Below are 72089 nucleotides of genomic sequence, written 5' to 3'. Positions count from 1 at the left end.
AAAAAGTGGTTTGACCAAGCATTTAAAAGAAAAGGAAAAATCAACCAATAGGATTTAAGAATAGAGGATGTCATTTTAAGGATGACCAATTGACCATAGTAGAAACATCCTAAATTATTGGGTATTTGAGGAGGGGAAAAACCACAATTTTTCGTGAAATATTGTTACTATTTTGTTTCGAAAAAAATTGTGTAGATCGGACTCGCCTACACAAATACACACCTCTTCCGCTACCTTCTTCCACCACCCACTTCCGCTTTCTCAGCCCGTGCCGCCGCCTTGCACGGCCTCCTCCTTCCTCACTCTCCTCCGTCAGAATGAGCTCCTCCGCCGTTGACGGTGGCAAAATCGGCAGTTTCGGCGATGTTGCTGCTACTAAACTAGACTCCATTTTCAAGCAGAAACGCCTCATTCGATCCAAAGTCCGTAAATCCCTTAAGGAGATGGACCCTTCTTAGCGCATTATTGAAAGTATAATTTTAAAAAAAATTCTAATCTTTCTTCAATTCTTGTTGATTTGATTGTATTTGTGAATTGGGGTTTTAGTAGAATTGCTTAATTTATTGGTGGGTTTTTTTTTTTTTAATAGTTAATTAAATAACTATTTAAGAATTTATTTAATTTAAATGACAACCAATCGTAGGTTTCCACGTGGCATAATTAGCCTTAATGACTAACGGAGTTAACTGCCGTTAATCATCATTAAGGGCACGCATTTTGTGATAATTTTTTGAGTGTTTTTGGTGAATTTGAAAAAAAAGTTGGATATTTGGTGAATAAAAAAATAACTCAGGAGTATATGATGAAAAAGTCGATAAATCTATAGATTGAAAAGGACTAAAAAGTTAACTCTTATACATGGAGAATGAACTAATTAAGAATCTTTTGGAAAAAAAAAAAAACTAATTAAGATATCTTCTACTCTCATCCCGTGCAACACACGATATTACTTGTTTAAATTCTGTGCAACGCACGATATTACTAAACTTTTTAAAAGAATTATAAAGATCTTACAATTTAACTGGTCTTTATATATATATATATATATATATATATATATATATATATATATATATGTAAATAAAGATGTTATTGTTAAAATTGTTAAAAAAAAGATTAAGTAAAAATAATTAAATCTTAATATATAATATATTGAAAAGTGTTCCAAACAAACCAAAGAAGAATATCGTCAATGTTTTTGTTGTAGTTTTTTTTTTTTTATTTTTTTATTTAAAGGATATATTATTTACAATTATTCTAAAGAACTACAAATAAGATTAATTAAAATAATTTCAATTGCACTTAAAGTTATTTAGGAAAGAGACTGGAAAAAGATACCAATATTATGTTGACCAATTTAAAAAAAAATATTGAAAATTGAATTTTTTTTTTTTATAAATTTAAATCTTGAAATACAGGAAACAATATTATAGTTGAAACAATTACAAAAGGAACAATAGGAAATAATTATATTCTAGCTATTAAAAATAAAACTTTCCTAAAAAATGGCTAACATGAAGAAAAAAAGAAAACATAAAAGAAAAATCAGTTTTGGAAGGAAAATTTTGCACCAGGAATTGACACGTGTCATTCTTGATATCTGTTTTAGTGTTATTTTATAGATTTGAATTCAAACCTTTAGGATTTGAGGTAAGAAATTTACGTGAACCAACACTACTCTTTTTTGGAAATAATGGAGGATTTAATTGACATAAGAACTTACAATCGGCAAAAAAGGCATACCATATTATTTTTTGGACACTTAGGGATTTATCACATACTTATATATATTGCAAACTTTGGTTAACATTACAATGTGTATCTTAGGTTAGATAAGGAAAGACATTGTCATATGAAATATTCTAACGATATAGATGAACTATATTGCTAATTACATAGTGTTCAAAAAAGGCAGCTTGATACATATATCTAATATTATATCTTGGATTTACTACATGAGAAATGTGGTAATTAAGATAACAGGTGAGAGAAATAACAACATAGACGAGGGATGTTGAAGGAGATTCAAGATATTCTCGAATGATTGTTAAGCTTCCTCCTTTGATCAAAGCCAACTCCGATGTGGAACTAAATTCCAAGATTTGAGGGGAGCACGCGCGCGCGCACATACTCCTTCCCCCCCCCCCCCCCCCCCCCCCCTCTCTCGCGCTTCTAAGTCTGTAATCATTGACTCTATTACCGTAACTTCTCTCTTTTGTTTACTATATCTAATTCTATAATCATTGACACTATTACCGTTATTTTTTCTTTTGATTCCAGTTTACCTTGAAATCTTATCCGATTCTATGATAATTATATATTAAGATATTATTCGTTCTTACTTAATATTATTAATAACTAACATTTATGAGATATCCAATCACGTGGGTGTTAGAGTTCATTTGGACACTAAGGTATGCATCACATATTTGTCTTAAACAAACTTTGGTTAATACTATATGAAGGCCAGGTAATGAAAAACATAGTCATGTAAAATATTGTTTAAGTTGTCTCATTATATTTTACTAGTATAAATTATAAATAATACTTTTTTTTTTTTTATATTTTTAACTTGTAAATGGTATGTTAGAAATATTATTGGTCAAAATTATACATTTTCAAATGTCTTGTATCAAGTAAATATTAATCATTGCCTAAAAAAAAAAAAAAAAATCAATTTTCTTTTGTACAAAGTTATATTTACTTTTATTGTATTCCATTTATGTCATACTTTTTATCCCCGTATTAACATTTCTAACTCCATTTTGTGGGACCCAATTGTATTAAGTAACTCTCTTACTATCTATCTCATCTTTCTTCCCCCAAAAACAAAGTATTCAAATGAGTGGTTCCTCTCTTGAGTCTTCCTTAATTTATGCTAGAATAATAAATGACTAAACCTTGGAAATTAAGTTAGTATATAAATTTTTGTATAGGGAAAATAAGTCATGCTAATTGTAAATAAGTTTTGCTATAAAAATTTACAGCAGATAAAATAAGTTGAACAAAACAAATCCTAATTACACGTTAGTAGAGATTAAAATTAATACCTATAGACCTACAGTCCTACACTGCTTCGAGTTGTTTACATTTGCCTCTTTATGTACAATGTTCAATACGTATATATTTGGTTATTTGGATCGTCAATATTTTAGAATACAAACTATACTTCATTATAAAAAGCTGATATCTATAAACAAAAAGTTAAGACAATTCAAATAAGCTCCATATATATATATATATATATATATAATTTCATTTACTTCGAAATCTCTAAAGATTCTAAAATAAATAAGTAAAGCTTAGTTTAAGAAACGAAAATAATATTTTAAACGAAATACAAAATACAAAGTACTTCCTTCATTCTCCAAAAAGGCAGGTGTACGTTAATTTATTGTAGGACGGATTAAAGTAATCTTACAAGTATTTAAAGTTAGCATTTATACTACAAAAGTTATTATTTTTCTAATAATAAATTTTATCTTACAAAAAACTTATAATGTATTAGATTAATCATATTGGCCTTTATAGTATGTAATCATGAATCTATAAGATATTACATATTAAAATAAAAGTCAAACCAACGACAAATTAAAAGTTACCCTTTAAGTGGTTAAAGTTACCATAAAAATAGTTAAAGTTGCTCTTAAATTGACTGTCTTACATTAAAATTAACGTGCACCCACCTTATACAAGAATTAGGCCATGTTCTTTTGAGTTGTTCTGCTCTGCTTAAAATAATAATTAATGATAATAATAATAATTAATATTTAATAATTAATAATAATAACTAATGCTTAAAGAATATTATAATTAATATTTAATAATAATAATAAGTAATATTTAATAATAATTATAATAATAATATTTAATTTTAATAATAATAACAATAATTAATATTTAATAATAATAATAAATAAATAAATAATTAATATTTAATAATAATAATAATAATAAATAAATAAATAATATTTAATAATAATAAAAAAAATTAATATTTAATAATAATAATAACAATTATAATTATAATAAGAAGTAATATTTATTAATAATAATTAATTATAATAATTAATATTTAACAACAACAACAACAACAACAATAATAATAATAATCTGCTCTGCTCTTCCCAGAAGCTCAAAAGAATAGGGCCTTATTGTTTTTAGTTGGATCACTTTTCTAAAAAGGAAGTTTTAAATTAGTTGCATCACTTTCCTTTTTAGCTAATAAATTTTCTCTTTATTTCCTATCTCATGGCCTCATTTATTTTCTCTTTTCTCTATTCTAAAAATTACCTAAGAATCCATAAAAACAAAAATGATGCAAGTTAAAAAAAAACGGAGTAAGTAATATATTAGTCCAAGATCTCCACGTAGATAAGTGTATTCAACCATGTCTCCATTTTGCTACACGCGTGGACAACTCTCAATTCCATCCTACACATCCTAACACTTCAAAATCAAATTAAACACTTTTCAAACTTATGAAAAAATACATAAAACCAACTAACCAATTTCAAATTGCAACCGTTTAATCTTATAAAATTACAAAAACAAGTAGTTTGTTACGAAGTTGGATGGAAAAGAGGATTTTAAGGCGAGAGTAAGGATGAGGTCATACAATGACAACAGCCAGTTGGCCCTTAATACTTGTATATCCACACTCTATGAGTCTAGCTAAAACCATAACATGCGCATGCTTCTTCAGAAATTATTATTGCCTTTTTATTTCCTTCACCTAAAATTAAAAATTAAAAATGTTCACTAATTTTCTCTTTTTTTGCCAACTCAAATCGTCCGTTAGTTGTACGTACTTATTATGACATCAAAACAAATCATGGTTTTCACTACCACATTTAGATCATGGCTACCTGGCTCGCATGCAATGCGTGACCACTATATCTATACATAAATCATATCCCCTTTACCTACTATCTCATCAAACTAATAAAAAGTTTTATAGATGTAATGAGTTTAATGTATGTTTACAGAATATAGAGAATGCAAGTGAGGTTTGTTTCCCCGTAGTAAAATAAATACTCCGTAAAATTTATTAAAAGATAACAATAAGGTAAGAGTGGAGACTAGGAACTATAAGAAGAAAGATATACTCCGTTTCCTCTGTTTTTTTAAATGTCCTATTTTGGCCGACTTATTTTCATTAAATCTTCAATTAGCAATAAGTATAAATAATAAAATAAAATAAAATTGATATTCGGAAACTATACATGAAACGATTCTTACAAGTAGCATGCAGCATGACTCTTTTTGTTGATTATAATTTTTATCCATTACAAAATTGCATTTTATAATTAATAGTTACATAGATTTTGAAATTTGAATACGCGAAATTCTCAAAAACTTAAAAAAAAAAAAAAGTTGAAAATTCTCTTAATCAACACTTTCTCCATTCTTTTTTACTTGATTTGTTTCATTTACTCCCTGTGTGTTTAAATAAATGAAACGTTTTGATTTTCACTGAGTTTTAGGAAGGTTAGTTGAATTTATTAAAGGACTTTTTGTCAAAAACTACCTAATAAAACAAGATTTAGTGAACAACTACCTAATAAAAAAAAATGTTGTAATAAAATACCTAATAAAGGTAAAATGTTGTAAAACACTACCTAACAAAAGGTGAAATGTTGTAAAATACTACTTGTACCGGATTTTCACCGTTGATGACCAACCTCAAAACACCCTCGAAACCACCGCTTTCATTCCCAAAACTAACACAACTTGCTTGAAATCGCCTCCACTGCACCTAAAACACCTTTCAACCCCAAAACCACCACCTCTAACCCCAAAAATCACCATCCTGAAGCACTAATCTACCCTCACCAACTCAGAATATCCTCCAACCACCCGGAAAATAACCTTACCACCTTGAAAACCAACCCTCACGGTGGTTTCGGGGGTGTTTTAAGGTGGATCAACGTCGTAAAATTAAGCCAACGGTGAAAAGTCAGTCAAAGGTAGTATCTTACAACATTTTACCTTTTATTAGGTAGTTTCTTACAACATTTTTTTTATTAGGTAGTTTTTCACAAAATTTTGGTTTTATTAGGTAGTTTCTCACAAAAAGTCTTTTATTAAAATAATAGGTAATAGGGAATAAGTTTGAGGAAAGAGAAGAAAGAAAGGGGTTTTGTGGGGGCCATAAGTTAGTAGAATATTATTAAAAAAAAAATTGAGCAAAGTTACTAAAAAAGAAAACGTTTCATTTATTTAAACAGGACTGGAAAATAAAAATGTTTCATTTATTTAAACACGGGGGGAGTATCACGTTTGCCAATGCAGAATTTTAGCCACCAATAACTATAATTTTCCATAAGTAAAAATTATAAAAGTTATATATTACGTTCCTTAAAAAAAAAGTTATACATTATGGAGTATGATTGTATTTATTGAGATGATTTTAGCAAGATTCCACATAAATATATTTTTCCTTACATATAATTCACAAAAGACGATTAAAAGAGGAGATGTAAATAGTGTCAAAGTCAAAACTGATCAAGTAAAAAAAAAAAAAAAAAAAAAAAAAAGCAAAATTTCATTTTAACAAGCAATGATTTAGCTTCAATCACTATAACTCATTGTGTTTATCCAACAAAGAAGTAAACTCTTACGTAAATCGGGTGAAATGAACGATGATGGAGTAATGTGATAGATTGATAGTTAAACTTGAATAAAGATAGTAAAACATAACTTTGTGCTAAAAAGGATATTATCATTTTGTCCCAACTTTCTCTAACTTTAGAATTATGGTATATATCTTTAGAGTACTTCAATTCTTATAGTAGTATTCAAATTATGGCTTTCTTCTTTCTAACCTCTTTAATCATGCTACTCTTTAAATCATCTCTATCTCAAGTCATACGGTTTCACATTACCTTAGCACAAACTATTCTTTCACGTTTAAGTACCCTCCATTATTATGACCCAAAAAATGTTCCCCACTCATATAAACTCGCAAGCTTTGGCTTCGATATCATTTGAGTATGTCACGCCTACATTACACTAAGTTTAAACAAGATTTCATACATCATAAAATAAATAGTCATAGACTTTAATAATAGATGTATAGTCATATACTCTAATAGTTAAATGAGTTATTATTTCCTTCCAAAGATTAAACTTGTAAAACCTAATTAAACGATTTTTATGCTTTAAATCAAGCGTTCTAATAATATAGACTAATTAATTATGTTGCTAAATACTTAGTGTTATTAAAAAAAAATGTCGATTAGATTTTTACAATGTAATATCTCGGACTTTACTGCATAAATGGGTAATAAGGTAGTTAAGATAACAGTCAGAGAATTAACGACATAGATGAGAGACGCAGACAGGTTGTCTTCGATTGATTATTAATAAGCTTAAATGCCTTGTTTCAAATCCACCTCCGACGTGGCATCAAATCTCGATATTTGAGGCCAGAATATCTCTCTCTCTCTCTCTCGTTTAAGTCTAACTCAAAAAAGGTATAAATCAATTAATTATATTGCTAATTACACTGTTCAAAAAAGGTTGATACAAATATATAATATCATATCTAAAAAATTATTTATAATAAGGAAATATTGTAGTTAGGATACTAGGCGAAAGAAATAATAACGACGTAAACGAGGCACACTAAAGGAGATTCGGGACATATATCGATCTTCAATTCAAAGGCACCAAATCCCAAGATTTGAGGGTCTCTCTCTCTCTCTCGCGCTCGTATATAAGTCTAATTTAAAAAGGCATAAACCAATCAATTAATTATGTTGCTAGATACATATAGAATGTCATATCTCGGAATTTGCTATATGGATGGGAAACATGGTAGTTAGGATTATGGACGAGAAATAACTACATAGACGAGGGATGCAGAAGGAGATTGGGGAAATCTTCGAATGATTTTCAGTCTAATTTAAAATGCGTCTACTATGAAATATCCCAAAAAAAATACGATTCATCAATTGAGAAATGGAATAAGAACATAATTGGGAAATAGGGTAGTCAGTTAGTATAACAGGCAAGAGAAATCAACACTAAAGGAGATTCGGGACATCTTTGAATAATTGTTAAACTTAAATGCCTCTTTTAAAAGCCAAGTCTGATGTAATTGAGGGGTATACTCTCTCTCTCTAATTCAGATTAAGGTACAAACCAATTATATAGATTACTAGCTAACTACATATCACGACATCTCTATTTCACTATATAAACGAGAATTATAGTAGTTAGGATAACGGCCGAGAGAAAAATTGACATAATGAGGCATTCTAAAGGAGATTCAGGATATCTTTGAATGATTGTGAAGCTTATATGTCTCCTTTGAAATCCACCTTCGATGTGGCAACTAATTTAATTGGGAGATTTGAGGGGAACTCTTTACCTTTTTTCGTGTCTAAGTCTGTAACCATTGGTACTATTGCCGTTATTTTGTTTTTTTTTCGACTATAGTTTACCAAGGAATCTTATCAATAGTTATGAGAACTCAATTGCTGTATTACGTGATTAATAACTGACATTTATAAGATACCCAAACGTTGAATCACGTGAATGTCTATTTTTTTTACGACAAATCATTATTAATAAGTGTGCGTATGATATACTACACCATTTTTCTGGTTAAATTCGTTCATAATATTATTAAAACCTTTTCTCTTTAGATTATTCAGAATCTTATTACTTATTTTTGTCAACATTATGTCAAATAAGGCGAAAAAAAGTGATCTAACTTGATACTTCGTAAAATTCTTTCTTTTTTAATAATGTAAAATTACAAACAAAGTTTAATTACATCAACATAGATAAGACCAAGTACACACAATGACCAGAAAGATTAAGACTAAATCATACTTTCTCCATTCTTAATTAATTGTAACAATCAGAGTTTTACGTATCTCGACGCACTAAGTTATTAACTTGTATTATCTTTGTTAATATGTAGCTAAAAATTATAAAAAATGATATTATGAATATGTTCATTAAGACGAATTTTACAAGATGCCAATTGATTTTCATTATATAAAATGATAAAAATCACAACAGATTGTCATATGATAGTACGAGGATTAAAAGTTCAATTATTATTGCAGTTGATAAAAAAAAAATAAGTATTATCAGACCTTATTAAAATCAGACTAAAATAGTGCGATTCATGTGAAGAAAACACCACCTCAACGCATAAAATGAAAAACAAATATTAGAGGACTAAACACATGAGTTTTGAGGCATTTTGAATGTGATCCATCACGTTTCTTTTTCTTCTATATCCTGGAAAAAGGGTACGGTGAAAGTTAAACAGTTTGGTAATGAGTGACATCATATTTCTATCCAATGGAATCCTTAAGAACCATTAATCTTCTAATCCATCTGAATTATAATTATTTTCTCCAGTTTTTAAAAACGGAATTTTCACCATATACCACTGAGTTAAAGCTTAATTCATCATATACCACAAAAAACTTTCTAATACACCAAATACCACTCAGTTACTCTACATTAACAAAAAATTCCTTTTTTGGTAACTGTCGCTAGTCTGCCGTTTGGGGTAATTTACTATTATGCCCTTATACATCCAACTGGCGCCATTGATAGGGTTGACTCCCCCAAACATCACATTTCCACTTCGAAAAAATTGACCCCCCATTTCCTTTTTCCATTGAAACTACTCTCTGTTTTTCTCCATTACGCTTCACCCCTAAAAATCAATCAAAAAGCTTTAAACTTTCAAAGGTGTAAGGTAGATTGCAACTAGGAAAGCAAATTGGGGCTTACGATTGAACAAAGAAGCAGCTTGACGAGGTTTGAGAGAGAGAAAGGTGTTCGTGACTGAATTTCACACCAAGTTCGCACCTTGGCTGGATTAAGCATACGCAAGGTATTACTATCCTTATCGATTTGCATTTTGAGCTCTGATTTTGTTGTTTTTTTTTCCGAAATTGAGTTAGGGTTAGGGTTTATTCGACAATGATCATATATGTCAGTTTGGTTGGTATGCTATAAAATTCGAATTTGAATTATTTAGGTTAAGTTTGATGTGTTGTATGCGAATTGTTGTTTGGATTGTGATGCAATATGTTGTTGTTAAATGTGTTGTTTATCATTCATTCTTAGGATGAGTGCACTGTGGCTGTTAGTTCGTTCTACAAGTGGTTCTTTTGATGTTAGGGTGGATGACACTGATAAGACCAATTTGATGATTGGAGTCTGTTTGAGGATTCAGCCAAGCAGAATGTTTTCCTCCCTAAATACTTCACCTTGTTTGTGAGTAAACCTAGAACTAATCGTAAGTCAAAGTTAGTTGATGATGGGGCAATGTTGAAAATGTGGGAGTGGAATGAAGGGAAGGATGAAATAGAAGTGTTCATAGAAAAGACAGAAACACCATCTCTTGTGCTTCAGTCTACAAAAGCTAGTTGGGCAAAAACTTTGAAGAACATGGCTGAAAAAATTAGGCTAAGGGAGGAAGAGAGTAGGAGAAATGCAGAAGCACCAGAAGCTGGAGGAGCTTAAGGCCCAACAACCATTTACTGTGGCTATAGAGGTCCCTGTTGTGAATGCAGATGATGATGGGGTTGACTATGTTAGGTATTTAACACAGCTGATGAGTATTTCCAGGAATCTCAACCTCAACCCTCACAAAAAGAAACATCTCAACCCACTGAACATTCCACAAATGAAAAAAGTAAAACACCATCACCACCAAAGAAAACTCCAAGAAGAAAAAAACTAACTCCAAAGAAGAAAAAAACCCAACCTACACAGTCCACTCAACCAAGACAGCCCACACCTCCACCACCAAATGTTTCCCAAGAGCATCCTTCTCCACCACCAACACCAACACACCATGCTTCCCCAAACAACCCACATATGCAGAGAGCACCAACCCAAGCCAGGCAGCCTACACCACCTCCACCACCACCACCACAACAACATCAATTGCACCAACGCAACCAACCCAAACTAAAGAACAAACTAGAATTAAACCCAAAGAGTTGAGGGTTCCTAGAAGCACGACAAATAAGTATGGTGTTGTGGTTGGGAAAAAAAAAGGAGCATGGAGGCAAGTGAATACTAGGAGCAAAAAAACCTATGCCTGTTGAGGAAAGTGATGGTGAGTCTGATGCATGGCCTTCTGATGATAGTGAAGATGATGATTATGAAGTTACTAATGTTGAGGATGATTTGGATATGGACTTGAACATTGAGGATGACTACATTGTGGAAGAAGAAGATCTAGCTGATAATATCCCTGAGAAGACCTTTGAAGATTACTTAGATGGGTCCCATGTTTTAAACAAGCTGTACAGAAATGGCAAAGTATGGTCTCACTTACCATTTGGGTCCATTGAACTTGAACCATGGTTAATTTTTGAAACCAAAACACAGTTTCTTGAGGTATTAAGAGATTACTGCATACAAGAAGGGTTCTCTGTTTCAGTTGACTATGCTGACAATCAAAGATACACAGTAAGGTGTTTGATCAGTGATTGCAATTGGAGGATTCATGCAGCAGTCCTTATTAATAAAGTCAGCTGGGCTATAAAGAAGCTAGAAGGAGAACATACAACTTGTGGGAGGCTGGTAGAGAATCCTATGGTCTCTTCAGCATGGCTTTGCAGACATTTGATACAAGACTTGGAGGCAAACCCAGAGATTCCAGTTGAATCATTGCAAAGAGTGTGCATGAAAAGGTACGGGATCCATGTCAAGCTGAGATTGTTTTATATTACAAAGTGAAGAGTTTAGTCAAGGAGCAAATACATGGTGGTTTTGCTCAGTCTTATGCACTCCTACCAAATTATGCAAAGATGATTAAGGCCACAAATCCTGGGTCATATGCTCTTATTACATGGACTGACAGTGGGGATCAGAGTTTCAAATTCAAGGCTTGTTTCATATTTTTTACAGCTCAGGTCAAAGGATTCTTGGGTGGTTGCAAACCTATCATAGGAATAGATGGTGCACATCTAAGTGGCTATTACAAAGGGATTATGCTCACTGCGGTTTCAATTGATGGGAATAATGAAATTTTTGTAATAGCCTATAGTCTTGTTGACACAGAGAGAATAAATACATGGACTTATTTCTTTAGAAACCTAAGGTGCTTATTTGCCCAGTATGGATCTCAAAAGGATGACTGGACTTTTATAAGTGACTGGATGAGGGTAAGTTTCTCCTTTTTTTTAAATTTGTGTTGGTAATCTTGAGCTCCACTATCTAACTTTGCCATGTTTTTTGAAGGGTGTTGAATCAGCTCTGTTTGAGGTGTTCCCAAGAGCAACTAGGAGAGTATGCTGCTAGCATTTGTACTCAAACTGCAAGACTGCAGGATGGAGTGGGACAGAGTTTCATAAGCTCTTTTGGATTGCAGCAAATGCTTACAATGAATATGTGTATGAAAAAGCAATGTCTAAGATTAAGGAGTATGATGCAGCAGTATTTCCGTATCTTACAGATGTGGAATAGCAATGGAGTGTGCACAAGTTTGACAGAACAGTTTGTTGTGATCATAACACAACAAACTTTGTTGAGTCATTCAATGCATGCACAAAGCCCATCAGAGATATGCATGTGTTAACATTACTGGAAGGTAAAAATATTGTGCCTAATTTTTTGAATTTTATGCATGCAAATGGTAGTTTTATAGCACAATGTTCTGATATTAATTGTGATATGTTTGTCTACTTGCTGTAACTTTTTTTTTTTTTTTTTTTTTTTTTTTGGGACTAAATCAGCTTAAGGAATTGGTGCATGAAAAGGACAGGTTCTAGGTTTGATAAAACAATTGTTATGGAACCTAATGAGCTGACAGAGTATGCTAAAGGGGTTTTGGAGACAAGGAGTGATGAGTCTTGGTTCTGTCATGTGACAACAGCTGGTGGTGGAGAATTTGAAGTTAGGGATGGCCATGTCAAGTTCCCTGTCACACTTGGGAATATAGCCTGTGGGTGTGGGAAATGGCAAGGATCATACCATGCAAGCATGGTCTCAGGGTCATTTACAGCCAAAGACTTGAACCCAGGAATTTTGTGTCACCATACTTCAAGGGGGCTGCATATAAGCTAACTTATGCAGACCACATCCACCCCGTGGCTGATCCAACTCACAGGCCATCACTTGATGTGCCTGAAATTACACACCACCAACTGTCAAAAGAAGTGTAGACAGACCAACTAAGCAGAGAAGAAGAGCCCCTCATGAAGCAAAGAGAGGAAAGAGGCACAAGAACAACAAATGCAGTCTTTGCAAAGAACTGGGACACAATGCCTTAACCTGTAAGGCAAGAAAGGCAGCAGCAAAAATGGCAGAAAATGCAGCAACCACTTCACAGCAAGGCAAAGGAAGAGGGAAGAAGAGAAAGGCTGACAATCAGCATCCTTGAAGCTGCCAGGCATGATGTGTAATTTTTTGGTGAAAACTTTTAAAACTTAAGTGTTAAGCATCGGGGTTTTTTTTTGAAGAAAATGTTAAGTACTTGGTTGTTTTGGCATAAACATGTTTTTGACATTTCCAAGAAATGTAATACAACTATTGCACAATTATGTAGCCATAATTTTTTGACAAACCAAGCTAACAATTCAATGCAATTTTATTTAAGCAATGATATTTTGTTTACATTAATCATTTCAAGGCTACAAATACAATATCCATAAACATAATTACTCCTATTTATATTGCTGCATTTACTATCTTTTACTGCTTTGCTACTCTTCTCTTGAGCTCCTTCAACTCTTGCTTCAACAAGCTCTCACCTCCATGGAATTGCGTGTCTATCCCTCCCCTGCTTTGATTTTCATAACCCGACAGGACATTTTGCTCCACATTACCCTTGCACCATTTGAATGTCTCACATACATCACACTTATAGTACAACCTTTGTGGATTTTTTGCCGAATCATAGCTCCTTATTGCAAACTTCCTACCACAACAACAAGCTTTGTTTGGCACTCTTACGTAGGAAGAATCGAAAGATGACGATGATGATCTCGAGTGTGTGGACATCTTTGCAAATGCTTTTAGAAGTGTGACTTGGTACGTGAATCCCTCAAGTACTACATTTATATATACAAACTAGTCGTTATAACTATTCAACGGCTAGTTTTTTTTTTTTTTTAAAAAAAAAAAACCGTTGTAAATTATGGGTATACTATGAAATAACCTTAAACTAAATGGTATATGGTGAAATAACTTACAAAATAATGGTATATGGTGAATTAGTAAATTACCCCAAACGGCAGACTAACGACAGTTACCAAAAAAGGCATTTTGTGTTAATGTAGAGTAACTGAGTGGTATTTGGTGTATTAGAAAGTTTTTGGTGGTATATGATGAATTAAGCTTTAACTCAGTGGTATATGGTGAAAATTCCGTTTTTAAAAAAATTATTGGTTGCTTTTTTTCATCTATAAATACCCCCTTTGTGTCTTCTCATTTTCACACAATTCAACTTAAAACAACTAAAACTATCCATTTCTTTCTCTCTCTAAAGTGTTTAACTTTCTCTCTCCTAGCTACTTAAGAAAATGGGCACTGAGGCTATTTCGATCATCAATTCAAGTGCTCTAACAGCCGTTTTTGATAAACCTAACAATTGTCTCAATCAAGAAAAAAATGAGTTTTGGTATGAGGAAGAAATTGATGATGACCTTAAATGGTCCTTTGCTTTGAAGAGGTTTGTTCTAATCTCTTCTTCTTAATTAATTACGGTAATCTAACTACAATTTTACCGTCGTTTAATATGTGTAAATTTTTTTAATGACGAAAATGTTTATCAATTAATGACGGTAAATATCAAAAGAGCATCAGACTTAGATCATCAGTGGTGCACGACACCATGCCACCTAGTCATGTACACTTGTGAACGAATCCTCTCATTCAAAAGTGATGCATAGGTAGCATATAGCAATGTAGCATGCATGGTGCTAAGAAGCCATGAAATAGTTAGTAGAGATTAAAAATACTCCATAGATAAATTTTCATGCTTAAGAGTTCTCATCAAATCTAATCTTTTGCTATCATGCATGTTTAAAAGTTAGTTGCATGTCAATTCGTAAAATGTTGAGAGAATGGTATGGAGTACTACGTAAAATGTTTGCATTGGGATATAAATTAAAATAAAAAACTTTTAATTTTTAATTTTTTTAATTAAATTCACATTCCATACTTTATAGTTTATACCGTTATAATAGTAATATTTTATTTGGAAAATGATCATCATTTACTTAGAAATTTAGAGGAAGAATAATTTAATTTAATGTGTATGTTGTAAAACATAACTGTCGCATGAAATTTTCATTGATAAAAATTAATGATTTTGATTTTTGTAAGTGATTTTCTATGACTGATTTGTTATTCTTGCCTCTCAGCGTGCTGCAAGAAGCGACTAGCGAATTCCAGGACATTGTGCTACTCGACACTAAGAAATTTGGGAAGGTTTGTACATCTCTAATCAAATTAAAAACGTCGTCGAATTATAATTTAATAATTTATGTTTTGTCATGATATAATGTGACCTAATATGATTAGGTAGTTTTAACGATTTCAAAATGATAAATTATCTTGGCGTGATATGATGGTTACGGACCATGCATATAATTTTTTTTTTTCTCTTACATATATTTTAATTTATTAACATGTTTATTTTCTTATTTAATATAATGCCACTAGTATGTAATTTTGATTTTTTTGGTATGTGAATATATGTATAGGTGTTGGTGCTTGATGGAAAGATGCAAAGCGCTGAGGCTGATGAATTTATTTACCATGAATGCTTAATTCACCCTGCCCTCCTTTGTCATGCAAAGTGAGTTCAACTCCTAATACTCAATTAAATTGTATTTACTTTAAGTAGTTACACATGAAATTTTCAATTTGTATATATAGAACAATAATAATTTAAAATATAATTTTTGTGACTTATATGGTAAAATTTACTTTAATTCATTTAATAATATAATCTCTTTGAAATTAAGAATCACCATAGCATCAATAATTCAATAGCATAGTCAATGTTACACATCTTATGACAATTCTGAGTCATCAAATACCCAATATCAAGAAACGTGAGAACTTTTTTATAAATACGGAAAAATCTTATCTGTGACAACTACTTTCAATTTGGACAAATGTAGAGTAAATAATTTGTACAACTCAGGACGATGGTGGAAAAATAAAGGATTATATGCTTAATTAATTCAGGTTATTAACAATTATATATATTTCATTAATCACCTAAAACTAACCCATAAAAATAAAATCAAAGAACTCAATAGTTGGTCATAGTTGTGGTTGGTAGAAATCAACTATACTTGATGATAACATAAAACTTTAGACACAGTAATAATAATGTGGCATTTTGTTGCCTGTCTCATTCGCATATATGAATAAGCTCATAAGCTATAACTTGCATGCGCGCAATTATTTACATGAATAATGTATTTGAGTAATATACTGATTATGTGGGCGTTCAATTTAAATACAATATAGCGAAAATACGTGTCATGATATCATTGGTTTCGATTTATTAGTGAGTATGATTATGCATGTTTAATCAATCAATGACAAAGTTTTGTGGATTAATGATGATAACAGCCCCAAAACCATGTTCATAATGGGTGGTGGTGAAGGTTCTGCTGCTAGAGAAGCCTTTAAGCACAAGTCCATCGAGAAAGTGGTCATGTGTGACATTGATAAGGTAAGATATAACGTCTTGATCAATGACGGATAGATCTGACTCAATAACATTTTTATTAAGAAAGTTATTACGAAGTAGAGAAAAATTAACCTTGTGATCTTTATTTAAGGAAGCGTGCATTAACTACATTTGGATAATTAACCTGTAGTATAACGTGCTAAATTTCTTAACTCATGCAGGAAGTGGTGGATTTCTGCCGTAAACACTTAACTATCAACCTAGAAGCCTTCAACAATAGCAAGCTTGAGCTTAGGATCAATGATGCTAAGTAAGTTTTGACACTATTGATAAGAAAAGGGGGAAAAAAAAAAAGACTACTTATTTTATTTGACCGTATAGGTGTAACTTCCTATATCCAACCAAATAGGCGTATTTAACTCTACTTGAAACTGAATTTACATTGTTATTATTTGTAGGGCTGAATTGGAGGGAAGGAAGGAGAAATTTGATATAATTGTAGGAGATTTGGCTGATCCAGTTGAGGGAGGACCTTGTTATCAACTCTACACCAAATCTTTCTATGAGAATATTCTCAAACCTAGGCTTACTGAAAATGGCATCTTTATCACTCAGGTTTCATTAATTTTTTTTTTTTTTTTTTTTTTTTTTGGCTCAATTTCATTACAAGTAAATTAATACTATCATAGAATCTATTGTTACATGAAAATTAAATGCTTGATTAATAATTTCATTTTCAAACTTTCACAGTAATTAATCCATCTAAAATTTTTGGTATAGGCTGGGCCTGCTGGTATTTACACCCACAAGGAGGTCTTCTCTTCCATTTATAACACCATCAAACAAGTCTTCAAATGTAAGTTGATCTATATATATAAAGCCGACTAGGGCTAAGTATATCAAACTTACATACTTCCTCCGTGTTTTATTTTGACTAAATTTTAACCTCTATTTGTTTGTGTTACGTAGATTTTGTACCTTTCACTGCTCATGTGCCATCGTATGCTGATACCTGGGGATGGGTTATGGTATGGACTACATAACTATTACTTCATATAATTTTTTTGTGAATGTTTTTTCTTTTTATGAATGCATATATCAACTAATTATTATTTCTAATTAGGCCTCGGATCATCCAATTCTTCTCGATGCTAAGGATCTTGATGAGAAGATCCAAGACCAAATTGATGGAGAGTTGCTCTACCTAAATGGGGCTGCCATGCTTTCCTCAACCTCCCTTAACAAAACCTTATCTCAATCGTAAGCAAATCCTTCTATATTTTCCCATGGCTTTGATATCACGTAGTACGAAGTACAAGCTATTTCAATTTCATAAAAGGTTTTTTTTTTAAATTAAATAGGCGACATTTGAGTTTTACAATCAAGTTTATGTATCATGATAACCTTTACATATAAACATAATGTAGCAATAAATAAACAAATTAAAAACGTGTGCTTTGCATTAAATGGATTCTTGTAAATAACTGGGCTGCATTTTCACCTCCCGAATTCTAGAGGCCCAATTAATTCCCTATTTCTAATTTTTTTTGGGAGACCATTCTAAACATTGATTGCAAGAAAATCACAAGAGAGGAGGGTGGCTAGTCTAAAATATGTAGAGATGTTAAGTCGGGTGAGTAGGCCAGGTTCAGATCATGTAAAGTTAGGTCGTGTCATTTCAAATTGAAGTTTGTGCTCATGCTCATAAAAATTTGGTTCGATCACTAGAAATTCTGATATCGAGTCAGTTTTGACCATCTAAAGATATGATCATAATTCATAAATAAATATATTATGGTTGAATCTACCGTTCCTACTATTATAATAATATGGTCATGGTCTCGAGAGTCAACGATAATTATTGTATAATAATTTTATTTGTGTTTTCATTTTTCTTTAAATTTGGCAGGTTGAAGCAAGAAACTCATATCTATACTGAAGAGAGTGCAAGGTTTCTGCATGGTCATGGACTGATAATTAATCGTTTATAAGGACAATTGGAGCAGCAAATCCAGCATCAACTGAATGAAGGGCATGTTGTTGAATATAAATTAATAGTAGGAAGGAGGATGTTTTTAATCTGTTGCTGTTGTAGAGACCTAAATAAAATTAATATATAACTAGGGTTTCTTATAGGAAGGAGGATGTTTTTAATCTGTTGCTGTTGTAGAAACTATATTAGTAGCTCAAATGAAAACCAAAAAAAAAAAAAAAAAAAAAAAAAAAAAAAAAAAAAAAAAACTAAACTTGTCTTCAACTTTATTTTATGAAATGAAAAAAGAGGTATTTCTCCCAAAATTCTATCTCAATAGTTAATCATAATTAATCTTAGTTAATCTTGAAATGCCTTTATTTTTTTAGCACTTTGATAAGAAGTCCTGATTAAGTGAAGGAAATTACACAAATTGAAAATATTCACAAACCGAAATTAACTAATGATTCTCTTAATTTTCACTCATTTTTATTCTCTTCGAGGCTTTAGTAATATTATAATGTGTAATCTGTAAGGCTTGAGCTTTTAGAAATATGGGTCTTGAACCCTTATTTAGGGCCCTTGACCTAGCTCATTCATTACTTTCTCTGTTTCTCAAAGCTCATTCTAATTTTGGCAGCATCCTGATTTCACACTCTAAAGAAGGCCACTTTAAGTGTACCTGCAAGTCTACATTATTTTATTAAACAAAATGTTTTAGGCATCATCCATTATGGATCGTATTTGACTAGCTCTCCGACTTCTAGATGTGAAGCCAGAATTGAATCTTACCAAAGCTCACCGAAGGAGGGATTTTCCTAAAATCACCTCCTTCTCTCCAAGCTTGGAATCGAACTATCAATTACTTTGTGTAAGGGTTTATAGTTGTATTATATAGTCATATTGGCTCTCTTAGTTAAGTAACGATGACCTACAGCAAAGAATAATAAATATTCAAGCCAATAAAGAAATTGTCATTTGTGAACCATAACCATAAACTTTACAATTCACGATTTATTTCAAATATTAGACACCTGCAATAATGCTATAAGCCTATCAAGCTATGAACAATGTGCTCATAAGGCAACCAGCTTTCTCAAACGGACTACGGAGCTTCTCCGGCAAAAATCATCATTCATCAGCTTATAATCCTGGCTTAAAGCCAGTAATATTACAACTATATATATACATATAAATTGCTAGTAGCCTGTTTGGCAGACAATAATATACGGTTGTAAACTTGTAATGATAATGAAGTTGTACAGGTTTTTGCAAGAAAAGGCTCATGGTAATATGGCTATAGCCCAAGTACTACATTGTAAATAAATTTCCATTACCACTTATCATAATCTTCTATAGGCGGTAATAAGTGGTAATGCAAATTTATGAAGCATAATATCATGAGACTTCCTCACAAAATTACATATAAACTCTAATATTACAACCTACCAAACGAGTCGTAACAAACATGTGTATTTGTAGTATCACAAGCCCAAAAATAAGAAGATATGTAAATTTTATTTTGATGCCCTATAGTAGCAAACAAAATGAATTTTATGCCTAAAAAATTCGGAGTATCCTGGACAAAGAGGTGACTTACTTGCAGCTGCAGATACAAATGAACTCTTCAGCAATCAACCAAGATAATTTTGAGCCATTTTGGTAAGATGAATCTCCTGAGGAAGTAGGTGGTAAGAAATTTCGAGGTCATCAAATATGCTCTTCATTTGCAAGACAAATTCTGATCTCCGCCTGTTCCTCTCAACAATGTCTTGATAGTTCATAGTATGATTGAAAACGAGAACCATTTTTATCTTATTTACGTTCTCGATCTCTTTAACAACCAAAATGTGCTCTGGGTGCCACAAGTGGGAAGCTTGATCCACATACCTGCAAGAAAAGTTTTAGGGAATTTATCAACAGTGTCAAACTTCCACTGTCAGGCATGTCAGGAAATAATAATCATGTATGCGGAGTACTAATATTGAATTTTCATGACAACCCCATCTGAAATAAGTAGCGGGAGAGGGGGTGAGATGCGCACTACTATAACAAAGGGTTTTATTGAAATCATGCATTCATGATGAACTATTAATTATAAATATTTGTTGCAAAGAAATTTCAATAGGAAAGGACAATATATTTAGTAGATGTTTAGTAAACTGTAAAAGACTAGGCCAAAAAAGTCTCATGTATAATCTCAATATCCAAAATAATAAGCATACAAAACTATATTTAGTAGATGTAAAGTAAACTGTAAAAGACTTGGCCAAAAATGTCTCCTGTATAATCTCAACATCAACCAAAATAATAAGCATACAAAACTTCTAGCTATTAGCCTTTTACCTATGGTTCTTAAAATGGTCTTACTTGTTCCAGTTTCACCAGTTATCAATAACGGTCAAAATATTCAGCTATCTCATATGGCTGAACATCTAATGCAAAAGTCGAGGGGAAAGGTTAGCCCTCGACCATCATAGATAGAGCATAGAACTGTTTATGAAGTTCACTCTTTGCCATTTCAGAATACAATGAAGTAATAAGTCCTGCTGCTGTGATAGAGCAGTGAGAGCCTAGCAGAAAAACAGTAATATATAGCCTCTCTACACCAGACGTAAGAGCAAAGAAAGATGACAGAACAAGTTATAACACCAAATCTTCCCAATTCTTCCCCGTATTAAGAAAGATTTCTAACTCAAATGATAAACATAATCTCATCTAACACCAACACATGTATTAGCATACCCTTTATTGCAAAGCAGCATGCTTCAATCAGCTGACCAACAATCTATTATTACCTTTCCTCTCTAACTTTTTTGAATATACTTGTTCCTTTCCAACACTAACGAAATTCACTCAATCAGATTCTAGTTATTATACTCCCCACCCCCAAAAGAATCTAAAAGAGAAGTGTAACGCAACCCCAGAGCTAAAGAGTGTAGTAAACCAAATCTTCCCACATTACTTTCTTTTTCTACTTGCTAGTCTTGTGTATCCATTACCATACTTCAAGATCAACATCCGTTGTTGGCTTTGCAATATACGCAGTATAGAGCAGACCTATCTTTGGGTTTTCTTAGTACATTTAACGTACTAATAATATGAATCTATTGATAGAATATTCATTCGCTCTCACAAAGTTCCATCTCTAGCTTTTGATTACTCAATTCTCATAACTTAACTTTCTACCATCTATTGATCTTTTGAAAACAGTTAGAAGATACTTCGTATATAAAAAAAAGTAGATTAGCACGGAGTAGGTAACAAGAGATATCTAGAGATCCTATGACAACAGTCACAACACCAACTCCACCCCCACAACCGACACTTTGGCTAAATAAACTAAGACAAATCTAACACCTGAACCGTCAAAATAAATGATAATGCTGAGGTAGTTGACATATGCTAACTTACTTCTTTATTCGATCTTTTAGCTCCGCAATCTTTGGCAGCGGTGTTTTATAATCTATTCCAAACTCCATAGTATCTGCCTGATCTGGACTCCTGTAATAGTTTCCAATGGGTTTAGTAGCTAACACCGCATTTGGATAGTATACCTTTTCCTTGTCCAATTTCAAGAATACTGTTGTTAAGATATTCATCTCTTCCACAATCATCTGTTACAACATCAAAGAAAATTTGAGTTGGAAAGCCCAAAAAAAAAACACTAACAAACAATTTTACAGGAAGCATCACAGCAGGATATATTACCAGTTTTCCATCAACAACACAGCGATCACCAACATCAAATGGATGCATAACAAAAACAAATATAATTGCTTCAAAAACAGTCTTACAACTGTTTCCAAAAACAAAAACTGCCACCAGAAGTTGAGAAGATAAGAAGAGAAGCATTTTTGACGTAAGAACTTCTGTCATAAGAAGCCAAAGTACTAGAATTATGATAATCAGGATTCCACTCAGTAACTTATTGAGGTCATCCACAGCAGTTTTATTGTCATTAAGAGCATGTTTGAGCGCCTGCCGATCTTTGAAGACTTGTACCTGCAAATGGAGAAAGAAAAAGGAAAGGAAATATAACGAGCTTCCCGGATAATCTTCAGTCACAACTTCAGCAAGCATTTAATTCATGAAATCTAATAGATCAAAAAAATAAAATGTAAAACCAGGGATTTTCAGTTTTGTGTCCTAAGAGGCTTGTGACTAACTATCCTGTATCTCTGTCCAGTAAGCAGACAAAAGCTTTTTTCAATTAGATTTGGTGCAGTAAAATATCTAAGAAAGTCCATGAATGCTAGAGAAGCAAAGTTGTGGATTTATAATCTTTTACATACAAGTAGCATAGATATAATGCTCAGTTAACATACTCCGACATGGCTGTGGACACTTGACACTTTATTTTGGACCAAAAACATGGAATGTTTCATAAAATAGCCGGGTCTAACAATTGGACACATGCTCGTGCACAAGAAAATAGAATTTGGAACCAAAATTGTTCACAAAAATTGACATAAACTACATTTTCAAGCCTTTAAAGTAACAAATAGAATCATCTCAAGCAAGACAATTAATAAGAATATGAAATACATCAGTGGTATGCTATGTGCATATGCAGTAATAGCCATTTTGAATAAACCAAAAGAGGATAAGCACTTCAATTAGGCCATATGATGTATGTTGATAAATGAGTTATCATCCTTACCACCCACTTAGAAAAAGATTTCCAATCAATCTGTTTGTTTTCGTTGACTTCGAATAATGGAAAAATAAGTTCCACCTCTTCCCAAATCATGAACCTGTGGAGGTCAGCTCCATCAATGTAGCTGAGAAGACAGATGTAAACATGTTGATCAGAGAAAATCACAAGAAAATTGTGTTTATTAAATTGATTCACAAGAATAGACACATTCAAAACCACAATTGAGATTAACACAAAACATCTTACAGTTGATTGATATCCTGCATATCACTAAGTAAATGGAGTCCATTCTTTTCATTACCAATCACGTTGTAGAATATCCTAACAGCAGTTGTTATAGCCTCCTCCTCACAAGTAATTTCATCATCATCCAACCTAACCCCTCCTTCAACTACGTTTTGGTTGAGAATACCAGACATAGTCGATAAACCTGAATTGGATACCACATCAACCAACAACTGCATAGTCCAAGAAGGCACTTTCTCCTTCTTCATTTGGTGAAGCTTCTCCCAATCAACCACTTTATTCTCTGTGTGACTCCCTATGTGCTCCATAAAACTTACTCGAGATTCTTGACTGTCCTCCCTACTAAGTTTACGGGCCAACTCAACCACGGGTTTCCCCGAGAGAGTTTGGAGCACATAATGATGAAACACAGCTTCCTGAATCCTATTAAAAAACCTATTCAAATGAAAAGAAGATGCTAGTATCTTTATCAATGTAGTCTTAACCAACCACAAAAATGACCCAATTAGACACGAAGCTATAGTCCAAGTAATGAAATCGAGTTTTCTCTTTGTTTTTGCTGTCATTTTCGGGGCGGAGTTGGAATCATGCTTAAACAACACAACCCAAGTGATAAGAACCAAACCAATCCAAATAAACACCACAACATTAGTTTGCAACCCATGAGTAAAGTACACCACATTCTTCTTCAATAAAAACTTCCATTCAATCAAAAACACAATGCAATGCACAACCCATCTGGTTATCAACACTCCAGAAAATATAGCCATTAATAGTGTAAACCATTTCCAAACCTCTAACCCCCAAAAAAATTTACCCTTAAAACGCTCAACTTTTAAGCTACAAATCAAACAAGCCAAAATCAACAAGAAAACAATCAACTCAAGTAACAATTTTATCGTCATTCGCCAACTATTTCTAACACTTAGCTGAGCAGTTACCCTCTCATATATTTCTCTTTCATCTGGCCCTTCCTTCTCCTTCTCCTTTCCCTTTGACCTTCCAGAAGCTTCTGCCACCCTAGGTGTGCTCACCCGAGGTGTGCTCCCTGAAAAGGGAGACTGGTTCGAAAATCGAGGCGTTGCAGCTAAATTTTGCAAGGTCTGTGTGTCAAGAGGAACTGAGGGCCCCCCAAATCTTGATTCTTTCTTGAAAGTATTTCTTCTTCTAATGAGGGGTTTATTTGGGCTTGAGCAAAATATGGAATTTTCTGTAGATTGAGAGGAATAATTTGTGGGTTTTTCTTCAAATTCATTGTTTTGCAAACCCTTTTTGGGAGATTTCTCAAGTTTTAGAGGTGGGATAGGAATTGAAATTTCTTCCGGGTTTGCCGCCATTGATGAAGCCTTTCAAAACCTTAGTTTTTTTAGCATGTTTTTCAACTCAGAATCTAAGGATTTGTTTGGGAGGGAGATGAGTTTGCATTATTTGAAAGGAAGATTGATTGAAGGTGACTTTGGTGGAAGAAAAACAGAGGAAGTAATCAGAAAACAGAGCAAGTATTGTAGTATAATGATATTTTCTATTTTTATTTGATTTGATGTATTTAGAAATGTTTGTTGTTTTGTTTTCGTGCATCGTAACAACAACAGTTACAAAAAAAATAGTCTGTATCATTGAAATATGTATGTTTACATTATTGAGAATTATTTAAAAGGCTCAATGGCAGGAGTTTGACTTAAGGGGATTGCTAGCCTGCTATGTTAAATAAACGTTAATACTCATTCGTTTCATTTTGTTAAGTATATCTGTATACATCCAATTTTCGTTTAATAATTAATCAACCCTAATGTCCTTAAACTGATAAATACTCTAGAATAGTCCCTAATAGCTAAATGAAGTATAATAACAATATACACTAGACTGGTCATTGATAACTGATGTTAACTTGCAAAATAACTTAGAGTCGTGTCTTTAAACCAAAGTATGATTTCATTTCGAATAATAGCAAGAATATATTCTAAAATAAGGAAACATTCTTAATCTCTTAGACATAAAATCCAACTCATACAAAGTATGATTTCATTCCTATTTCAGTAACTACTATAATAATGCCAAATCTTAATCTCAAATTGTCTTAAGCCTACTTCATTGTCATACAAATCTATTCAAGATATCAAATTTTATTCTGAGAACGGTATGTAGCTCCAAAGCATAAACTAACAGCTTAACATAAAGCCTAAATTAAAGAATTGTAAAAATAAGGAAGTAGTTATCCCTCAAGGTTTAGCTTATCATTGATTCATTGATCATATGTAGATTTTTTAGCCAAGCTAGATCAAAGATTCATTTTACATGCCAGCTCCCTCCCTAATTATTATCACAAAATTAGATCATTAGACATGAGTCACATGACAATTAGTTATTTGGATTGATTTTGGTTTATATCATATTCGGGTGATGAGTTATTCATTTTGGGCTATTCAGGTAACTGAAAACAATCAAGTCGTATTCGAGTCTATTGTCAATTAACTTAAATCACCGTGACATTAATTGATATTATTCTTAAGCATGAGAAATAAGATTATTCATGTTTCGAAGTCAATATAGGATCCATATATCTCTACTTAAATCACCACAACACCACATTTTATACTTTCTCGGCAATTTACTTGTCCCATTTAGACCAAAAGCTCTCACAAAAATTCAACAAATGTGATAGGTAAAATAAAATTCAGGGAATAATATCTTCTTTATTTAAACTACTAGTACTAGTCAACGGGAAAGGACCCATCAATTATTTAATCATGATTTCATTTTCATATGATTGCTACTTCACATTTTTTTAATTTCTTCGTGCTTAGTAACAGGCTTACAGCCAAACAACTCAACAAACAAGTACAAAAAATAATTACTTAAATAAAGTACAATTAGAGGTTTCAGATTCATTAATTAAGTACAATTAAATATTAATGACAACAAATCAACAATAAATATTATAATTATTCAAGAAGCAATTTTGAAGGGCAATAACATAAAAGAGTGAAAATTTAAGAATATCATACCTTAATCAAGCCTTAAATTATTTGCATCCATGATAACCTTGGAAAATTTTGAGTTTAAAATCTTGTGAAAAAGTTAAAATTCAACTCTCTAACAAGAAATAAAACAAAAAATTCAAGATAAACCATAAATAATCGTAATGAGTGTTGATTTGTATTGCATTTAAGGGAACTTTCACGGACATTGTTGGTAGAAATTTAGGCGAAAGTAAAAAATTGAAGGAGAGAGAAAGAGTAGTGAGAGCAAATTGGGAGTAATTTGAGCATCTGATATCATTTCATGTCCAGTTGTTGAAGGCTGGTCTCGAGACAGGTACATAATCAGGGTCCCTCGTTCAGAAATGAACATTTAATGTAACAAAAATGAACATTTTTCAACTGAACATATTTTACAATAATCTTATATTTTCTTAATAATTAAATGTTCATTTTTATGTAATATGATATTCATTCTTATAAAATAAATATTCATTTTTATGCTGTATAATGTTTATTCGTATAAAATAAACATTGACTTTGTTAGGAGAATGAATTGGCCAAGAAAGTTTCGATGACACCAAACAAAAATAGGGTCTTTAGGTGCCGGATCCACACGACCCCACCACGTCGACAACGATGACCACCGAGCTCCGCCCATCAATAGCGAAGTTTAGGAGGTGACTGCTCGTGATATGGAGGAGGATGTGGCTTGTATTGTTGCCGCCATTTTAGGATGGATTTGAAGGTTTGGAGAGAGAAAATTGTGGTGGATTTGGAGGAAGACGATGACAAAAAATTTGTGGGGTTTTTTCAGATTTAATTTAACAGATTGTGTGGGTGTTGTTGGACTTATTGTGTTGGGAAATGGGAAAGTGGGAATACTTTAAGACATTGAGTGACAGAATCAGTATAATTATGAACATGTATTGTTGAAATTGTGAACATTAATATTATAAGAATGAACATCTGATAATATGAAAATAAACATTTAATTTTGTAAGAATAAATATCGTATAGCAAGAAAATATTCATTTTTGTTATATTAAATGGCTGGACTCGGAACCAGCTAAAAATTTGCGTTTCACGTCGTGTGCCACCAGCGCATAACTCACAAAGCCCACAACTTTTGGGTTACCCAATCCTTTTATAATGGGCCAATTTCATAATATGTGGAGTTGTGCACACAATTAGACAATTTTAATTGCTTTATGGAAATTTCACCTTTAAAATCCTTATATTTTGTGATTGTAATTCATCATATTTTGTAGAAAAACGATCTTTGACTACTAACGATTCAATCCCCATTTGTTTTGTTCTTGGTGGTGAAATACCCAAAAAAAAAGGGTGGTTATTTACAACATTTTTTAAAAACCCGTTTTTTCAAAAAACAAAGAAACCCGTTTTTTCAAAAAACAAAGATTTTAAAGGTGGTTTCTGACAAAATTACCTTGAATCCTTGATTTATTTATTTATTCCACACTTGAGATTTAACTAGATTTACAAGAGATGTTAAAGTGATTTTCCCTCTTAATGTTAGATTTTACCTATCTTTATTCTTGAAATTTATTTTCCTTTAAATTCCATTATTTGGTTGATCTTCCTACGAGTGTTGTTACATTGATTCTACTCTTCTTATATTGTTTTTCTTGAGTTGATCATATACACACTTGATACTCAAATATTTTTTTTACTTAGCTTCATTACAGAGTCTCTTCAAACCTTCAAACCACGTCGTGAAGATTCATATTATATTATTCATGCAGCCTAGAAAAATGATATCCCGACCCCCATACACTTCTAAAGTTCCAAGACATACTCTCAAAAAATGCTATAAATTAGACATATTACAGTAACAAACTAAAAATTATTGACAAAATTTATGAAAAGATTCTCTTCCAGCCAATGAGAAAGGAGTGTACAGACGTTTATTGTACATTTGTAAACTGAGTGAGCATACACACAATACCTCTCTTTATATATGGCGTGTGCTCAAACAAAGCTGAAAATTGTAAAGTTTAACAAAAGAAGCAAGGAACCCAGAGATCATGGATTATAATTTATACATTATCATAAAGAGCCTTGCTAGATCCTTGCCTTCTTTATTTACTGTAGATCACGTCTTCACGTTGAGTGAAAAGTCACATTACATTTGTCTATTAAAGTGGTGCAAAAGTATATAATAAGATTACTTTTGCCTTTTAAGGTAACAAACATTACAAAGCAGTTTTACAAATTGAATCACATTATTAATTGATGAAACTTAGAGCAGAAGAAACAATTTACATCTGATTTCCTAGATTAGCATTGAGTCTACACGTAACTGCACATGCACAGCCCCGTCAAATAATCGAAAAGGGAAAGCCGAGGGAGAGCATAGCAATAAGAATTATAAATCTGTTTCGATAATTACACCCATAAGGGCATAAACGCTAAACAATGTGTTGATAATGCACCAGACTCACTTGACAGCAGCTTTCTCGAACGAACACAGAAGCTTCTGTGGTGATAATGATCATCAATGGAGCATGGTCCTGACATGAAGCCAATTAAGTTAGCATGCTCTAAACTACTAGCGGCCTATTCGTTAGGTGATTATAAATTGTGGTAATGGGAATGGATATGTATATTTGCAAAAAATTATCACACCAAAGTCCATGACAATGCAACTTTATCCCTAGTTCATTTTTTCGATATTAATTTTCATTACCAATTTATATCTCTAGAGCCTGGAGCTAGTAATGCAAATTTATGAAGCAAATAAACATTATCATGAACCTTCCAAGCATAATTATTGCGTATAAACCCATTACTATGATCGCCATTCATAACAGCCTACCAAACAAATCACCCATCAGAATGAAACATGACTGTCAAACAATTGTACCAAATGGAGTCTATGTACAAAAAAATCCGCAAATCCTGGAAAGATAACACTTACTTGCAATTACAGACGGCCAAATGAACTCCTTGAGTCTTCAGCTACCAAATTAGATGTTTTGGACTGTTTTAGTAAGATGAATCTCTTGAGGCAATAGTTGGTAAGAGATTTCAAGGTCATCAAACATGCTCTTCATTTCCAAGAAAAATTCAGTTCTTCGTTTGCTCTTCTCAACAATGTCTTGAAAGTTCATTGTATGAGTCACATAGACAGCCATCTTTATCTTATTTATATTCTCGATCTCTTTAACAACCATACTGTGTTCTGGGTGCCAATAGTGCGAAGTTTTCTCCACATACCTGCAAGAGGAGTAAAGTTTAGTCAATTTAGTAAATGTTTAATTAATTGAATAAGCAAAAGCTTCTTTCAATCTTAACAGGAAGCAAAAAATATTACAAAATACAAAACTTCGAGCTTTTACCAATGATTCTCATAGTAATCTTGTTTAAGTGTCAGTAGTTAAAAGTTACTAGTCAAGCTATCTCATATGGCTGAGTATCAAATGTTAAAGTCGATGAAAAAGGTTGGCCCTCGAACATCATAGATAAAACGATACAAATTTTCTTTTTCTATTTCTTTTTTTTTTTAAGATCAATGGGGGGCTAGCAGAAATACAGCTCTACACTAAAAAAGAAGACAGAACAAGTTCAGCATGGTCAGCACTTGTTCCTTTTCCTTTGCCATATTGGAAAGTTTTCTATTTCACATGTTAGATTTGAATTATAAAGTACCAATTCACCAGCACCTCATTTAGCATAGATTCATGCAAAACAGTATGCTTCACGCAGCTGACTAATCTATTGTCCTCTTTAAATATTTTACATTTACTTGTTCTTTTAATTCACCAACAAAATTCACTGATTCATGCTCCTGTCCTAAACACCCTCAAATTTCTAGTTTTGATCATTCTATATTTATAACAAAACTATTACCATCCATTGATCATTTTTGTAAACAATTAGGAGATATTTGTATATGATACGGAAAGTAGGAGATAACAACAGATGCTATCTGAACCATCCAAACAAATGCTATATTCTGCAGTGAAATGCTGAGGTAGTTGACTTAAGTTAACTTACTGCTTAATTCGTTCTTTCAGTTCTGCAATCTTTGGCAGTGGTGTTCTATAATCGATTGCAAACTCCAAAGTATCTCCCTGATCCGGACTCCTGTAATAGTTGCCAATGGATTTAGTAGATAAAAGTGCATTTGGATAATATACCTTTTCCCTGTCCAATTTCAAGAATACCGTTGTTAAGATATTCATCTCTTCAACAATCATCTGTTTCAACATGAAAGGAAATGAGTTATTATATACTTCGTAATATAAAATTTTTCTGAAAATAATAATTGATGATTTTCACAAGAAGCATTACAGTAGGAAGTATTACCAGTGTTCCATCAATGACACAGCGATCACCAACATCAAATGGATGCATAACAAAAACAAATATAAGTGCCTCAAAAACGGTCTTGCAAGTGTTCCCGAATACAAAAACTGCTACGAGAAGCTGGGAAGAGAAGAAGAGAAGTATCTTTGTCGTAAGAACCTCTGTCAGAAGAAGCCAGAGTACAGTGATTATAATAATCAGAAGTCCATTTAATAGCTTATTGAACTCATCCACAGCAGTCTTGTTGTCATTCAAAGCATGTTTGAGTGCCTGTCGATCTTTGAAGACATTTACCTGCAAATGTAGAAAATTAAAACAGATTTTTAAAAACAAAAAAAAAAATTAAGAGGGAGGGGGCTCCCAGCTAAATGTCAGTCTACAACATTTAATTCATGAAATTTAACACACCATGAGATAAGAATATAAAAGTGAAACACAATACAGTTGAGTCCAGATTAATTATCATGCAACTCTTTCCATTTAAGCACAGACATAAGCTTATTTCAATTAGATTTGGTGCAGAAATTATCTAATAATGTCCATAAAATTTTAGAGGCAAAGTTGAAGATTGGTGATTTTGCACAAGTACTATAAATATAGTCACAGTGTAACACCTAAAATCTGGCACTATAGACACTGAAAGCACAAAATGAAACAGCTTATAGACACTTGGCGCTTCAAATGGACCAATTTCTTCACTAATTAGCGGAGTGACAATCATACACATAACCATGTCTAAGACAAGTACCTGAGTCCGATTTTAGAGCCAAAACTATTTACAATTGACGTAAGCTACAGTTTTTAGCCTTAAATAGCAACAAAATAAACATCTCACAAAGTAAGCAGTATACTATCAATAAATTGCGAAGTACATCAACTGTATGCAAAACATAGATGCAATACGTAATTCCCATTATGAAGATACCTTCAAGACAGAATCAAGGAATATGAACATATATCATTAAGAAACAAGATAGCTTCCTTACCACCCACTTAGAAAAAGCCTTCAGATCAATCTGTTTTTTTTCATTGACTTCAAATAATGGATAGACGATATCCACCTCTTCCCAAATCATGAACCTATGGAGGTCACCTCTATCTATGAAGCTGAAAAGACAAACGTAAAACATGTTAGTAGAGAAGATCATAGCGCTTCTTAAATAAGTTCAAAAGAAATGACACATTTATGACCAAACATGAAATATCCACAAATCATCTTACAGTTCATTGATGTCAGCCTTGTCACCAATCACATTGTAGAATATCCTAACAGCAGTTGCTATAGCCTCCTCCTCACATGTAATTTCATCGTCATCCAATTCAACCCCTCCTTCAACTACATCTTGTTTGAAAATACCAGACATCGTCGATAACCCTGAATTGGATATCACATCAACCAACAACTTCATAGTCCAAGAAGGCACTTTCTCCCTCTTCATTTGATGAATCTTCTCCCAATCAACCACCTTATTCTCCATATGATTACCCGTATGCGCCCTAAAGCTCACCTGAGTACCACGACTATCCGACCTACTAAAATTACTAGCCAACTCAACCACAGGACGCCCTGAGAGAGTTTGTAGCACATAATGATGAAACACAGCCTCCTGAATCCTATCAAAAAACCTATTCAAATGAAAAGAAGATGCTAATATCTTTATCAATGTAGTCTTAACCAACCACAAAACCGACCCAATTAGCAATGAAGCTAGAGTCCAAGTAATGAAATCGAGTTTTCTCTTCGTTTTCGCGGTCAATTTCTGGGCTGATTCAGAGTCATACTTAAACAACACAACCCAAGTAACAAGAACCACAGCAATCCAAATAACAACCACAACAGTATCCTGCAACCCATGAGTAAAATACACCACATTCTTCTTCAATAAAAACTTCCATTCAATCAAAAACACAATGCAATGCACAACCCATCCAGTTACCAACATACCTGAAAATATAGCCATTAAAAGTGCAAACCATTTCCAAACTTCTAACCCACAAAATAATTTACCCTTAAAATTATCGACTATTAAACTACAAATCAAACAACCCAAAATCAACAAGAAAACAATCAACTCAAGTACCAATTTTATAGTCATCCTCCAACTTTTTTTAGCACTTAGCTGAGCAGTTACCCTCTTGTAAATTTCCCTCTCATCTGGGCCCACATCCTTCTGTTTCTCCTTCCTTCCAGAAGCTTCTGAAGCTTTAGGAGTCCTCTCTGAGAAAGATTGTTGGTTCGAAAATCGAGGTGAACCCCCCAAAATTTCAAGGGTTTGTGAGTCAAGAGGAACTGAAGGTTCCCCAAATCTAGTTTTTTCCTTAGATGTAATTCTTCTTCTTAAGGGTGATTCTGGGGTTGGGTATAATGGGAGTTTTCTAGGGCTAGGGCTAAAATTGGAAATTTCTTGAGATTGAGGGGAATGGTTTGTGGGTTTTGCTTCATTTGCATTGTTTTGAAAACCCTTTTGGGGAGATTGCTCGTTTGTTAGAGGTGAAATAGGAATTGCAATTTCTTCTGGGTTTTTGTTACTGGTTTCCGCCATTGATGAAGCTTCAAAAAGCTTGGTTTTTTAGCATTTTGTTGGTACTTTTTTAGCTCAAAAAAGAGAGAGAAGAGGTTTTTGATGGAAAGAAAGTAGAATTTGCATTGAATATTTGAAGGGGAAGAAAGAGAAGAGTGAGAATGGGAAGGTGGCTTCAGAGTAAGGAAAACAGGGCAAAGTTTCTTGGACCGAGGTTTAACTGGTTTAAAGCAGAGCAAGTAAGTAATAATTGCCTAAAAATAAAAATAAAAAAAAGGAGAGAAAAAAATACAGAGTAATTATATTTTAATTAATGCAGATATATTTATTATTATTACTGTATGTTTTTTATTAGGAAAATTTGCAAATTGTAGTCATTTAGTTTGTGTTTTATAAATTGTAGCCATTTAAAAAAAAAAAAATTGCAAATTGCAGCCCAAAAGTTTTTATAAATTGTAAATTGCAACTCAATTCAACTTTTTCATTGATTTGCGTGTCGAAAAATATTTGACTAAAGTTCTAGAGGCCATTTTAGCCCTTAAGAGTCCGAATTGAGCTCAGAAGCAAAAAAATAACCTAAGTGCCTCGTTTTGCGTAACAAAAATGTATCGATTTGTGGGCATCTATTTTTTGCTGTAAAAACGAGACACTAACGTTAATTTTTTGCCAATTTCGAGCTCAATTTGGGCCCTAAAGGGCTAAAATGACCACTAAAACCTTAACCGAATATTTTTCGACACGCAAACCAATGACGAATTTGAATTAGGTTGCAATTTACAATTTACAATAACTTTTGGGTTGCAATTTGCAAATTTTTTTTAAATGACTGTAATTTACAAAATACTAACTTTAAATGACTGCAATTACAAATTTTTCTTTTTATTATTGGTAATTTTGTAAAATTCTTGGAAATGTTGACTTGGTTGTATTTTACTCCGTATTTTTTTTGTTCAAAAAAAAAAACTTTTACTCTGTATTTTTTTTAGGACATGACTTGGTTGTATTTTGTTCTTGTTTAACAACGTGGATGATATTAATTACATCTCGTATTCCGTACAACTCCGTATATTGCACCAGCATCTAATGTTTCCAGAATTTTTTCCTTATTAGTGCTTCCCATTTTTTTTATTATTTTTTTTTTATTTTTTTTATTTTTTTTGTTAATTTCTCTCTTCTAATCGGTATTCCTTTGTTAATGCAAAATTTTAACCAATGATATCTTTAATTAGCAATATATATAAATAACAAGTACTTGATATCTAAAACCTGTATCTTGAGACAATTCTAAAAGGTCCCGATATGACTTTGTTTAATCTTGTGTATGAATCATAAATATTGGTCAAAGTAATGCATATAAATAGTGCAAAAGTCAAACTAAAGCACTTAAAAAATGAGAGAGTATTATTTTTGAAATAATTATGAATTTAATTGTGTACATAGATGCAAAAATAAAAATATTAATTATATTGATTAACAAAATAATTCCAAGCTGCATATATCATTAATTTATTATAGTATTACTCATACCAAGAAATTAAAGAGTAGAGTTTTACAAAGAATTAACAACTTCAAAATGAAGTTTTTGTTTTTTTTTTCTAGGGAAATTGAAGAACAAAGAGTTTCTATCATTGGAAATTCATTGTTATAATAATTATTAAATAACTAAAAGCTTGACTTGGTGGATTGACAATAATAACAAACAAGAAGACCATCAATTTATGTCAAAATTTTGACTATGGAACATCAATGTTACCTTTATCATCTAAAAGGTTGTTTAAAGAAGGTTGGAGTATTACAATAAACATTGACTTGTTGATGACTAACTATGGCAAAGTTGATACGATTATTACATTAGACATTGACTCGTTGATGACTAACTAAATAAGGTTTTGTTATTTTCATCTGAAATTAGGGGTGTCCATTCGGTTTTCGGATTGGATTTGGCCTAAATCCAATCCGATCCGAAATATAAATGGGTTTTTAATTTTTCAATCCGATTCGATCTAAATTACTCTCTCAATCCAACCCGATTCAATCCGAATTAAAGTTCGGTTATTTGGATCTGATTTGAAAATCTGAATAAAAATACGTTACTTTATAGCGTCTAATAGACTAGTACAATAAATTAAAAATAAGAATGCAATTATAAAAATAACATTTTGTCCAATCCTTAAGATTAATACAAATCTTGAAAATAGTCATGATTAACATAAATTGTTTAACATTAGGGCAAAATAAATTGTTCAAAAGAACTAGTAACACTAAAAGGCAACACCATTAGTCCATTACAACAATTACTCCATGCACTAAATATCAATAACAAGCAGCAACTTTCAGAAGTTTAAGACTTAAGACAACATCAACTTCCATATTATACATGCTTAATTCTAAATCGGTTTTCGGTTTGGTTTGGATCCGATTAGGATCAAACCGATCCAATCCGAAAATCCAAATTTTCAAAAAATCTCAATCCGATCCGATCCAATTTAAAATTCGGATCCGTTCCGAATTGATAATTCGGTTTGGATTGGATTGGATTTCGGTTTTAATCCGAATTATGGACACCCCTACCTGAAATTAGATGTTGTGATTTGAATTTTCTAAACTCTGGTCTGATCTAATATAAATTTTTCTGATCTGATTTGGTTATGATCAGCTATAAAGATTGTGTGATTTGACTAAACTTTGACCTTAATTGTACATTAATTTATAAGAAAAAAAACATTATCAAATGAGATTTAGTTAAATACATCTCATGTGTATATTTCAAATACTCGTATATAATTTTCATAACTGAAGTTAAAGACATATGGCAATAAGCAAACGTAATTAAGAAAATCTACTCTTGTCTGATATTTTTTTGATATGTCTGATCTGATCTAATTTTAGGGTTTGTTTGTTTCATCTTATTTTATCTCATTTCAAAAGAAATATACTCTGACAATATAAATGCTAAAAAATTCAAAAAAAATTAGTTCTAATAAAAATAAAATAATTTCAAATCAGTTAAAATAAAGTAAAATATGTTCATACTCTTTTTTTTATAGGAAAATATGTTCATACTTCATATAGCATAAGTTCAAACAAAATAAAGTAATTTCACATAAAGTAAAATATGTTCATATTGCGTAATTTTTTTTTTCTAAGCAAAAATATATATATTCATACTTCGTACAACATAAGTTCAAATCATATAATCAAATAAAATCAGATGAACTAGAGATGTCAGTGGGGCTGGTCAAGATAGGAGACCCGCCCTATCCCAGCCCCAGTGGGCAGGGATAGGTCCCAGTTTGGTGGGTGATGGGGCAGGGATGGGGATAAAAATCATACCCACCCTAGCTGATGGGCGGAGGTGGATTTTAGATTGTCCCCACCCCATCCCTGCCCCATCTGCACCCGCCCTACTTAATACCTGCCCCGCCCCCATTTCGTACCCGCCTAATACCCACATCCATATATTTTAAAACTTAAAATTATATACTTTTATACTATCTTATACAAAAAATTAAGTAAAGTAATGTCGTAAGTATAATATGAAATAGCCTGAGAACATAAAAGATAGAGGGATGGTTAGTTCCTCCATCTCCCTCCCAAGTGGTTGGGGGTTCGATCCTCATCCCCTTCTCCCTATTCCTGTGATAGGGTGGGGGACCCCCCCGGTATCTTACCCAAAAAAAAATATATTATATTAACAATGATTTTTTTTTAATTGTAATCAATATTATTTGTATTTGGGAGGCGGGGATTAGGCGGGTCTTAAGTGGGGGGGATGGATATCCAAGTGGGGGGTGGGGCGGGAATGGTTTTAAAATTGTACTCGCCGAGGTGAGATGGGGATGAATATTGGACCTGCCGTGGGGATGGGGATGAGAATGTTAGGTGGGGATGGGGATGGAAAGGCCAACATCCAACCCACCTCGCCCCATTAACATCCCTAAGATGAACCAACCTTAATAAAAATAAATTAAATAGAACAAAGCCTAAACAATGTGTTGTTTAAAAATTATAAGTACTGTTGTTTTATTTTTTATATTTTTTTTTGAAATAAAAAATTATAAGCACTTCAATTTCCAAATTTCATGGTTTTTTTTCCCTTCAATTACTCATTTTTTGAAGGATTTTTCTATAATAGTATAGGAGTCCAATTGGTATTTAATGAAATTCAGACTTCCGAGAGTTAATTATTAAGCACTTGAATTTCAAAGCATATGCATCATTGCAATGGTGGAAATTTATACAAAAGTTGATGATTTTTAATAAACGCTTATATTCTTGACATGACGCGCATAATCTAACATTTGTCAATTTAAAATTATTCCTTTACGCCATGCACGTAATAATTTTTCAATTTTATACTCCGTATTATTTGTAACATTTGTTTCTGTTTTTTATACTCCTTCTATGTTTTAATAAATGTTACATTTATTAAATACAGACGTGTTTTAATAATTATTACACTTTCATTTTTGACAAAAAACTACATTTTAGTTTACCACAAATATATATAAGTAGTCATTTGTCTCTATCTCTATCAATCTATCCTAATCTTATGCATTTCTATCTTTCTCTATTAATTTAACACATGTAAACAAATTTTGTCAACGCTTAAAAGCTGCAAATAATAAGAAACAAAGAAGGTATTATAACTAGTTTAGAACTCGTGCAACGCACGATATTACTAATCTTTTAAAATAATTATAAAGATATTATAGTTCGACCACTCTTTATATATATAAAAAAAAGGTGATTTATTTAAGAAAATTCAAATAACTTAGTCAAATTTAATTAATCACATAGCTCACAGTAGTATGTAAACACAAATTGGCACAAACCTATAACAATGATAGTAAAATTATTAAAGGATTAGACATTATCAATAATAAAAGAAATTAATGTATTATGGAATTTATAAATGAAGTACCGTTCTAAATTAATTATTTAATGTAAAAAAATTCATAAACTTGAGTTTATTAATAAGACGTATGTTAGGTTTTCATTAGAGGTGATCATAAATGGTCTGTCTCGATAGTATTATTGTTAAAATTGTTACGAAAAAGGTTAAGTAAAAATAATTGAAAATTCCAAAGACAATAATTCAAAACAAAGAAGATTATCATTTGAGTTTTTTTTGTAGATTTTTTTTAATTATTGAAAGAATATTGTTATAACGGATGTTTGCAATGGAACGATTTGGGAAATCACCCTCAAACACAAAATAAAATAAATAGCGAAACACGATATTAAAAGAGGCAGTGTGTTTATGAGGAAATTTAGATTTCCTCCCCTCAAACTAAAATATTGTTTTATTAAGTTCCTACAAAATAAGACAATAACCCTCTTGATGATTTTCCTCCTCAATAAACCATCATAATTTTCTAGTAAGTCTAAACCCTCTTATATAGGCTAACCACTAGAAACCCACATCAATTAGGATATTTTACTTGCTCCCCAAGCCTAAATAATCCGAGATTGATTATATACCTAAAATTTATCTAGTTTCCTAATTACAATCCTCATCTAACTAGGAAAGCATAAAAGATAGAAATAAATAAAAGATACATTACATCTTTTCCCAAAACAAATCTCGTTGGTATTTGGTAAATTTAGTTTATTTCCTAACAAACTTTCCTTTAAACTCAAGGATTAATACCGTTTTTTAATCCCAACTTTCACCAATTTAGTTTCATTAATCCCAACTTTGGATTATTCCTCAATAATCCCAACTTTAAGGTGGCCTATCATTCTTCAATCCCAAAAACCGATTACCGGTTCAATGGATTAATTTTTATTTTTTTTGGTTAAAGTGACACGTGTCACAAATTAATTGGTTAAAAAAATAAACCAAAATTTGTTAAGATTTTTTTTTTGTTTTAACATTTTTTTAAATAATAATGATGATTTTAATTCAAACAAAAATCCTAAAAAATAAAATAAAAAATCCCTTTACCCAGCCCCCTTTCACCGGAAACCACCTGCCCCCTCCACCAGACCACCCCCACCGGAAACCCCCTCCCCAGCCTCTATCCTTGTTTCCGACCCTATTCCCCTTCCCGTCCATGTTTTTGGTGCCCCCTCCTCTTCGGTCCGTGTTTCCGACCCCACCCGCCACCCCCCTCTTCCCTTCCCCTTTCCGTTTCAAGCCACCCTCCCTTTCCCGTCCCCGATTTCTACCCCCTTTCGTCCTCGTCCCCAATTTCGACCCCCCTCCTTTCCCTGTCCTCAATTATAGCCCCTAATCCCTAGCAACCCCATCCCTATGCAATTCCGACCCTCCTCCCCTTCACGCAACCTCCATCCTTTTTTGGTAGGTTAGGGTTTTGGGGAAATGGGTTTCGGGGAAGTGGTTTGTGGCAACAGGGAAATAAGGAGATGGTTTTCGAGGCTGTGATTGTGGGTTTCGAGGCTGCGATTGTGGGTTTCGGGGAGGGGGGAAAACGGCGACGCAAGGGGTGGGGGATACGCGGCGTTCCGGCGAGGGGAGTGGCGGCGGACTGGGCAGTGGTAGTGGAGGTTAGGGTGGGACGTTGGGGGAGGGGAAGTTAGTTGGGTTTTTTTTTTGTTTTTGTTTTTTTTTAATTTTTAGACCAATCAGGACTTGACACGTGTCAAGTGACCTGATATAACAGGTTTAGTTACCGGTTGGGTATGACGAATGATAGGCCACCTTAAAGTTGGGATTATTGAGGAATAATCCAAAGTTGGGATTAATGAAACTAAATTGGTGAAAGTTGGGATTAAAAAACGGTATTTATCCTAAACTCAACTTACCAAACATCCACATGTACCAACGAAACTTATTCCTCTATAGTGCCACATCATAATCATCATCTACGGCAATAATAGCGTCCCACCCCTAACATTATTTTTCAATGCCTTCAAGTCCTCCTTGTACTTAGAACACCTTGTTTGAATGTCTCCCTCTTCTTCACAGGACCAACACTTGATGTTAGGATTGACCGCCTTCTTGCCTTTCTAATTTTTTCCACCACTTGATTCGGCTACCAATCCCTCGCCGTTGGTTGACGATCCTCCTTGCTTTTTTAATCTCTCCGCCTTACGGCCACCATGGTTGTAATTGTAACACCCCTAAATCTCCCTCTACGGAATCTCCCTCTACGGAAATTTCAGTATAATACGTATAATTATACCGTAGAGATAGACTTAGGCATGTTACAGCCGCGTGATTACACAAGGCTACTCAAATACTTAACTCAATAACAAAACTTGCAGCGGAAAACTCAACTTTCTTTTATTAATGCTTATAAAAATAGTAACATTGTTATGAGTACTCAAAATAAAGACAAAACCAACATTCCTAAACTAGGTGAAGCAAATCCCGGGACTCCCATATGCTCATTCATGGCTCCACCTGAAAATAGTCAACACTGCTTACCAATGAGGTAAACAGGGAGTGAAAAGATTGGTGTCCTTCGAACAAGTGTATTATTCCGATAGAGGGTTCAGAATTAATTATTCAGTGAAGTCAAGTGATCGGAAAGTCGGGCTAGAGGATCTCCGATCAGTGAGATTAATTATATTGCTTTCACAGCTTTCCTTATACTGAAACCAACGGGTCACACCCAAGCTTGCAACCAAACTAAGGTGACGAATTAAGCCGAAGACATTAATACGTCAAACTAGAGGATACATATTCCGACGTCGGATTCCGAGCTTGGAGCGTCGAACCCGAACGTCGAGTTAAATTCTAGAAATTAACGAGACGTACAAATAAGTCAAACAACGAATTATAAAGTCAAAGTGCATAGCCCTACCCTCGTATCGGCCTAGTCGTACGAGGGCTAGGCTAGCTACCTGCTAGCAAGCCCGACATGGTAGCCGAGCAACGCACAGTAGCCCAGCAGCACGCGTGGGCTTGCGGTGCGTGCTGGCAGGCCCATGCCGAGTAGCGCACAAGAGCAGCCCAACTGAGTGGGCTTGCGGTATGGCTAGCAAACCCAAGCCAAGTCAAATGGCCTTGACCGGCCATACCTTGGTGCCCAAGGGTGTTGATCGGTCATGGGCTATTGTGATTGGTGAGTTTGGTGACTTGGGGAACAAGGAGGCCATGTGGCTCTCCTTGTGGTCCTCACCTAACCACTCCCATGTGATTGCCACTTGTTGCTTGACTATTTGTTCTAGTTATTTAATTTATTTTAGAATTAAAATAAATACTAGCTTTTCTCAACTTTGCAAAAGTCCCACATTGATTGGAAATCAAGGGGATGGAGAAGCTTCTCCTATAAATACCCAAGGCCTCCTTTGGGAATTCTTTGCAAGAGTTGAACTCTATAAAAGACATCTCCATTGAGAAAACCTTAAAAAGAGATCCTCTTGTTTAGTAGTGTTAATATTTGCCCTAGCCGGTAATATTAGCCAAGTTTGGGCGCGCGGGTGGACTACGTTGGAGGGGTCGCGTTTGAGGCTCTTTCTCCGTTTGTGAGTTCGTGTTCGTGCTAAGTGGAAAACAGCAGGCTATGATCGTATTTTCCTCTTTTTCTTTCTCTCTCTCTTGTTGTTATTAATTATGTGTTTAATTAATTATTTATTAGCATGCATGTTTAGTTGCTTTAATTTATGCATGGATCTTTGGGCGGATTTTGTTTCCGCGTGGTGTCGGACACCGTAAAACCCAACAGGGCGAACCAAAACAAATAGGAAATACGGATTAGAAAAATATGCTAAGTACGATAAGTGCAAGATAAGTAAACTCAATTTACGCTACAACAAATCATCACTTGAGCCACGAATTATGCCAAGGGAATTCAAAATTCGTGGCATAATTTCATCTAGCCACGGGAAAAATAAACTGATATAATACCTAAATAAGAAGGATAATTATGCCACAGATATTAACTTTCCCGTGGCAAATATCACACTTATGCCACGAGGAGGGTTTTCCTGTGGCAAACTTTATATTTGTGCCACGTGTAGCGCTTTTTCCCGTGGCAAACTTCACATTTGTGACACGTGTAGCGCTTTTTCCGTGGCAAACTTTACACTAGTGTCATAGGTAATAATTATCATGTGATAAGCATACTTTTATGCCATAGATTTTGCTACAATATAAAAATTTTGTTGCTAGATCTACTCATGCCGTGGAAAAGGAAAAAAAAATCATATCATACAATAACTTTATCAAGAAGCAAATTTATATTTACATGGAATTAAATTAGATTGCATAAATTTTAGCCATGTTACATCGTTTTTCTTTATTTCTAAACTTGAAAATATTTGAAATACAATAGCACTAATTGATATAGAGTAGAATATGAAACATAATACAAACTAGAGGGCAAATATATTTATGTATACGATCTATTTCTTTTCTTTTTTTTTTTTTTTTTTTTTTTTTTTTTTTTTTTTTTTTCGGGTGTTCCAAACGGTTCACCCTTTGGGCTAATCCGGATTCGGGGATCAGTTCTGGGTGGTTAGGTTCCAGCCCCTCCCGATTGTTATTGTGGGGGATCGAACACGGGTCCTCCTTATCAAGTGCTGTCCCAATCACCACTGCACCAACAACCAATTGGTGTATACGATCTATTTCTAATACACACTTGAGTATTCTATATGCTTGTTTTTTTCCCTCGCAATAACGCCAACAAGTGGTTATGCTCTACTACTAATTTATTTCGTCTAAGATAATTATTTTTAGTTATATCAGCATTAGATTAGATACAAATCTGTCCACCTATTTTCATTGTTGAGTGTTAAAAATACTACTCCCCTAACCCTCCCTGGACCATTTTGTTAATCCATATGTATTAAATGCTAATATCTATGTATGTACATATGAAAATATTAGTTTTTGTATGCAATGTAATTGCTTTTACGTGAAAATAGTTATTCAACTACTGAGTTAGTTCTTAGAATGGGAAAGTTAGGTAACCTCATCATTTCATAAATTTTTATATTCCAACCAAATTGTAAGGTTTAGGTTTGTTTTGTCAAATTCCTTGTTCTTACCTTCTTATATGAACAAATTATTGATAATTTGTCAATGATATTCCTCAATAGTTATGATGCATGGCACGAAAGCAAGTCAAACTCCCCATTTTCATATTTTCATGCATAATGTTTGATGATAAACTCTTTCACTGTTATACTAGAGAGTTATTATGAGTATGTGTAGAAGTATACTAAATTTTAAATTGGATTATGATGAGGGCTTACATACTGTTAAAGTTTCAACTTTATTTCTCAATTTACATGCTAAAAGATTGGATTATATCTAATTAATTGGAACAAACAAGCTTTTCCACAGTAAGATTCTTATGTGCTGATAGCACAAGACCTTGCAGAGATTAATTATAAGATCCTTACATATGAGCCACATACTAACATCTTGTAGAAATGGACATTAAAATCTTGTAGAAATTACTAGTGCCTTGTCATTAGTATGCTTCTTAATGATGCTGAGAAATGCCAACCCAAAAGCATTATAACCTTCACTTTGTCTCATTATCAAAGTTTGAACTTTATGTTCTTCATCTGAATTTTCACCTGTATTAGGCCCTGCCTCATCGTCACTAATATCAAAATTTATCATCTTTTTTAACTTCCATGTCTTAAAAATAGATGACTGCCATGTCTATTATGATACCTCCTGTTTCTACTTATTAATAGCAATTTGGCTGAATGGATGACTGCATGAACTATCATTTAGCTCCTTCTCTAATTGTTTATAGTTCTAGACAGTGAAAGTGGTTCTTTAGCCTGACTAAATGCAATCATAGTGAAGTATGATATTTGCTACTTGGGCTTGAAACAAGAACTGAACAGTAGATAGGTACAAATACATGTTGCCTAAGCTCTTTAGAAGTTATTGAGGTCTATGTCTAAGCTCTTTCTCATCTTAGCTTACAACTTTTTTAGCTTGATTATAATCATTGGTCTGTACTTGAAAGCATTCTAATTTGCACTACTGCTTATTATAGGAGAGAAACCGTGCTTGACCTTAACGGTGAAGGTTTTCTTCTTCTTAAATTGGATTTTACTGAAATGTTTTGAACTTGGCTATACGTTACTAGTCTTGTGAAGGGTTCTATTTGTTAGTGAAGGTTGCAATGCATATTACATGATAATCGTTAAATCATATAGAGCATCATACTTGCCCTGTTGTTTCTAGTCTTTCGACCTATAAACCATGATTTGTGTTAGATCAAGGTTTAAAAATCACTATTTCTTTTTGATATGTCACATTAGTTCTGGCTATCATAATTGTTTAATTAATGTTAGCCCTGAAACAAGTGTACTTGCTGAAATCACACTTTAGAGGAGCTCAGAGCCTAACTTTTTTGCATGGAAGTACTTTGGACTTTTTTTTTAGTGTACTATATGCTCCTCCATGAGCAAAACTCTATTACATTGGCTCATACTTATTTTACTGTATGTAAACATGCTTCTCTTGAAATGCAGTGAGTTAAATTTTGGACTTATAATGATGTAGTCTCAAGAAGAGGAAAGCGCCTGCTTGCTAAAATTGAAACAGTCCGTGCTGTGCCACTGGTCGGAGAAAGCAAGATGTTTTAATGCTCCTAGATTTTCCACTGTTGTAGCAGGGCTTTGATGTTTCTCATTGCTGGACACTGATGCTGCTTCTACTTTGCTGATTGTTGCTGCTCCAATTGAAGTGTCTAATAGAGTAGCTGTATTTTTTTGTAAAAAGTGTAAATTTACAAGCTATTATTGAAAATATCTAAGTTTTTTGTGTTATTGTACCGTGTTTGTTGATGGTACTTTTTTAAGCATTAAAGGAACGGTTTTGTCTTAAATTGGTGCCTTTTTTTTTTCCATCACTAGCCATGTTAATGTTTAAGGTAACATATTTTATTAGCCACGTTGAAATTTGTGGCAAACAAACTCATTAGGCACGGTAATATTTGTGCAACAATTTTTATTAGCCACAGTAGATTTTGTGGCAAATAATTTGTTAGCCATGTTAATGTTCGTGGCAAGTGAATTTTTTTGCCACGTAAATACTCGTGGCATAAAAATTAAAATTTGCCACGACATCCATTTTCCTGTGGCAAATTTCTAGCTACGGCCTCTTGTGCTACGGGAGTAAATTTCAAAATCCCCGTGGCTAAATTGCATAGCCATGGGAATTTCATACTTGTGCCACGATTCTACTTGTGGCACAAAGGTCAATTTGTTGTAGTGTTATTAGCAAACATGCTTTTAAAACCAATTCCAATCCAATAATTCCAAACTCATTATTCAAAACCAATTTCAATAATTCGATAAAACGATTAATAAAACCAATTCCTCTTTTAAATCCAATTCCTCACCAAAGTGTGCACACCCCCTAAGCTAGTGTCTTTATATTGAAAGGCTATCCTTGAGTCATCATACAAAGTCCAAAGTCTTATCAACCAAATCCGCATAGTGGAATTACTATCATGCTTGTAAAGCTTAAATAATATTAATTCAATAAAACCTCTTTAATTCAATAATTTCAACCTTTATAATAAACACTCAAAACTCCTTTTTATTTAATTCAACATGCTTTCCAAATTAAACCTTTTTAAAACATGATAAATAATTTAATCATTCAAAACATGATAAAAATCATTCTTTAAACTTATTTATTAAAACCAATTATTTAAACATACTTTATTTCATAAAATATAATTTAATTCATTTTAATTCAATCATCATAAAAATCATATAAAACATGCTTATTCAATCCAATCAATTTCGAAGGTATCTAGCCACCTAAACATACCTTGATTCCGAATCTCAATCAACACTTTGTACTTTCAAAGTTCAATCACGAATACACCTTGCAATTAACATAACCATAAGGTTATCACAACATCTTTAGATATAAATCCAAATCTAATTTACATGGGCTATGAAACTCTTTTAAAAATAATACTTTAATATAAAATTATACCTTTGAAATAAGTATTTATATTTTAGAAAAGTAACCATGAAGAAAATAAAGGAATAGGATTTAAGAGAATTGGATTTGCGTTGGAAAGAATAGGCAGAAATTGCAGTGGCTATAACTCCTTCAATATAACTCCGAATTGGGTGATTCTTGAGCCTAACCTCAAGGATTTTTTAAGAGGAACATTTTTTAGTGAAATAGAAAAACACCAAAACTAACCAGAAGTGACCAAAAAACTAAATTCAAAGGTATACGAGATAATATTTGTATGAAAAGAGGAGAACAAAATTAGAAGAGGTTGAGGGAAAAGAAGAGTAAGAGAGAAGAAGAGAATTGAGTTTTGGTGTGAAGGATATGAGAGGTACGAGGGGGTATTTATAGGCTCATGAATGAAAGAATTAAGGTAAGATCTTGTAGGAAGAATTATGGTAAATTTAGTTTAAGGAATTATTAGGAAAAGAGAGTTAAATAATAAAGGAAAGTCTACTTTATGGTGATTAAGTAATGAAGAAATAAGGTAAGTGTTTAGTCATGATATATAAATGGTAAGTGTACTTTGCTTGGGAAATAATCAAGAAATGATTAAGGTAAATAAATAAGATGATCAAATCTTTGTGAGATGGAAAATAGGAATTAAGGAAATAAGAAAATTTAAGGAAGATAATTAAAATACAAAATTACCAAAATACTTAACCTAAAATTATCATGAAGTGGCCGAAAATGTTGAGCCTTCCTAAGCTCATATTTTCGAACCTCATAGCTAGATTTTAGTAAATATCTTGCTAGATTTTAAGGATTAAAAATGATTGTGTAAATAATATATTTTGTAGAAAATAATTAATTAAAATACCACTTTAAACTAATTAATTAATCATAAAAAAACAGATTTTCTATGCCTAGAAAATCCGAAGTTCCTAGCTTAATTAAATAGATTTTTGGCCCTTTTAAAATAAATAAGAAAGATATAATTTTTGCTTAATTAAAATATCCGAAATATATATACATAATACGATTTTTGAAATAAAATAAATGGATAATAAATCTTATCTAAAATCAAAAATAATAATTAAGTTTTAAAGATGTTTTTGGCGCCAAAATTCAAATATCATTTTTGCTCTAAAATTAAATAGAAATAATTTACTGAAACACCCTTTTTAGAAAATTATTAATAATTAATTAATTAGAAAATAAGTCTAAAAAATACGGGGTATTACAGTCTACCCCCCTTAAAAGAAATTTCGTCTCGAAACTTAGTAAAAATAATAAAGAAATCGATTTAAAATTTTTAGACTCATGCACAACCTAACCAGACTCAAGATCATAACTAACTCAAGAAAGACTCAATATTACTAAAAAATGACTCAAAAAGCAAGCGCGTGTTTTGCGACCGATTTTTCTACGATCGTCATTAAAACGGTCGCAAAATATGAAATTTGCGACCGATTTTTATGCGGTCGTAGTTTTGCGACCGTTCAGCGACCGACTTTGGGCTATTAAACCGTCGCAAAGGTATTTAAACTTTTTTTTTTAAAAAAAATTACGTGTGAAAAATAATTCTAAATAAAAATAAACCTGTTGCAACCGCTTTTAACGGTCGCAAATTGCACAAATTGCGACCGTTTAAGAATCGGTCGCAATTCTGCGACCGCTTTTACCGGTCGCAAATATTAATTTTTTTTATTAAAAAAATAGGGCAGAAAATGGGTTGCCAACTCACCCTAACCCTAATTTCATCTAAGACTCACGCCGCTCCCTCTTCTTTCTTTCTTTCTCTCTCTCCTCTTTCCTTTCTTTCTCTTCTCACACCCCTTTCTCTCTCTTCTTTTTCCTTTCTTTTCTTCTCCTCCTCCCTTTGTTCTTTTTTCACCGGCGATCGCATCTCCATTTTCGTTCGTATCTTACGCCGCTCCATTTTTGTTTTCTTTTTCTTCTTCATTTTCTCCAAATCTGGAGTTTTGTTGTTCGGATTTTCGTCAACAAACGAATTATGGTGTTCGATTTTCTTCAACAAGCGAATTATTATTATCATGGTCAAATTTGACCTTAAAAATTCCAGATCTAGAGTTTTTATGGTCGAATTTGACCATATAAACCCAAAGAGGAAGAAACACTGGGAAAGGTATGTTGATTTTTTTGAAATTTTTTGTTTGTTTTTGTTTATTTTCGATTTTTTTGGTGTTTTTTTGGTGTTTTTTTTTTTTTTTTTTCCGGTCGGATTTAAGTTTGATGTTTGGTCGAATTTGTGTTTGTATTTTTGGTTGAATTCTGTTCCAATTATAGTTTGATTTTTGTTCAAATTTTTTTTTTTTTGGATTTTTGGTCTTATTTTCGGTTACTTTTTAGGTTAATTTTTTGGGTTTAATTTTTTTTTGTTTACTATTGTGGGTTGAATTTTTAAGGTATAATTTTTGTGGGTTTAATTTAGTGTGCTTAATTTTTGGGTTGAATTTTTAGTCGAATTTTTGGGTGTAATTTTGTGGGTTTAATTTTTGGGTTAAATGTTTGATTTAATTTTGCGGGTTTTTTTTAGGTTTAATTATTTTGATAAATTCATAGTTTTTTTGGGTTATGGGTAGTTACTGGTGGGCGATGGCGGTGGTTTATGGTGGGAATTGGTGGTGGGGCTGGGTAGGCAGCGGGGTGCGTTTGAGCTTATTTTTTTTAATTTTTTATTAAATTTTAGCGACCGTCTTTGGCGGTCGCAAATTGTCAGAATACACAAAAACGGTTGCAATCAATATAATTTGCGTACGTTTTAAAAAGGATTCAACATTAATTATTTGTGATCACTAACTATTCAAAAATTAAATTGGAATGTGTGATTACTTGAATGAATTGTATGGATTGATTGTGTTGTGGATTGAGAGTTATCACCAAGTCTAAAATGTAAGCAACGTAAAGTGAAAAAGATTGCGCACCAAAACTCTTGGAACGTATATACCTCGAGTATGAACATATGGGGGGAGTTATGTGACTTTATATCTGATGATAACTTCTACTGGAAGTACAGGACATTGTATTTTTCTTATTTTATGTGCAGGACGTTCGTCACTCACAAGTGACATTAATGCCTACCCGGTTAACTCCCGGAGTAGTTTACCCCAATTCTTTGGGGTAGGGATTTGGTGGGTAACACATTCGATGCGTAATCAAATAAATAAGCAATTTAATTGTCTATTGTTTGAGTGGTATGTTGTGTGCATGTAAACAGGCGCAAAAAGGTAAGTTGTGTGATGTTAAGATGTAAGCATGTTAGCGTGTTTCGTTTACGCTTATGTACTCAGCATTGCTGATTGTGTGTTTGTATGTTTGTTTGGCCTTGTCTTCATCTTGGCCTTGCTACGACGACCCATTTCTAATGGCGAGTAGTGGGGACAAAGTAAAGAGAATCTTTTCATGTGATGAAGCATATTCATGTTGGGGCATGAGTGAAGAGCGAATCTTGCTTAATTTCTATAAGAATATGATGTGTTTTATTTGTTTTGATTATCATTTATTTGCTTGTGAGATTAACGCAACGTTTTAAACTATTGATTTGGGTTTTGAAAGGGCCTACAATGGTTCCAAGTGGTAGTTTGACTTTGGTTTGAATTTACTTTCGTTTGGTTTGTCTTTTGAAGTTGGTTTTGTTTTGAATGGTTTTTTATACGAGTCTTCCGCTGTGTGTCTTTGATAATTGCCTTAACCGTTATCACTGTGGCGGTAACGTTCTAGAATTTCCTATTTTGTTTTTTAAAGAGGGCAAAATAGGTATTTTAAAGGAAAGAAATTTCTAGGGTGTTACAATGGTATAGTCCAAAGCAATAGTTGTCTTCCCTACAAGCAAACTTGTTATAACATAATTATACTTTTTAGGGAGAGATGTCAACAATATAATTGCCTGTCTTCTTCCTCGATTTTCACATCTAAACTCGTTAAGTGGGAGATAAAGCCATTAAACTTATTTAGATGATTTTGTAGTGAGCCGCCTTCCTCTATCTCGAGTGAATAAAGATCTTTCTTCAAGAACAACTTGTTTGCTAGTGACTTGGATGCGTACATCTTTGTCAACTTCTCCTACAAATCTTTCGGATTCGTATCCGACAAGACGTTGTACTTGATCTCCGGGGCAAGAGCAAATCGAATCGTACTAGTAGTAGTGCGAAGTTTCATATCCTCCCACTTGTCCTTATCCACTGCATCAAGTATCTTATCTTTCAAGGTCTTGTGAAGACCTTGATGTATAAGAATATCCTTCACCGTACTTTGCCCTAATGAAAAATTCGTCTTCCATTAAATAATTCTACTCTGTATTTGTTCCCAAAATCTTCCATGCCTTAACCTAGCTCTTGATACCGATTTGTTATAACGAATGTTTGCAGTGGAACGATTTGAGAACTCACCCTCAAACATAAAATAAAATAAATAGCAAAACACGATATTAAAAGAGACAGTGTTCATGAGGAAATTTAGATTTCCTACCCTCAAATTAAAATATTATTTTATTAAGTTTCTTCAAAATAAGACAATAACCCTCTTGATGATTTTCCCCCTCAATTACCATTATAATTTTCTAGTAAACCTAAACCCTCTTATATATATAGGCTAACCGCTAGAAATCCACATCAATTAGGATATTTTACTTTCTCCCCAAGCCTAAATAATCCTAGATTGATTATATACCTAAAATTTACCTAGTTTCCTAATTACAACGCTCATCTAACTATGAAAGCATAAAAAATAGAAATAAATAAAAGATACTTTAGATCTTTTCCCAAAACAAATCTCTTTGGTATTTGGTAATTTTAGTTTATTTCCTAACAAATATAACTATTCAAAGAACTATAGGTAAGATTAATTAAAATGATTTCAATTGCACTTAAAGTTATCTAGAAAAATGGCTGAAAAAATAATATTACCTATAATATATATGTCGATTGAATTTGAAATAAATTTGATAAATTTAAATCTTGAATTATAAAATATATTATAGTTGAAACAATTACTAAAGAAACAATAGCAAATAATTAGATTTTCTACCCATACATAATAAATCTTTTCCAGAATGGCTAAAATGAAAAAAAAAAAAAAAAGTTTGGAGGGAAAATTTTACACAAGGAATTGACACGTGTTATTCCTAGTGTCTGTTTTAATATTATTTTATTAATGGTAGAAAAGAAGTTACAAGTATAAATACTTGCACTATCTATATTTTAATACTCCATCCATTTCCCTTATAGTTTCCTATTTTAACTATTTTGTCAATGCATATATATGTTTGATCTTTGATAATTTATATATCTAACTAGATTTTAGTAAAAACTAGATTAGGTTTCGTGCTATGCACGGTAATTTTACTATTATTTATAATTCAATACTATATTTTTAAACAAATAAAAATGAAACCTTTTATATGCTATATGTAGACAAAATATAACCATAATATTTATTGATGTATATTATGACATGAAACATAAAATATAATAAAGAGTGAATTAGAAAAATAAGTATTTTAAAATTTTTATGATGGATTGGTATCATTTTTCATTTTTTTTACTAAATACTTAAGTATTTTAAAATTGTACATTATATTAAACATTATGGATAGGAATATTAACCCCGATTTATTTCTCCAGTTCATTAGATTTAAGGTTGTGCGTATCAAAAAGAAAAAAAAAAGAAAAAAAATTAGATTGTAAGATTTGTAACATAAGTAATTGCTGTGTATTTAATACAATTTAGGATAGGAAAACATATATAGATTTTTGTGCTTTTGATACATAATTACATAAATAAATAACTAAATTTTTTTTAAAAAAAAAATCAAATAAGATTAATCTTACAAAGTATCTCTTGATGATTGAGTAATCCCTAATCGACCGAGTAACCCCTGGCCAAGTAACCCCGACCACATGGTGTGGCCAGCCACATATGAAACTTTGTGATACCAATAAAATTAGCTATTAGTAACCCAATTCATGAAATACATTTTGAAATTTTTAAATAGAGAATTCAGGAATTACAAATATTTTTATTATAATGTTAATATAATTGCTATGAATAATGAATCAATTATTTCAAAATTACATCAATTATTTTGTTACAAAATTACTACTACATATAAATTATATATAAGATTTGAAAGAATAAAATACTACATGTCTACATATGAAAGTGTTGTCATATTTTTTTGAAGGATTGCATGGAGTGTTGTCATATTAAAAGATGAGGATTAAGAAATAATATATACTCCACATGATATACAAAGTAATAGATATTAGAATATTTTAAGGAAAATTTGTGAATCACAAATATAATTTTTTTTATGTAAATGAATCACAATTGTATAATTAGGTGAATATTTTTAGTATATTTTACAATAATTAGTTGATGTCATTGTGAAAAAAAATTGGAGAAAAAAGCAACATCATGAAGTGACACATGTCATTTTTAGTGTCGATTTGTTCCTAATGTCCGTTTTTTTTTTAGTATAACGTTATAGATGGAATAACATAGATATAAAATAAAATTTTATACAATAAAAGATATGAAAAATATATAAATTATAAATATCTATATTTATTTAGGAAAGTGAATCACAATTATATGATTTGGTGAATATATAAAATATATTTTACATTAAGTAGTTTATGTCGTCAGCACGAAGAAAAAAAAAAAAGAGAGAAAGTTATTTTGGAGGGAAAAAACAGAACCAGGAAGTGACATGTGTCATTACTGGTGTCTGTTTTAGTATTATGTTATTGATGATTATAAAATTTGATATTTTTTAATAACTTTAATTCATAATACTTTGTATTATGGAGCGAATCAAACAAGACTTTACATGATTATATTATTTATTTTTTACATATTGAGAATAAAACATAAGATCTCCTCAAATAATGAACACTTTTAACATTTCAAATAAGAACATCAAAAAGAAACAAAAAGAGTACAATTCAATTACCTTATTATGTACTTCGTTTTTTTTCTGCTTCAATTCAACGCCTTCAAAACTAAATCTAATTTAATTTACTGGTTGAAATGGGATTGGATTCAAATAAGAATCTAGATTTTTTTATTTTTTTTTTAGCATTGTTGCTTAGAGTCTTAGATAATGTTTAGAACACCTCTTTTTTTGTATTTGTATAGGTAAGGTAAGAATGATTTCCCTTTTGGCTAGAACCTTGTAGATGTGTGCATGTATAAGTTTTACATTGCAAGTACGTGTGACCGATTCCCACCTTTGATTTCTCTAGTGAAAATTGGGTTATAAATTTCAAGAAAAAAAAGGAAAAATTATCAAAAATAATACAAACTTTGAGCGGTCCATCAAAAACAAGCCAATCTTTTGATTATTTCTAAATAATACAAACTTTGGAGGGAGTCTGCTTTAAACAAGATAATTTACCTACAACTTATATAACCGGTTAACTTTTTTTTTTTTTTTTTTAACTTTATATATATATATAAAATCGTTTAACAAAGTAATTTACTTCTAATCAAAACTTTAAGCATGGTTAATTTCTCATATAACTCTTAATTAAATATTAAATAAATCCTAACTAAGTAATTAATTAACTGTGTGTTAAAAAGAAAATAATTTATTAACTCCTATTATTATTATTTTTTAAAAACATTATTATTATCATTATTTAAAAAAAAAAAAACAACCACCACCACCCTTCCTATCCATCCAACAGCCCAGCCACACATCCTCCCCACCACCGGCTACTGCCACCAAACCACCTACCTCCCCCTCGCGCCAGCCGACTGACCAGCCCTACCCCTTCCCTTTCCTTCCCCCGGTTCCCCACACAACCCCTTCCCTCATCACCAGAACCCAAATCCCCCGGCCCAACCCAAACCCGAATCCTAAACCCTAACGAATTATGTTGAGGATGGTTTGGGCTATGGGATATCGGGTTTGGGTCGCGCTGACTTACGGTGGAGGAAGGGGAGGGGGTTCGAGGCTCCGGTTAGGGGGAAGGGGAGGGGGGTCGAATAGGGGCAAGGGGAGGGGAGAGAAGTCGAATCGGGGCTAGGGAAGGGATGGGGCTAGCGAGCTAGGCTGGTCGGTAGGCTAGCCAGCGCGAGAGGGATGAAGGGAGTCTGGGCTGCGACTGATGGTGGGGGAGGGGGTGGTGGCTGGGCTGGGTTGGGTTGGGTTGTGGTGGTGGGTGGGTTTTTTTTTCTTTTTATTTACTCCCTCCGTTAAATATTATCTGCAACTTTTGCCATTTTTGTCCGATCAGGGTTATGTGCAACTATCTGTTTTATTTCCTTATTTGGTAAATAAAAACCATGGAAATTACCATTTTACCCTCACATTATAATTCTGATTTATATAATTATTTCCCTTAGTATTTGCTTATACCTATTAACATTAACATAATCTGTTTAGATTAACATAATAGCTACCTCCATTTATTACCCTCACCCACTCACATTCAACTCCATTCCCAACTGCCAACAATTAATGTGGCCTGTATTTCTCCTTTTGTTCATCAGATTAAAAAAGATGAACCCTAGTTCATCCTCAACAGCGTTCTTGACTCTTGAGCTCTCTCCTCTTGAATCTTCTTCTTCTCCACCTTTCCTTTGTAAATCCGAGTCCCAAAACACCATGGTTAACCTTGACCCTTTGCGTGATGCATACATCGGCGCTGACGAAAAAGGCGAGGAGACTTTAATTCTTAACCTCATGAAATGCTTTGACACCGGATCTACCTTTCCTCGCGAATTTTACGAATCAAAGGACGCTCTTCGCTACTGTACTGCTGAAACATACCAAGCTCTGGGGCAAGTTCTTCAGAGCGTGGATAAGGAAGACAAGAAAAAGGGCGTGGGCGAGTCTAAAGGCAAAAAAACCCTAGATTTTAGTGGTATGGCTGTAGATCCGGTTTCTGAAAGCGGTGTAGGAGAGGAGGAGGAGAACATAGAGGGCCAGGGTGAGTCAAAAGGCAAAAATACCCTCGAGTTGAGTGGTATGGCTGTAGATCCGGCCTCTGAAAGCGGTGAAGGAAGTGGTACTGCAACCCACAACCCCAAAGCTAAGAGGCCAGCGCCACCAACAAAGATTCGGGCAACCAGGAAGGCGGCGAGGGTGGCGTTGAGGCGGATCCGTGGCATACCTGACCAGGACTGGGTGATTTTGTCCTCTGACGATGAGCTAGACATGGCGGCGAGTTCTGCTACTCCTCCTCCTGTGGTTGTTGTTGGTGTCCCTCCAGTTGATGGCGATGAAGCGAGGCGGATGAACCCTAGGGTTCAACCCTCCAAATGACACATTGCGTAACGACTCCATACCCTAACCCTAACTTTTTTTTTTTTTTTTAATTGAGTCCCATTTTCCTGTCATTATACATGCTGGTATGTTGGATTTGTCTTAATGTCTGCGTTGGTTGCCTTGATTTTTGATGGTGAATTTTTGTCATTGATGGTTACTAGTGTTTGTTGCTGTTGATTGGTTGGTTATTGGATCTGTGGTCTTCTTCACCATATTTTTTGGAATTAGTTGTGGGCCTTATTGTTATTACGTGTTCCTTACTGTTGGATTGTGGTGTATTTTGCTGGGTTGTGTATACTATGTTGATATCTCAGTTAGTTGTTTTATTGTGGGTTGTTGTTGAGAATTAGTGTTGGTAGAGGATTCATTGTGGAGTATTGTGATGGCTTGGGTATACTATGTTCATATCTCATATGCTTGGTTTATTGTGGGTTGTTGTTGATAATTGGTGTTGGTTGAGGATTGAGCATGTTGTGTTTTGCTGGGTTGAGTATACTATGATCATATATGCGTTGCTTAGTTACTGTGGGTTGCTGTTTCTAATTGGTGTTGGTTGAAGACTGACTATGTTATCTGTTGGTTGGTTTTTTGTGGGTTGCTATTGAGAATTGGTGTTTGTTCAACATTGAGTCTCCTGTGTTGTTGTGGATTGAGCATACTATTATCATTTCTAAGTTGATTGGTTAGTTATGGTCTGCTGGTGAGAATTTGTGTTGGTTAAAGATTGGTTATGCTGTTTGTTTGTTGAATAGTTGTTGTTTATCATGTTGGAAATGGTATTTTTCAAGGGGAATTTGATTGATGAATGATGAGCCTAGTATGTAATGTGCTTTGCAAGGTCCACATTTTCAGTCCCTATATGTATTTTGAAAGAGGAGTCCCAATTGGTTTTGTTTTGATGCACTGAAGTTTTGAGTCCCCCATGTATGTTATCTTTAAAATTAGGGTGCTTATTTGTGATCCAAATGAGGAAGGGACTCCATTGAATGTCACTTCACAGTAGAGTTTTGCTCACACAATTTCCTGGTGGAGATTGGTGTTTGAGGTACCTCTACTTTGAAGTGTTGTATTCAACAATATGAAAACTCTACTGATGGATCATGTACCCACACACCAAAATTCATTGTCATGTTCATTCAATAATATAGGGGGTACAAAAATACTTTCATCTAAGTGCCTTTCATGCTTGCATCATACTAAAATCAACAAAATACACCTAACCACCTATTCATGCAAATAAACTTATAAAACCCTTAAAAAAAACATACACAAAAAGCTAGATGGTTATGTGTGGCAGTCAATGTTGTTCACCTTCCCTCATTACAGTGGTTGTTTTGAGTCCCCTAGTCTGCATTAACCTCCATGTCTTCTAGTCCACCTTGAGCACCTTCACTAGCTGGCCTGAATATGCTGTTTAGGTATTCCACAACATCCAATACAACTTCCTTCCTCACTTGCACTTGATCTGGTAGAATTCCCAAATTTTCTAGTTTTTTTTTGTTTATGTGTGGTAGTTTGTACTTGTTACCACCTTGTGCCTTGAGAATTTTAATCATGTAGCTTTGCAAAGTCACCCAAATAACTTGTTCACTTGGGGCTTGAAAGTGTTATAACACTCAAGCACTTTATCAACTAGCTCATCAAGGTCCTTAGGGAAGGATTGATATTGCAAGGACTGCATTGACCTAAATAGACCTAGATCCAACACATTTAGATCAGGTGACTGGGCTGGTTGAAATACTAGTTGAATGTTGAACCCATTTGAGGTGGTTGCTGCAATGAACTCCTCATCTTTAGGAACTTGGTGAGGCCTTGCATTGTCCCATTGAATGATGACATTTTTTGGTAGACTTTCTGGCCATTTTAACTTAATTGCTGGAATTACTTTTGTTAATAGCATGTCCCTTATAACATCTCTATTGACATTTTGGAGTGCCTTGGTTACCAATGTGCCTGTTGCTCTATTTTTGCTTGATTTCTTTGCTACCTCCTTCACTGTGAATGGGAACATGCCATACTTCCCATCATGTATGAGTCCCCCACTTGTGTCATACAGTGGCTTCCCTATTAATTCCATAAACATTGCCTTTAGCTTGAATCTTTTAGACTGTTGTGCCATATAAGGGTCTTCCTCACCTGGCAGGAGATAAAATCTTATCTTGTCAGGATTGAGGTAAAACCACTTTTCATCTATGTGTATGACTTGATTCATTACAACAAATGTGGGGTCCCCTTCTGCTGTGACTGGGTTAATGTGTGACAATACCCATTTGAGTCTAGCCACCTTGTGATCTGCTGTAAGAGCAAGCTTGTTGCTGCATGTATGTGTCCTTAGCCTCCCCTTTTTCTTCAAATTGTGAAGTGTTACATGTGAAATCTTCAGGGCAGCTGCATAACTTCCCTCAGTTTGCCTCATATATAGAGGAACCGACTGTAGGAATTGGTCTGAAAATTCCCTTGGCTTTGGACCAGTTCGACCATACTTTTTAGGCCTGACATCTATCATATTCCCCTATGCCATTTGCTTTTTAATGTAACTGAAAACTCTACTGATTGTTGACTTGTGAACGCTGAATTTGATTGATAAATGTTTCATGTGTCCTTTTGGTAACATGCCATCCTTCATTGTAACCAGCATTGCATCAACAATCTCTCTTTTCTTTTGCAAAGTTAGCTGTTTTCTACTAGCAGCTTGAGTCCCTTGCTGTGCTTGTTGTTGCATGTGCTGGTTTCCCTGACTGTGTTCTGTGCCTTGCTCCCCAGTGTCTGATTCTTGTTGTTCTTCTTGCTGGTTTTCATTTTCTGATTCATATTGCTCAATATCCTCATCTTGCAATTCTTCTTGTTCATCATAATACAATTCTGCCATGGCTTCCTCTGTTAACAATTGGTCCACATCTAAAAAGAACTCTTCATCAAAATCTGCCATGTTTCTTCTGTGTGTGTGTGTGTGTTCAGAGCTAAGAAGTTGAACAGGGCTGGCTGATGATTTTTTTTAGAAGATGGAGCTGCCCTATGTGGATATGAAGTCAATGGAGGTTGAATGCTAATTGTGGTAGAAGATGTGCAGCACTAACTGTAGTTTAGGGTAATTTTTTGTGAAAATTCAGATTAGGAAGTGCTGGTTCTTTTGTTTAAAGAATGTCGGTTTTTGGTGACAAACATTTGGATGTAAGAATTTAATGCTCTGCCATTATAGAGGCTGGTTTTATACCCCTCATAAATGGTGTATGCTTGCTGAAAATGCCTCTTATAAGAGAATATTGTTAGCTTGAAATTTGGGTGAATTTTCAAATTTAATGAAATTCAAATGTTGCTGAAATTTTCGTTCTCAATTTGGGAGGGAAAGTTGTTTCCCTCCACTTGCTAAATTCCAGCCAGAATTTGCATGTGGGGGGTCCTACTTTCTCTCTCCTTCATTAGTTTAATTACTTTACAACAATTGCTCTAATCAATGCCCTTCAAGTTTTGCATTGGCAACCGTAAACTTCACTTCGGTTGCAGATAATATTTAATGGAGGGAGTATTATTTTTTAAAAAGGTTTTTTTTTTTCATTTTAAATAAATAAATAAATAATAATAATGTTTTTAAAAAAAATTTAGGAGTTTTTATATTAATGGGTAGTTTTTTTTTGTAATAAAAATTAATATTATTTAAATCTTTTAATAATTAAATAAATTAATTAATTAAAAAAGATGTAAAAAAAATTGTCAAACCAATAAAACGATGACACGTGTCCCATATAACCTGTTATGTAAGTCACCAACAGGTCAAACTTGTTTAAAGCGGACACCCTCAAAGTTTCTATTATTTAGAAATAATCAAAAGATTAACTTGTTTTTGGGGGACCGCTCAAATTTTGTGTTATTTTTGACAAATATTCTAAAAATAAAATAAAAATGAGAAGATCATAACATTCATCATATTGGTGTCGTTTTAGTTCCATCCTTTTAGACTATTTTGATATAAGAATTAATTTAAAATGACACTACACATAAGAAAGTCTTATCCATGAATTGGAATTCAAAATTAGGTTGTTAAAAAGCATTTGGAAATTTAATTATTGGAAAAGAAAGGAGATGAAAGGATGTCAATTGGGCGAGTTTTAGTGGAGTTTTACCCTACATTCATGCCATTTAGATGGCGATATTCGCAAATATATATATTAGAACATACACCTTGTTACATGTAGTCTCACATGCATCTGGGGGTAGCTTTAATATTTTTTTTGTAAAAAAAGGCACATGTGAATAAAAGCACATAATTAACATTATACTAAGTAATAAAAGTACATACAAACATTTTGTTAAATTGTGACTTGATATCTAGTATGGCTTACTTTAAATGTAGATGTCTCTTATCCTACAAGTAATTTTGAGGTGAAATATTCAAGTTAGAGGTGATGGCTTGTTTCAAGAGCCTTCCAACGGTAGGTCATATGCTCAATTCCGATAAGAAACGAGAAAGTTATGGTTGTTTTACGAAAACCTGACGAAGTTGAAAAATTATGACGAGCAGGCGAGCTATAGCTCTAGGCGAGTGAGCTATAGCTCGGTTCTTTGAAGACTTGCGGCAGTCTTGAGCTAGCTGTCGAGCTATAGCTCGGTAGTTCGGTTCTTCTAGGATAATTTATGGGATATTTCCTAAAATTATATATTTTCTATGACGGCTATTTGAGTATACTTGGGGAACAATTTAGGGTTTTTATTAGGGTTTTCTTATGTTATAAAAGGACCCTTTAGTTGGTTAATTAGATCATGTCTTTTGAGCCATTAGATTTAGGAATCCTTATATTATTCTCTCGTTCTTTCTCCATTAAAGTGAAGAGGCTCTCGAATCCCCCACTCGTGGATGTAGGTCTAACTTCACCGAACCATGTAAATTCTTGTGTTCTTTGTTTTTTTTTATTTCTTTTTTTATTCTTATTTTTCATTGACTTATTCTGCATTAATTAAACAAAATTACACCCTTATTTCCTAACACATTTAAATAAAAAATGCATTGATATTAGATAAAAGTAAATGAATAATAATTGAAAATTAATAATAATAGGTAAAATTTTGGGTAGAAAGGACTCACGGTGAATCCACTAGAATAAAAGTCTCTCATCAATGACTTTTACCATCTTCATTCTCCAGTTCTCCTTCTTCCCTTTTCTCTCTCCTCCCGCCCATCAATGGCGGCCAGATCCTCCACCACTCTCCGCCTTCTCCACACTCACCCCTCTCCCGCACCTCTAGCCACCAATTACAACAATCAATTACCACCGCAACAACCCAGCAGACCCATAACAGCAGCAACTCTAATCACCACCAATCAACTTCCCCTGCTCCACCAATTAGCCACCCGCAAACAGCAATCCGGCCATCAATTGATATAATTTCCACCACCAATCGCAGCAGCAACCTCAATTTTGTGCTCAAATTAAAGACCCATTTGGTGCCCACGCGAAGACCTAGTTGGTGCGCACGCACGGATTTGATGATATTGGGCCGTTGATCTTGATAAGCTTGATGATCGAACATTGATGTGTGGTGATGTGCGAAGCAGGGGATCGTTCCCCATTTAAGAGCAGCCAAAGAAACGCATTTAAGGAGCTGACTTCATTCCCTTTTAATTTCTTTTTCTTATTATTGTCAGATATTAGAATATCATTGTCATTTTTGTCAGATATTAGAATATTAATGTCATATATTAGAATATTATTGCCCGATATTAGAATAATATTGTCATATATTAGAATATTATTATAATATATTAGATTATTAATGTCAAATTTATTATTAGTGTCATATTAGAATATTATTGTTAGATATTAGAATATTATTGTCATACATTAGAATATTTGTAGACATCTACTTTTGGTCCCCTGTCCCGACCAGAGTGCTATGACGATAAATAATTCCATCTTTGTGCTGGATTGGAGTAAGGAATGCTAATGGACTACCGATTGAAGCCTAAACACATAAAACTAACTAGCTTGACCCAAACGAAATGAACTAAAGCTCATTAATACTAAGCCCGATAAGAAATTAGGCCTAATCCAAGAATTAAACCTAATTTCGGACGGATTTAAAGCGCCTAGGTTAAAATCTAAGGCTGCCGCAGGAAAACTCGCGCGCAACTCCTGAATTCGCACTCAGCAGCCGCGCGCAGCTTATGAGGTTGCGCGCAGTAGCCCAGCGCAACTGTTAGTGTTGCGCTTGCGAAGATTCAGAATTTCAGAAAGATACTATATCGAATCTTACCATACATCACGCGCAAGACTAGAAGTCATGCTGCCCTAAGCAGCGCCACTCCTTCACTTGCGCGCGGAAGCCACGAGCAACTTCCAGAGTTGCGCACGCCACCTGCTGCGGCAGAATCTCCTAAACCCTAATCTTAACCATTGCCTATAAATAGAGGTTTAATACGAGCTCTAAACACACAGAAAATTAGCCAGAAAGTCAGTTGTACCACTTTGTGAATTTATGCAATAATCAAACCCCTTTTGTCCTAAACACTCACCCTTTTATTATTTTGTTCTTATGGTGGAGGTTCCCGAACAAAGTGTCCACTTGCATTCTAAACGAAAATCTAGCAAGGAAAAGTGGTAATTCCCGAGCACTTAGATAAATCACTTTTTCTTTTCTTGTCTTAAATCACTTAAATCGACTAAAGAGTGTTGCTTGTTGACGTTAAAATAAACCTTTAATTAATTAATTCGACATAGTATTCTTTTGTTAAACAAAACTAGAATCGAATAAATTAATTGATTGTTTTATCACTTAAGTCAAAACGAATCTTGTTTATTTTTGTTCTTTCACAAATTTGAATAAAATAAGAATAACGACATTTGTTGTAATGTAATCCTTTTGTGATTGACGCGTGTAAATAAAATCAACTAACTTAGTTTTAGGTATCACATTGTATATATTGTTTGGCGATGAAATTGTGAAAAAGGAAGAGCTAGTAGAGGCCGCACTAGGGCTTGGATGGTGATTCTCTTCAAAAAGGAACATTATCTTAGTACCCTAGCTTCCGAACTCATTTCTGGTACTAGTAGACCAATTTGGGCAGGGGTAAACTTATGATTTATGTTAAATATCTCTTGAACTCTACTTGGGAGAAAGGCATGAACGAGGTTTATTATGGGTTTTCCTAAAACTCATTGGCGACTCTCTATTGGTTTCTAATTAAAAAAAGGGTAATGATAGACTCAATTCTAATTCAAGATCCCCCAAACAGTCATGAATTCAAATCCTAACACACCCTAAAAGGTGTAAAATCCTAGGCTTTTATAGGGTTATGGGCATAGAGGAAATGAGATCCCCAACGATGGGCTACCCTCCTCACAATATTATTGTTAGATATTAGAATATTATTGTCAAACATATTGAATTCACGACGAGTCCGATCTCACGCAAAACCTTTTCATAATAATAATAGCACTAAAAGTATAAGCATTATTATATAAGCATATAGTAACATTTAAGAAAAAACACATTGCTACTTAATAAAAACACATTTAACATAATAAAGGCACAATACATTGTTGTTTTACCTAATTGCATGTAGCCTCTACCAATTGGGCAATAATGAAGATTTTGTGGGTGATAGAGTGGGATGAGGATAACATTTGGTTATATCGGTCATTATGGGTGTTGGGGGCAAGCATTAGTTTTACGGTGTAACCAACACACACCCCAACTCTCACTTCGAATTATACTAATTAAAAATTAAAAATTTATTTTATGTATTAAAAGAAAATCTATTATATATATTTTTTGGTGTTTAGAGAGCCTTGATGGCTGGTAATGAAAATTAATCTTAGGATCCCCTGAAATCGGGAGAAAATCTTTAACTACCTGAGCTATTCCTATATCAGTATATTTTGAAAAAGAGAATAGACATTAGTTTTATGGTGTAACCAATACACTTTGAGTTTTGAGAACCCTAGAGAGTAAAAAGGGAGAAGATCAGATTGACTTTGACCAGAAACTCAACTATTTAATTAGGAACTAAGAGAATACACAGTATGAATTGATGAATTTTTTGACAAGATCAATTCATGAATTGAAAAAGAATAGACATTACTTAACCAAATGAGATTAGTACGACTTTAATTTATTCTACTAAGCAGCAATTACGCAAAGTAAATTCGTTCATTAACAGTTGACATTGTACTTAAGAGAATAAATTTATGTTCAATTTTAATTTTTTTGTAATAATGCTACCTACATATTGTTCTATATATATACTCCGTAATTCGACCCCATAGTTAGTAGCAACAAAATTTTATATCATCAATCTTAAAATTTGTTCAATTATTTTGTGTATACATTATTTCTCTCTTTTATCTGGCTAGCTCGCTCAAAGCTCACAAAGGGTTAATTGTTCAACAAGGACCTTTAAATTTTGGTAAGTGTTATTAATTGTTCTCTTAACACAAATATGGATTGATCTCGTTTGATTTGTTTCAATGTACGTGTATCTTCGAATTAATTAATTACTTGCAATGAACTAATGTTATTTTTAATGATACATTTTATTTATAATTTAAAGTCTTAACTAATTTATGATAGGGGATCAATGTCTACTCCACAAGGCAATGAAACCTCCGTTCGAATAACAGATAATGCTAATTCGAGCATAATAGACGATAATTCGAGCATAACGTACATTAAATTCGACCGTGGCATAAGAAAAAAGGTCCTATTTTGGTGCAACTTGGTTGTTTTCTTGGTGGCGGCAGCTATATGCGTGGCAAGTTTTACAGTTCCGTCACTACGAAAGGCCCCACCGAGTGGTATAGCAATGTGGCAATGGAGCTTGCTCGTAACGGTCCTCTTATGTGGCCCTCTCTTAAGCAAATTACTTCATTACATGGTTATTTTCATAGACACGAAGTTTGAACTATTTGGGGTGGCTGCCGCGGCTAGGGAAAATGTGGTCTACTACACTGTCGAGTTAATCGAGAGTGCTTGGGTTGTATTGTGGTTTAGTATTATACTTGTTGCTTGGCTTTGGGTGGTAGAAGACCCAAGTTACTTAGGTATGAAGGAAGATCAAAATGAAAAACTTAAGAAAAAATTTGCTAAGACATTTCCTATAATAACCGTTACCCTAATTACCATAATAATTGGTTCTGTTTTTTGGTTACTAAAAGATGTAGTATTACTAATGGCAAAGTCTTCCTTTCACATTAGCAAGTTCTTTGAAAGAGTTAATGATGCATTGATGCATCAACATGTGATTAATAGGCTCACTCCTCGTGCTGATACGTACGATATTGGTGAGCCGAATTTGTGTCAACGTATGTGTGATTGGAAGGAGAAGATGCCTAGTCTTAGTGATCAAGTGAATCAGAAGAATGTTTCATGTTGGGGGATGCAGAAGGTCATCAACTGGTTTTTTGATAACGAAAATTTGACCTATAAGCTTGTTGATGGAGAAGACAAGAAGATTGAATCTGAAGATGGTGCAATTGAAGCTGCCAAGTACATCTATTCCTTGTTGGCTCAAAGTGAAGATTCAATGTAAGCATGCATCTCTTTTCTTAATTTCATGCATAAATTTAGGGTTTAATAGGTTTTTAATATAATATGATCTGATCTAGCTTGATTTGAACTTTGTCTTATTTCTACACTAATCGTTTAGATAATACTTATTAAAGGAGGTGTCAAGTGTCAACAGATACATATTAATGTGTACTTTTCAAATATGAATTTTGTTTTCTAATTAGGAATTATATTAACGATAAATAAACACAATAAAAAAGATATAATCTGATCATTACTGAATTAAGCAATTAATTGCATTAAAAATTGAATTGATCGAACATACCTCAGTATGGAGTAACTTCTTTTTGAAGTATATTGGATCCACATGATGCATGCATGAGGATTATCTTAATTAATGGTAACAATTTAAAATAATCTAATCAATTTCTCGTGTACATAATGGAAGGAATAAAATAAAGATGTACATCAAAGCGAAAGTTCAGCCTAAAGATCAAGTATCAGCAGTAATGTGCCGTTTGGTTGATAAACAAATCACAGAGGATGATCTAATGGAATTAATGGTACGTGCATTGCTTTTTTCCTCTTGTATTTCCGTGTTTATCTTGTATGAGACGATCTCATAATAAGCTTTTTTGAATGTTAAAAGTATGACTTGTAACTCTTTTTCAGTGTAACTTTCTAATGTTTTATAGTAATGGTGAGACGTTCTCTCCTAAGAATAAGATGAATGATTTTTTTTAATAACTGGCTGATGAATAGATGAATTAGTCTCTGCCACTGTGATTTTCAAATCCTAGCTGCGCCCCTACCTCATCATACCTATGACTTATATTTTTGCCACAGGTAAAGGCATTCAAGTACCGGGAAACACTAGCTAGTGCACTGAAGGCTAATAAAAAATTATTCGAAGCCTTGAACAAATTTACAGAAGCCCTCCTTGTGTTCCTCATCTTCGCTTTGTGGCTTATGATGCTTAGGGTTGAAACTCGAAAGTTCATTATCGTCATTGGCACTGCCATTGTAGGCTCAGCCGTCATCATCGGAGACACTTGCAAGAAGCTCTTGGACTGCTTGTTGTTCGTATTTGTAGTGCATCCATTTGACATTGGTGACTGTTGTCTCCAGTGGCGGACCCAGGATTTTCCGACTGGTGAGTCACAATCGATAATCAAATATGTAAAAAAAAAAATTTACCAAACAACCAAATAATAGTACTAAAAAATACATCCAAATATTCAAACAGTACAAAATACAACCAAATGTTCATATAATACTACAAAAGACAACTAAATAGTAATGCAAACTTATTAAAATAGTTCTCGACGAGTTTTCATGTTTTGATATCGATTCATGATATCTTCCATGCTAACATTCAAAAACAAATCATTCTCCAAATAAGTAATTAAACAATCATTCAACATTTGATCTCCCATGCTATTTCGTAGTTTGTCTTTCACTTGCTTCATGCCAGAAAATACTCTTTCCACACTTGCCGTTGCGACAGGAAGAAGCAACACCAACTTCAAAAGTAAATAGACCCTATCATGAGTTTCAGACAATCCCGTTTCAACCAATTTGATTGAAAGATCACTAAGACCCTTCAAATTCCAAAACCTTTCATCTCCTCTAACAGAACAAATGTAACTATCAAGTGTATGACCAAAGACTATCAATTCTGAACTTGGAAATTCATTAGGATAGAATTTTGCAAGCTTAATCAATTTTTCCTTATCAAACTTAGAAAAACGATCCACAGGACTCAAACAAGACATACACACAAGTAGTTCTTTAGTTATTTCGGGAAATCGATTTTCAAGTTCTTGCAATTGAAGATCAATGACACCAAAAAAAACTTCAACTCGAAAATGATGTAGATTAGACACTTGTGGGCATTTACCTCTAAACAACCTCCTCCCGGGAACAACATATTTAGCCTCCATATCTGGAACTGCAATGTCATAGTCACCAATAAAAGAAATTACCTTTTCCATATGAGAATCCCATCCTTCATCTCTCATTTTTTGCAAATTAGTCTTGGTTACATTAACCATGGCCATTGCATTCACAATGTCTTGATCGTGCTTTTGTAAGGCCACATTCAAAGCATTTGTTATCGCAAATATACTAACCATCAAGTGTGCCACGAACACAAAATCAAAGGACATCAGAAGATTTGTAAGTGTTTGAGCTCTATTAGAATCTATTGTATCAGATACTTTTGCAATATCCTCAAGAGAACCAAGGATTACAGGGAATAAATCAAGTACATTCAAGATTGTCTTGAAGTGAGATCCCCAACGAGTATCACAAGGTCTACCTAATCCACGTTCTTGATTTAAACCTGAACCCGTTTCAAGTTCACCTAGAGACAATGCATCCACCACTCTTTGAGCTTGATTTTCACGAAGAAACTCTTTCCTTTTTGGTGAACCCCCCACAAAATTCAAGAGAGGTGCAAGTACATCAACAAATAACCAAGCACAATCTGAATTCTTTTTAGCAAGTGCAACTTGAGTTAATTGAAGTTGGTGAGCAAAGCAGTGGACAAAATAAGCTTCTTTACACTCATTCTCTATAAGAGTCCTAAGGCCATTAATAGAACCTTGCATATTACTTGCCCCATCATAACCCTGACCCCGTACTTGAGAGAAAGACAAAGAATGCTCCATTAATAAGGATTCAATAGCAGTTTTGAGAGTCAAAGAAGCAGTGTTTACAACATTTACAATACCAAGTAAACGCTCACACACTTCTCCCTTTCTATTAACATATCTCAAACAAAGAGCCAATTGTTCCTTGTCAGAAACATCAGCGGACTCATCAGCAAGGATAGAAAATAAACCACCATCAATATCTTCAAGCATTGCTTTAGTGGTCTCTTTTGCACATGCATTTATGATATCTTTTTGGACTTTAGGAGAAGTAAGTTGACAATTACTAGGAGCATTTTTGAAAACAACTTTAGAATATTCAGGATTACCTTTGGAAATAAGGGATAAAAGTGAAAGAAAGTTACCTCTTCTTAAGGAACTTTCTTTTTCATCATGACCACGGAAAGGCAACCCTTGGAGTAAAAGCCATTGGATAGATTCAATTGAAGCTTCAAGTCGCGTCCTATATGCATTTGTACTCTCAGCGGTTTGTTTTGTTAAGGCTTGTGTGATGCTTGAATTTTGTTTCTTGAACAAATCCATAGCTAAAACAGCATTATTATGTGCACTCAAGTGTTTACCGACATGTTTTCTTATTAAATCCGATCGATTCCATGATTTGAAACCATCACTAACAAAAGCATCACCTCCAAAGGCATTTTCATCCTTGAATAGATAACAAGGGAAACAATAGGCAGCATCCTTTTCCACACTATACTCAAGCCAAGTCCAAGTATCAAACCACTTAGCACAAAAGCGACGATTTTTGCCAAAAATAGAAGTTTGAGGAAATGTAAAGTCTTTGGGCTGACAAGGCTTTCTTTGAATGTAAATTCTTCTCACTAAATCTCTATCATCTTTATGAAATTGACTCATTTTTCTCCTCTTTCCTGGATCTTGTGGAAGATTAGCAAATTCATGTTCACTTAATCTTTCTCCAAAGATTGGGGCATTAGGAGAACATTGGCCTTGTTCATTTTGAGGGGAATTTTGAGTTGAATAATGAGATGGAGATGAAAGTTGCTCACTTTCTTGAGGTGGAGTTATAGTTTGTTCATTTTGTGTTGGATGTGGAAGAGAAGTTGGAGTAGGATTCTTTTTAGCAAAGAAGCTAGTAATGTTTTGCATTTCATTTGGAGTATGTTTTCTCTTCATTCTGAAATTTGAATAAATATTGAACTAAATCAAGCAATATTCTCCAGAAAAATTATTTGAATAAATATTCAACTAAATGGTCTAAATCAAGCAATTTCACATAATGACATAATCACATAAACATATTACACAAAACACAATTACACAAAACAGATTTCACATAAGTAATAACTAATAAGTTCAAGAGATTTCAATTACACAAAACACAATTACACAAAACACAATTACACAAAACAGATTTCACATAAGTAATAACTAATAAGTTCAAGAGATTTCAATTACACAAAACACAATTACACAAAACACAATTACACAAAACACAATTACACAAAACAGATTTCACAAAAAAAAATCAATTGATGATTAGTTGATTACCTACCTTGCTAGGCGGAGGCGAGCAGGCGGAGCAGCACTGCAATAGGGCCACGGGCAAATTATTTCATGGACTAGTGAGTACATAACGAAAATGGCTCTCATGTGTCATCATGTCAAATTGTCAATACATGCCCCCTAGACACATAATGCAAATGAAGATCGTGTGTCTTTCATGTGAACATGTCGTGTTGACTCTGATGCATTGACATGAGAGCTAGCTAGTACGTAGTGCTTCCAGGTGTATGATATAAATGTTGTTGTGATCCTATGGCATATCTAACATAGTCAAAGTTGAAACAGGTGACAATTAAAAGGATAAAGATCCTTACAACAATTGCTTTGACACTTGACAATGAGATAAGGTACTATCCAAATACAGAATTAGCCGTCAAATGTATCAGCAACTATACTCGAAGTCGTGAAATGGGTGATTTTGTGGTATTCACCCCTGAAACTGGTGCATCAATTGAGGATATTGAGCACAAAATAGAAAGGTGTTCTTTTTATTTCATCATTATTTTACATTGAATTATCTCCTTTGCCTTTTCTTATGTTATTTAACTCATCATGATTCACAAATTCACGAACCTATGATAGGGTTATTAATATAAGCTAAGTTAATTTTGATTAATTTCGGATTAATAATGAAATGATAATATATAATACACGGGTCTGTATGGGTCACACCCGTCACGAGTGTCCATATTATAAGTTCAAGGAGGTTACGCTTTAATAATATATTTGAAGAATACACGCTAAGACAGTTCTAACTTGATTCCAAATGATGATATCAATATTTATAATTTAGCAATAAAAAAAAACACAACTTAGTTGAATTATTGACTCCATTTTTTCACCAAATGTACAATTTGTTCTTGCACAGTTATATTACGAAGAATCCCCTATTCTGGCGTAAGGAGTATCACTTGGTAATGGAGTTGACAGACGAGAACTAAGTGAAAATGAGACTTCATTTTAAACATACTATTAATCCTCACGACTTCGAAGAAAGACAGAACCGAAAATCGCTACTTGTTTTAGAAATCACGAAAATTCTTCAAGAGACTACTAAGAAAAATCGAGCAACAATAATGTAAATTAGAGAATATATGCATGTATGCATAATATTCTCCTCCTACAATTAGAATATATTTTGTGTATGCATGTACTGTTTTACATAATTTCGACTAATAATGATGTGGATCTTGATAATAATCAATATCACGTTGCATGTAATTATATAGCGGAAATAATTAAATCATGTTGTAATGAGCTGTCATCGTGTGACATGGAAATAAACTGATGCATGGCTTGATTATATTATTGATTGATGAAGCATTCCCATCAATTGATTACTTTGTTGTTGAGTCTATGTATTTAATTCGTATTAGCTAGCTCTCTAGCAAAACTTTGAATCTAACTACATATTAGTTCATGTGATCGAGGTTATTATTAATCCCTCCCATGTAAAGTTGTGCATGGGCCAAGTAAGTCCATATATTGTGTTAGTGGACCTTCTGTTCGATCAATAGGTCGTGTCTAATATGGAATAAGAAAAAGTTGTGCCATGTCAAGTTTTCATAAACGAAAAACATACACAGTCTGCCCATGTCTTGCTAGCAGACTTCCTTAATAATTTTAAAATATTTGTTAAATAATTAAAATGAGTGGGCAGACATGCAATAGAATATGACTTGTCATGCTCATGTCAAATTTCATAAGTGATGCTTATGCACGATTGCAAGACCCATGGGGCATGGTTCATTGTCATGTATTGTGTTGGATCAATTGTGTCTTTATTAAATTTATGAATAGACATTAAGTCTATATAATCAAGTTGTATTTCACTAGCTAATGTTGTTTATTCCACTAGTAGATTAAGCAGGGCCGTCTCAAAAAATTTAGGGGTCTTGTGTTGGTTTTAAATTAGGCCCTTGGTGATTTTTAAAGGTGTATTTCGCTGCTACCGACTTAGCAAATTTCATACTTCCTCCAATTTTAAATACTTGTTCCACTTTTTATTTCATATTCTATTAATTTTATATTCTCTCTTCTCCAATTCTCTCAACTACTTTTGCTTTTTACAATTTTTTATTCTTCCACATATCCCACTACCTCCATATTTTATTATTTTCTCCAATTTTTTCTAAAACTACGCGTATGGAGAAATGGGGCAAGTATTTAAAAATGGAGGGAGTATCGTTTTAAGGACTCAGACATTAATTTTATTTATATGATTATCAGGCCTTTTCCCAATTGGAGGCCCTCTTTATATCAAAGCTCTGTGATGTGGGTCTCTTTGCACAGGTCCATAGACGACCCTAAGATTAAGGTTTTGTTTGGTTCAGCTATTTTGGTTTGAAACTATAATATATTAGTTTTGTACCCGGGCGATGCCTAGATTGTTGATAAAATTTCAGTATAAACTTTTTTTCTTGAATGTTAAATACGGTCCTACAATCCATTTTGATAATGTAGGATATTTAGATATATGATGTCATATCGCTTATTTTAATTAAATAGTAGTGAACATTTGTAGCTTTCTTTGTGAATATCTATGTTATTATTGACTTGAAATTATTTTATTTAACTTAATTTTTTTTTTCACGAATTCTCTATTATTTTTTAAATAAATTAAATATATTATTAATGGATCTTATTTTAAATAATTTTTTAAACGAATTTTATGATGGAAATAGAACCGAGTGATATGATATTTATTAAAAGTTATGATTAATTTTGTATATATGACATATTAGAATTATATCGATAATAAAACTCTATACAACAATTTTATCTTAGAAAAACTATCAAAAAATCGCTTACTTAGCATCATATGTGTAACAATAATACCTATTTATCGCCTACGTGGCGCGACACTTGGCG

The 72089-nt window shown here is 33.3% G+C and overlaps 5 protein-coding genes across 6 annotated transcripts; 2 read left to right on the top strand and 3 right to left on the bottom strand.

Annotated features, from left to right (window-relative positions):
* The first annotated feature begins 14421 nt into the window (after positions 1-14421).
* Positions 14422-18886, top strand: LOC110710176 (thermospermine synthase ACAULIS5-like). Its single transcript, XM_021888441.1, has 10 exons — positions 14422-14665; positions 15360-15426; positions 15702-15796; positions 16585-16687; positions 16867-16955; positions 17104-17260; positions 17426-17501; positions 17615-17673; positions 17769-17905; positions 18555-18886. Exons 1-10 carry the CDS (start codon positions 14517-14519, stop codon positions 18634-18636), a joined length of 1014 nt encoding a protein of 337 aa, XP_021744133.1. The 5' UTR covers positions 14422-14516; the 3' UTR covers positions 18637-18886.
* A 1191-nt stretch (positions 18887-20077) lies between these two features.
* On the bottom strand, positions 20078-25193 carry LOC110710175 (mechanosensitive ion channel protein 10-like). Its single transcript, XM_021888440.1, has 5 exons — positions 23524-25193; positions 23281-23401; positions 22329-22622; positions 22032-22234; positions 20078-20507 (listed from the first exon to the last, which is right to left on the bottom strand). Exons 1-5 carry the CDS (start codon positions 24858-24860, stop codon positions 20252-20254), a joined length of 2211 nt encoding a protein of 736 aa, XP_021744132.1. The 5' UTR covers positions 24861-25193; the 3' UTR covers positions 20078-20251.
* A 3375-nt stretch (positions 25194-28568) lies between these two features.
* LOC110710287 (mechanosensitive ion channel protein 10-like) lies at positions 28569-33657 on the bottom strand. Of its 2 annotated transcripts, none has more exons than XM_021888556.1 (6): positions 32055-33655; positions 31820-31940; positions 30834-31127; positions 30522-30724; positions 29443-29741; positions 28569-29035 (listed from the first exon to the last, which is right to left on the bottom strand). In XM_021888556.1, the coding sequence occupies exons 1-5, from the start codon at positions 33374-33376 to the stop codon at positions 29492-29494; spliced, it is 2190 nt and encodes a 729-aa protein (XP_021744248.1). In that variant the 5' UTR covers positions 33377-33655; the 3' UTR covers positions 28569-29035; positions 29443-29491. The 2 variants fall into 2 exon arrangements, with proteins under 2 accessions (XP_021744248.1, XP_021744249.1); XM_021888557.1 differs by lacking the exon at positions 28569-29035 and having other exon boundaries at positions 29606-29741; positions 30522-30611; positions 30692-30724; positions 32055-33657.
* Positions 33658-64090: 30433 nt separating this feature from the next.
* LOC110710205 (mechanosensitive ion channel protein 9-like) lies at positions 64091-65041 on the top strand. The gene has a single exon (XM_021888477.1). The coding sequence runs from the start codon at positions 64091-64093 to the stop codon at positions 65039-65041; it is 951 nt and encodes a 316-aa protein (XP_021744169.1).
* Positions 65042-65786: 745 nt separating this feature from the next.
* On the bottom strand, positions 65787-68828 carry LOC110710204 (zinc finger MYM-type protein 1-like). Its single transcript, XM_021888476.1, has 2 exons — positions 66431-68828; positions 65787-65911 (listed from the first exon to the last, which is right to left on the bottom strand). The coding sequence occupies exons 1-2, from the start codon at positions 68826-68828 to the stop codon at positions 65787-65789; spliced, it is 2523 nt and encodes an 840-aa protein (XP_021744168.1).
* Positions 68829-72089: the final 3261 nt, after the last annotated feature.

Source organism: Chenopodium quinoa, unplaced genomic scaffold (assembly GCF_001683475.1).
Source record: "Chenopodium quinoa cultivar QQ74 unplaced genomic scaffold, ASM168347v1, whole genome shotgun sequence".
Taxonomy (NCBI): Eukaryota; Viridiplantae; Streptophyta; class Magnoliopsida; order Caryophyllales; family Amaranthaceae; genus Chenopodium; species Chenopodium quinoa.
This window is presented reverse-complemented; position numbering and strand designations above follow the sequence as displayed.

Bases quoted from the DNA above. Each gene is read 5' to 3' on its own strand.
- LOC110710176 (XM_021888441.1), top strand. From the start codon at position 14,517: ATGGGCACTGAGGCTATTTCGATCATCAATTCAAGTGCTCTAACAGCC. The intron at 16,956-17,103 runs GTAAGTTTTGAC...TATTATTTGTAG, and splicing joins CTTAGGATCAATGATGCTAA to GGCTGAATTGGAGGGAAGGA. The intron at 17,906-18,554 runs GTAAGCAAATCC...TAAATTTGGCAG, and splicing joins AACAAAACCTTATCTCAATC to GTTGAAGCAAGAAACTCATA.
- LOC110710175 (XM_021888440.1), bottom strand. From the start codon at position 24,860: ATGGCGGCAAACCCGGAAGAAATTTCAATTCCTATCCCACCTCTAAAA. The intron at 23,402-23,523 runs GTAAGATGTTTT...CTGTCTTCTCAG, and splicing joins ATGCAGGATATCAATCAACT to CTACATTGATGGAGCTGACC. The intron at 22,235-22,328 runs GTAATATATCCT...ATGTTGTAACAG, and splicing joins GTGTTGTTGATGGAAAACTG to ATGATTGTGGAAGAGATGAA.
- LOC110710287 (XM_021888556.1), bottom strand. From the start codon at position 33,376: ATGGCGGAAACCAGTAACAAAAACCCAGAAGAAATTGCAATTCCTATT. The intron at 31,941-32,054 runs GTAAGATGATTT...TTGTCTTTTCAG, and splicing joins AAGGCTGACATCAATGAACT to CTTCATAGATAGAGGTGACC. The intron at 29,742-30,521 runs GTAAGTTAACTT...CTCCTCTTGCAG, and splicing joins CTGAAAGAACGAATTAAGCA to GTATGTGGAGAAAACTTCGC.
- LOC110710205 (XM_021888477.1), top strand. From the start codon at position 64,091: ATGTCTACTCCACAAGGCAATGAAACCTCCGTTCGAATAACAGATAAT.
- LOC110710204 (XM_021888476.1), bottom strand. From the start codon at position 68,828: ATGAAGAGAAAACATACTCCAAATGAAATGCAAAACATTACTAGCTTC. The intron at 65,912-66,430 runs GTTTAATTACTT...ATTTTTTATTAG, and splicing joins AGATCAAATGTTGAATGATT to CCTTCAGTGCACTAGCTAGT.